This window comes from Scyliorhinus canicula, chromosome 6 (assembly GCF_902713615.1).
Source record: "Scyliorhinus canicula chromosome 6, sScyCan1.1, whole genome shotgun sequence".
In the NCBI taxonomy this organism is placed as follows: Eukaryota; Metazoa; Chordata; class Chondrichthyes; order Carcharhiniformes; family Scyliorhinidae; genus Scyliorhinus; species Scyliorhinus canicula.
In genome coordinates, this window is record NC_052151.1 from 84,210,487 (window position 1) to 84,277,984 (window position 67,498).

At 47.6% G+C, this 67,498-nt stretch overlaps 1 protein-coding gene across 1 annotated transcript; it reads right to left on the reverse strand.

Annotated features, from left to right (window-relative positions):
- Positions 1-3,269: 3,269 nt before the first annotated feature.
- On the reverse strand, positions 3,270-52,951 carry LOC119966814 (calcium and integrin-binding family member 4-like). Its single transcript, XM_038798790.1, has 5 exons — positions 52,861-52,951; positions 36,588-36,735; positions 24,293-24,399; positions 8,779-8,867; positions 3,270-3,718 (listed from the first exon to the last, which is right to left on the reverse strand). Exons 1-5 carry the CDS (start codon positions 52,939-52,941, stop codon positions 3,580-3,582), a joined length of 564 nt encoding a protein of 187 aa, XP_038654718.1. The 5' UTR covers positions 52,942-52,951; the 3' UTR covers positions 3,270-3,579.
- Between the last annotated feature and the right edge of the window lie 14,547 nt (positions 52,952-67,498).

A 67,498-nucleotide genomic window follows, 5' to 3' on the forward strand; every position in this document is an offset into this window, starting at 1 on the left:
GGTGTCTGATGATCAGTGTTATCACTCCTGTGGTGCAGTAACATTTCCTCACAGTTTTACCAAATGTTGGGTAGGGTTCTAATCCGGGATCGTAACCAAAATTGGAGTTCTGATCTGGACCAGAAGGCTTGGTCTGCAGTCAAGGCTATCAAAGATTTTCAATGTATATTTAATCTTATTTGTTTTTGATCATAAATGCTGATTGTAACACAGTTAGGGGCTGTTTAGCACACTGGGCTAAATCGCTGGCTTTGAAAGCAGACCAAGGCAGGCCAGCAGCACGGTCCGATTCCCGTAACAGTCTCCCCGAACAGGCGCCGGAATGTGGCGACTAGGGGCTTTTCACAGTACCTTCATTGAAGCCTACCCGTGACAATAAGCAATTTTCATTTCATTTCATTTATACAAATCGCATTTTGATCCTGTTACTAGTTCAACGATAATATTTGTATCCGTTTATTCTTAACGTGATTATTTTCTTTAAGTTAAACTTGAGAAGTAATCAGTAAACTTTGCAGTTGTTCAGTTGCTTTCCATCTTTTTAACAAAGTGCATTCACACGTATTTCAATGGAGTATCTCTCATATAACAGAACCTTCACAACAGAATCTTGTTTCCTAAGTGGGAAGGTCTAATTTATTCAGGCCTTTAATGGTGGCAAAAATCTAATTCCACCAGAGCAAATTCAAGCAACTTCCCCTTAAATCAGAGCAGAGCTATCGAGTGTCAGGCTACTGCCTAAACTAACAGTGGCAATTATGAAACTTGTGTGGTTTGTCCTGTTCATAGACTATGATGCTCATCAGTTACAAAAGCTTTTAGACATGGGTAGACACCCATAAGCAGACTCATTAGGAATAATTTGATCTGCTCTGTTCTATGAAAATACTGTCTAGCTGAGGTGTGGCCATAAATTGAGAGGCAGTCATTTCAGATAATGGGATTAGTACAATCACTGGCATTGCAAGAACCCTCCGATCATACAGTTATTAGAACAGTACAGCACAGAACAGGCCCTTCGGCCCTCGATGTTGTGCCAAGCAAATGATCACCCTACTCAAGCCACGTATACCTATACCAGTAACCCAACAACCCCCATTAACCTTATTTTTTTTTAGGACACTAAGGGCAATTTAGCCTGGCCAATCCACCTAACCCGCACATCTTTGGACTGTGGGAGGAAACCGGAGCACCCGGAGGAAACCCATGCACACACGGGGAGGATGTGCAGACTCCGCACAGACAGTGACCCAGCCGGGAATCGAACCTGGGACCCTGGAGCTGTTATGTAATATTAACGTCCATCGTGCCATTAGTAATCATTGCTTACCACTCTTCTCAAGTGAGTTGATACCAACTTCACCACATGGTTTGAATCCTATTCCAAAGAAATCCTATTTCATCAGCAGTCAATAATACAATAGCATTAACAAAAATCTAGAAGTAGTTTAACTTCCTGTTCTCTTGAGCTTACGTAAGAGTCTACAGCACTGAAACAGGGCATTTGGTCCAACTGGTCAATGTTGACTCCCCTAAAGCCTTCTTCTATCCCTCTTCATCTAACTTTGTTTACCTTTTATATCATTCTCCCTCATGTCGTTACCAGTTTCCACTTAAATTCATCTATGCTATTTGTGTAAACGATTCTTGTACTATTGAGTTCCATATTGTTACTACTGTTTGGTGAGAGAAGTTGCTCCTAAATTCCTTATCGGATTGATGAGTGATTATTTTTTATTTTTATCCATTATCTTTGGACTCCCGCCACAAGCGAACACATCTTCTCCTTTTATATATTATCATACCTTTGCAGGATTTTGGGGAGGTCACCCCTTACCCTTTCCATGGGAAAGAATGCCAGCCTTTCCTGATCAAAAATATCTTCTCAGTTCATCCCTGTGAATCTTTTTCACACTTTCACTAGTGTCCCAATATTCTTTTTGTAATCTGGAGACCAGAAGAGTGCACAGTACTTCAAGGTGTTGAACCATGGTTCGATTCTTTTCAGTTCCACCCTCTAGAAATTAACTCAATGCTTGGTTTGGCTTTTTGCGATGCTGCAAGTACAACAGAGTAAAAGGGAAGCAAATAATTTTTAAAAAGCATAAAGGGGCGGCACGGTGGTACAGTGATTGACATTGCTGCCTCATAGAGCCAATGACCCGGGTTCAATTCCAGCCTTGGGTCCAAGTCTGTGAGGTGTTTGTACCTTCTTCCCTTGTCTGCGTGGGTTTCCTCCGAGTGCTCCAGTTTCCTTTCACAGTCCAAAGATGAGCCCGTTAAGTGGATTGGCCATGATAAATTGCACTTTAGTGTCCAGGGATGTGCAGGTTATGCTATGGGGTTACAGGGATGACGGACGAGTGTACGTCGGTAGAGTGCTCATTTGAAAAGTCGGTGCAGACTCGGTGGGCCAAATGGCCTCCTCCTGCACTGTAGGGATTCTATGATACTGAGAGATGATCTATGGTTAGAAAGTTGAACAGATTTCTTTATTCATCTGCAAACCTTTACCTAATGGGCTGCATCCATATTTTTGGGACTGTGTCCCCACGTCGTCGGGAAAACTGTGGTCTTTATGGCAGGAAAACTGGTGTCAAAAGGCCACAGATTTTCGATTTTTCTGGGGGCTAGCAGGCAGCCGTCATAGAGCTTGCAGCTCTAGCTGCCGATACTGATCCCCGCTCTTCCAGGTCAGAGGCCGTGCATGCGCATGGTGGTGGCCTGCAGCAGCTGCTGGCGCCCCAGACCACCCGCAGACATTGCCCCACAGCCTGAATGAAGCCCCCTCACCCCTGGCCTCCAATCGGCCCTTCCCCGACTGTGGAGGCTGTGGACTCAGTCCGCAGCCGCCACATGAGGATCATGGACGGTGAGGGCATGTTAGAACCACGCCATTGGGAATTTGGCCGGTTGGCAACAGAGCATCACGGGGCGGACCTCAGGCAATGTTTGGGCGGGCAGAGAAGCGAAGAACCAGTGCCGCTCCCGATTTCAGACGCAAAAACAGATTTGTTGCCGGGTTGCTGGACGTGATTTCAGCTTCAGGGAGTGGAGAATCCAGCCCCATGTTCCCAATGCACCTCAACTTGGTAAACAAGTATGTCTAAGTGCGAAAATAGGAAAATCTATCCCATGCTTCTCTAGAAAAACTCTGTATTACTTTCAGAGCGAAATGTCTTAGATTTGGCAGAACTTGCATACATTTCACCAACCAATTTACCAAACAGTTTGAACACTCTTTAAATTTATAAATTTTCAAAATATAATTTGAGAAAAACATGGCAAACATAGCCTTTATTGAAATTCATAAAAATAAGATTATCTTACAAATAAACTTAACTGTAGATTTTTAACCATTCTGAAAAATAAAATAGTTTTGATTGAACTTTTTTTGCATACACATCACAGTTGGTACCAGTCTAAGTGCAGTTCTTTTCGTATTTTTGGATATTACTGTTATGAGGTAACAAGAAATGTACATTTAATTAAGCTGTTTGATCAGTGGAATTGCATAAAAATATTAGGCTCGGTCGACATTTAAATAGCCTAATTATCTGTTTAGTGTAATTTTTAAGTCTATATGATTTCCAAATACTTGCGCCTTTCTCTGATAACAATGGGAATTACATAAATGATGCACACTAGCAACATAAGCATCATGTTCATTATTTCATGTGTAGCAATTCCAAGATGATGAAAATCTCTACCATCTTCTCTGCAAGTGAAAAACAAATGACAAGTTTTGCATATATTATCCAAAATATACAAGCATGAATTGTATTAACAGGAAAACTTATGACATTAAATTAAAAAGCTGTGGAATATTTGACTCAATATTAATTTATTGATTCCTAACTTATAATTCTGTGAATATAATGTGTAAGTATTAAATAAGATGCCTGAAGGCTTTCCATTTCTCAACTTGTTGCTTCTTGCTCAGAAACGAATTGTAAAGGATCTAAAAAAAAGATTAAAAACAAGAACCAGTTTCAGAAGCTTAATTTTTGTTGAACTATTCTCTCAGGGGATATATAAAATTATATATTAAACAGCAAAGGGATATCTTCCACTGCACATTAATTTAAAAAATAATTAGAGTACCCAATTCATTTTTTTCCAATTAAGGGGCAATTTAGGATGGCCCATCCACCTAAACTGCATATCTTTGGGTTGTGGGGGCGAATCCGACACAAACACAGGGAGAATGTGCAAACTCCACACGGACAGTGACCTAGAGCCGAGATTGAATCTGGGACCTCGGGGCCGTGAGGCAGCAATGCTAACCACTCCGCTACCATGCTGCCCGTCACTGTACATTAATAGCGACAAAAATGTATGTAAGCGACATATGTAAACAAGGGAGAAAGGTCAATTCATTCATCACTGACCAGAATGACATTTATTGCCCGCCTCTAGTTACCCTTGAGAAGGACAATTAAACAACTAACTGAAGGATGATCCACAAATCCTCATCCTCAATGATGAGGGAGCCCAGCTCATCAGTGCAAAAGACAAGGTTGATGCATTTGCAGCTATCTTCAACAAAAGTTCCAAGTGGACGATCCATCGAGGCCTCCTCCTGCAGTCTGCAGCATCACAAATGTTAGTCTTTAGCCAATTTGAATCACTTTACTTGCTATTGAGAAACAGCTGAAGGGATTGGATACAGCAACGGCTATGAGCCCTGACAACATTCCTGCAATAGTACTGAAGATTTGTGCTCCAGAACTAGTCACGCCCCTAGCCAAGCTGATACAGTACATCTACAACACTTGCATCTTTCCGGCAATGTCAAAAATTGCTCAAGTATGTCTTAGCCGTAAAAGATAAGAAAAATCCAATCCAGAAAATTACTGTCCAAGCAGTCTACTCGTGATCATCATGATCATCAGCAAAGCACTGGAATGGGTCGTCCACAGTGCTACCAAGAAGCATTTACTCAGCAGTGACCTGCACACTGATGCTCACCTTGGGTTTCACCATTCTGTTCCTGATGGACAAAATAACTAAATTCAACAGGGCTGAGTATGGCATCAAGGAGCTCTAATAGAATTTTAGTCAATGAGAATCAGGGGGAAACACTCCACTGGTTGGAGTCATGCCTAGCACAAAAGAAGTTGCGGTTGTTGGAGATCAATTATCTCAGTCCAGACATTGGACATGACTTAGGCCATCTTCAGCTGTTTCTTGAATGGCCTTGCCTCCCAGCTATTCACATATTAATGATTTAGATGAGGGAATAAAATGCAATAACTAAAAAGTTGCAGATGACACCGGTTTGGGTAGGAGGGTGAGCTGTGAGATGGATGCAGAGATGCTTCAGTGTGATTTGGACAAGTTGGGTGAGTGGGCAACTGAATGGCAGATGCAGTACAATTTGGAGAAATGCAAGGTTATCCACTTAGGTAGTAAAAGTAAGAAGGCTGACAATTATTGTATACCAGTCACTGAAGGTACGGTAGGCGGTAAAGAAGGCAAATGGAATATTGTGTGCAGTTTTGGTCTCCTGATCTGAGGAAGGATGGTCTTGCTCTAGAGGGAGTGCAGCAAAGGTTTACCAGACTAATTCCTGGGATGGCAGGACTGACGCATGAGGAGAGATTGAATCAGTTAGGATTCCATTTGCTGGAGTTCAGAAGAATGAGGGGAGATATCATAGAAACCCATAAAATTCTAAAATCGCTGGACTAGGTAGATGCAGGAAGGATGTTACCGATGGTGGATATATCCAGAACCAGGGTTCACAGTCTGAGGATACGGGGTAGACCATTTAGAACAGCGATGAGGAGAAATTTCTTCACCAAGAGAGTGGTTGGTTTGTGGAATTCATTCCGACAGGATATAGTTCTGGCCAAAAAATTGTATGTTTTCAAGAAGCAGTTCAATATGGCACTTAGGGCAAAGGGGATCAAAGGATATGGGGGAAAGTGGGATTAGGCTATTGAGTTGGATGATCAGCCATGATCATAATGAATGGTGGAGCAGGCTTGAAGGACCGAATGGCCTCCTCCTGCTCTTATTTTCTATGTTTCTATATAGGGGATTCAATTGTAAGGGGAATAGATGGGCGTTTCTTTGGCCGCAAACAAGACTACAGTTGCTTCTCTGGTGCTAGGGCCTAGGATGTCTCGGAGTGGTTTCAGGACATTCTGAAGGGGGAGGGTGAACAGCCAGTTTGTGGCACACACTGGTACAAACAAAATAGGGGACGAGGTCCGAAAAGCAAAATATAGGGAGTTAGGAAGAAAGTTGCAAAGTTGGATCTCAAAAGATAGTGATTACGACCAGTGCCCTGAGCTAGTCATTAGAAATAGTAGGATATATCAGATGAATAGCAGGATATATCAGATGAATATGTGGCTGAAGAGATGGTGTGAGGGGGAGTGTTTAATCTCTCTGGGGAATTGGGACCGGTTCTTGAGGAGGTGGTGTGGTGATTGTATATCTGTGTAGATGCAATACAACCGAGCAAGCACTAGAGGGAGCATGGGAGAGATATAAATACACATGAACAGGAAGTCAGGTCACTTCACAGGAACAGGAGCTGGTAGCAAGACAGACTAGCAGCATAGATGTAACTTTAAGTTAGGCACTGAAGAGAGAACAAACTCACAATAAAGCATCTACTTCAACATTAAGACTACGAGCTTTATTAAGACACAAGGAACAACACATGGTACCAGGGTTGGCTACACTGACCCACTTAAGCCCTCACTTCCACCCTATCCCTGTAACCCAATAACCAATCCTAACCTTTTTTGGACACTAAGGGCAATTTAGCATGGCTAATCCACCTAACCCGCACATCTTTGGACTGTGGGAGGAAACCGGAGCACCCGGAGGAAACCCACGCAGACACGGGGAGAACGTGCAGGCTCCACACAGAGAGTGACCCAGCAGGGAATCGAACCTGAGACCCTGGCTCTGTGAAGCCACAGTGCTATCCACTTGTGCCACCGTGCTGCCCAGAAAGCAATTGAGGCCAAAACAATGTATGTTTTGGCTACAGTGGCTACAATTCAAAAGCAAATCATTAAGTATGAAAAAGTTTTGATATTCCAAGGATATGAAAGGCATGGAAGTTCCTTCTTTATACCAAATGATCATAAGTATGATCCTGAGAGCTATATTACTGAAAGCTTGGTAACCTGAGAAGAATACTGGATGGATACTTTATGGGCGAAATTCTCCTAAAGGGAGACAAAGTGCCGACGCCGGAGTGAAACCCGGAGTGTTTTACTCCGGCGTCGGAGGCCGCTGCTCGCCCCTGGGCACAATTCTCCGACCCCCATGCCGGGTGGGAGAATCGCGGGAGTGCCAGGCGAATCATGCCACGCCGTCCTGGCATATCCACGCGATTCTCCCATCCCCCCCAAAACGACGTGTTGCATTTTGCGACAGGCCGCTCGGAGAATCGAGCGGCGATTGTCCGGCCCGGATGGGCCGAGCGGCCTGCCAAACTCGACCGGTTCACGCTGGCGCCAACCACACCTGGCCCCACGCTGCGTGTGGGGCCTGTGGGGGGCGGAGGGAGGATCGAGCACCAGGGACGTGCTCAGGAGGGGTCTGGCCCGCGATCGGTGCCCACCGATTGTCGGGCCGGCATCTCTGAAAGACGCACTCTTTTCCCTCCGCCGCCCCGCAAGATCAATCCGCCATGTCTTGTGGGGCAGCGGAGGGGAAGACGGCAACCGCGCATGCGCGGGATGGTGCCGGCCAACCTGTGCATGCACGGGTGACGTCCTTTAGGCACCGCCGGCCCCGTCATTCAGGCCGCGGCGCTTTGACGCAAGCGTCAAGGCCCAGCGCGCGAGATTGATGCGCCGCCATTCCTAGCCCCTGGGGGGGGGGGGGGGGGGGGGGGGGGAGAGAATAGGGGGCGAGGAGTAGCCTCCAACGCCGGAGTGAAACACTCCGGGTTTCACTCCGGCATCGGCACTTTGTCTCCCTTTGGGAGAATTTTGCCCCCTATTCTTCCCCCCCTCCCCCCCAGGGGGCTAGGCATGCGTCTTTCAGAGACGCCGGCCCAACGATCGGTGGACACCGATGAGCACGCCCCTGGTGCTCGATCCTCCCTCCGCCCCCCACAGGCCCCACACGCAGCGGTCGCGCGATGTTCACGCCAGCAGCGACCAGGTGTGGTTGGCGCCGGGGTGAACCGGTCGGTTTCGGCAGGCTGCTCGGCCCATCCGGGCTGGAGAATCGCCGCTCGACCGGAGCGCCGATTCTCCGAGCGGCCTGTCGCAAAACGCGACACGCCGTTTTGGGGGGGGGGGAGGGAGAATCGCGTGGGGGTGCCAGGGCGGCGTGGCGTGATTCGCCCGGCACTCCCGCGATTCTTCCACCCAGCGTGGGGGTTTGAGAATCGCGCCCTATGGGTTTACTAATAGTTTTCCTAATAAAACACTGGAGGATTGAAATTCACCGGATTCTTTCAGACCTGAGCTGGATTACAACCGGAAAGTGGAAATTTCAGCTCCATAATAAATTTCCATTATATCAAGTCAAGTAACATCTAAATAAAGTCTTGTTTTAAAATCATCTGTTCATCGAAATAATTGGCATAATTGAAACCAAGGTTTATTTTCCTCTGTTTGTTAGATTGAGCAAAGATTTTGGATACAAATATTAAGTGAGTAATATTGCTTTATGTACATGTTGCCCTTTATTTGCCAATTTGTTCATTTATTAACCCTTTCAGAAAATTGAAATAATATGTATCCTGCATGCTAAACCAATGTTTTTTTTAAACAACTAATTTTTAAGGTTACTTACTTTTGAAAGTCAGGTGATCTTTCAATTACATTTTTAAATTCTGAAAATGACAACATGCCATCATTATTTAAATCGCCTTCATCCAAGATCTGTTAGGGATTTAAAAAATGAAAAAAGTTACAAATTGTAATTTGCTGAATTATTTAGTTTCAATACCTAATTTCTTAAAACTTGATAAATAATGTAATATACAAGAAAAGTTAATTGGAGATTTTAATAGCTTGTACTGTGAATGAATGACAGTTACATTTATCAGTTTTTAAAAAACTAATTGAAAGATAAACTGGAAACCAAATCGGTTTTTAATCATTGGACTGATTTTGAATTTGGCAATGCAGTGAACGGATCTAACATTTTGATCATTAGACTCTAATTAGAATTGGGATTAGGCTATTGACATATAATTGACATAAATTTGTTCCCTCTGGTAACCAAATGCCAAATTCAACCTCATTGATCTAACTCTGGTCCTATTTTGTCTTGTAAAGTTCCTAATGGCTTATTCATATTTCAGTTACTCTATTCATTTACATTGGGGACTCTCTAATGTAATTAACATTTCATTTGTTTGTGTCGACATTTAAATTGCATTTTCAACATGATATTGTCAAAGGTGTTATTAGTTTTTGCCGACAAGCTACAGCTGTACTTCGAGAAGCTGTGGGCATCCAGCCATGACCAGTCCTCAATCACAATGTCGGCTACGTGGTAAGAAGGTAGCTGAAAAGGAGGAGCTCCAATGTCTGAAGACAGAGGGAGTCAAGCAACAGCAGATCATGCTGGTTTTGTGGGATCCATTTTGGTGAATCACCAGCTGATACTTTGTGTAGAGTGGGAGGGGGGGTTGGGGGGGGGGATGTGTGGATAATCATTACCCACCATACTCAGGGTGCTATCCTGATTCTACCGAGCATGTTGCCTGAAAATTCAACCTGGGCTGGGATTCTCCCCTACCTGGTGGGGCGGGGGGTCCCGGCGTAGTGGAGTGGCGCCAACCACTCCGGCGTCGGGCCTCCCCAAAGGTGAGGAATTCTCAGCACCTTTGGGGGCTAGGCCCGCGCCGGAGTGGATGGCGCCACGCCGACAGGCGCCAAAACCGGCACCAACAGCCTTGTTGGGGCTGGCCGAAAGGCCTTCACTGCTTCGCGCATGCGCCGGTGCATCAGCGGCCACTGACGTCACCACCGGCGCATGCGTGGTAGGGGGGTTCTCTTCCACTTCCACCATGGTGGAGGCCGTGGCGGCGGCGGAAGAAAAAGAGTGCCCCATGGCACTGGCCCGCTCGCCAATCGGTGGGCCCCAATCGCGGGCCAGGCCACCGTGGGGGCAACCCCCGGGGTCCGATCGCCCCACGCCCCCCCCAGGACCTCATGGGCCCGCTCGCGCCTCCAATCCCACCACCACCAGAGGTGGTTGAAACGACGTCGGCGGGATTGGCGTCTCAGCGGTGGGACTTCGGCCCATCGTGGGCCGGAGAATTGTCGCAGGGGGCATGCTGATCGGCTTGGGGGTGGGCGCGATTCCCACCCCTGCCAATTCCCGGGTGGTGGAGAATTCTGGCCACGGCGGGGGCGGGATTTACGCCGGGCCCCGGGCAATTCTCCGACCTTGCGGGTGTTCGGAGAATTTCGCCCCTGGTTTTTCCCATAGATAATGGTCAATATTTGCGTGTAGCATAGCAAAGGAGCAATGTGTCTGATCTGCCTGTCCTTCGGCCCATCTGTCTCCGTCCGGTCAAAAATAACCACCTAAGTATTCTAATCCCATTTTCCAGCATTTGGCCCATAGCCTTGAACACAAGTGCACTTCTAAATACTTCTTAAATGTCCACATCTAAATACTTCATGCGCCGGTGGTGATGTCAGCGGCCGCCCTTTCGGCCAGCCCCGACGCCGGGCGGCGTAGCGCCAAAGGCCGTTGGCGCCGGCCGACGGAGTGGAAACCACTCTGGCGCGGGCCTAGCCCCTAAAGGTGCGGAGAATTTCCCACCTTTGTCGAGGCCCGACACCGGAGTGGTTAGCGCCACTCCGCTACTCCGGGACCAACCGCCCCGCCGGTAGGGGAGAATCCCAGCCCTTAAATCTATGCCCCTGGTCATCGATACCTCCACCAAGGAGAAACATCTTCCTGTCTACTCTATCGATTCCCTTCATAATTTTATACAGCTCAATCATGTCCCCCCTCAGTTTCTTCTGCTACAAGGAAAATAACCTCAGTCTATCCAATCTCTCCTCATAGCTAAAACTCACCTACCCAGGCAACATCCCGGTAAATCTCCTCTGCACCCTTTCCAGTGCTATCATATCCTTCCTATAATGTGGATTCCAGAATTACACACAATACTCTAACTGTAACCTGACCAATATTTTACGCATTTCCAACATAACGTCCCTGCTCCTAAACTCTATGCCTCGGCTAATCAAGGCTAGTATACGATATGTCTTCTTAACCACTGTATTGACTTGCCCTGCTACTTTAAGGGACCAGTGTACAGCACACCAAGGTCCCTCTGATCCGTGGTGCTTCCCAGGGTCCTGCCATTTATCATGTATTCCTTTGCCTTGTTTCTCTTGCCCAAGTGCTTCACCTCACACTTATCCAGTTTGAATTTCATTTGTCACTGATCAGCCCTTCTGACCTGCCTGTCCAAATCCTCCTATAATCTAAGGCTACACCCCTCACAATTTACCAGCCCACCAATTTTCATATCATCTGTGAACTTACTGATCATCCCTCCTCCATATCTAAATCATTTATATAAACCACAAACAGCAAAGGGCCCAACATTCATCCTCGTGGGACCACTGGACAGAATTTACAGTGCAGAAGGAGGCCATTCAGCCCATCGAGTCTGCACCGGCTCTTGGAAAAAGCACCCTATTTAAGCCCCACACTTCCACCCTATCGCCATAACCCAATACCCCACCTAATATTTTTGGACACTAAGGGCAATTTAGAATAGCCAATCCACCTAACTTGCACATCTTTGGACTGTGGGAGGAAACCAGAGCACCCAGAGGAAACACACGCAGACACGGGAAAAACGTGCAGAGTCTGCACAGACAGTGACCCAAGTCGGGAATTGAACCTGAGACCCTGGAGCGGTGAATCAACTGTGCTAACCACTATGCTGTCGTGCTGACACAGGCTTCCGTTCAGAAAAACACCCCTTGACCATCATCCTCTGCTTCCTGACACACAGCCAATTCTGGATCCAATTTGACTACTTTACTTGGATCCCTTGGGCTCTTCCTTTCGACACCAGTCTCCCATTTGGGACCTTATCAAAAACCTTGCTGAAGTAGACTATGTGAAATGCATTGCCTCATCTACACACCTAGTCACCTCTTTGAAAAAGTCAATCAAGGTGGTGAGACATGACCACCCTTAAAAAAAACGATGCTGACTGTTCTTGATTAATCCTGCCTTCCCAAAAGCAGATTAGTTCAGTCTCTCAGATTTGCTTCTAATAGTTTTCCCACCACTGAGGTTAGCCTGGCAGGCCTGTAGTTTCCTGGTTTATCCCTTCTTTCATTCTTGAAAAGTGGTTAAAAATTGTCTATCTTCCAGTCCTTCGGCACCTCGCCTGTGGCCAGAGAGGAATTGAAAATTATTGCCAGCGCCCTTGCTGTTTCCTCCCTTGCCTCACTTAACAGCCGGGGCCTGGAGATTTATCTATTTATTTAGTCTGCCAGGCCACTCGGAACCTCCTCTTTGTCGATGTTAATTTCTTTAATTTTATCACATTCCACTCCCTGATTTCTAAACCCACACCGGGAACAGGCAATTTGCGATTTGGTGATGTGTAATGAGGCAGACTTGATTCGGGAACTTAAGGTGAAGGAACCCTGAGGGAGCAGTGACCACAATATGATGGAATTTACCCTGCAGTTTGAGAGGGAGAAGCTGCAATCAGATGAAACGGTATTACATTTAAATAAGGGTAACTACAAAGACATGAGGGAGGAGCTGGCCAGAGTTGATTGGAAAAGGATCCTAGCAGGGAAGACAGTGGAACAGCAACGGCAGCGGTTTTTGGGAGTTATTGGGAAGGCACAACAGAAATTCATCCCAAGGAGGAGGAAACATGCTAAGGGGAGGAAAAGGCATCCATGGCTGATGAGGGATGTCAAGGACAGCATAAGAAAAAGCATACAAAGTGGTGAGGATTAGTGGGAAGCCAGAGGATTGGGAAGCCTTTAAAAGCGAGCAGAGGGCAACTAAAAAAGCAATAAGGGGGGAGAAGATGAAGTATGAGTGCAAGCCAGCTAGTAATATAAAGGAATAGGAAGAGTTTTTAAAAAAATATATAAAAGATAAGAGAGAGGCAAAAATATACATTTATTTTTGGTCCGGATGGACTACACCCCAGGGTCCTAAAAGAGATCGCTGAAGAGATTGTGGAGGCATTGGTGATGATCTTTCAGGAATCACTGGAGGCAGGAAGGGTACCAGAGGACAGGAAAGTGGCTAATGTAACACCACTATTCAGGAAGGGAGGCAGAAGATGGGAAATTATAGGGCAGTTGTGATAGTCTGTGCAGAGGTATTACGGTACCTAGTAATAGAACATAGAACATAGAACATAGAACAGTACAGCACAGAACAGGCCCTTCGGCCCTCGATGTTGTGCCGAGCAATGATCACCCTACTTAACCCACGTAACCGGTATACCCGTAACCCAACAATCCCCCCATTAACCTTACACTACGGGCAATTTAGCATGGCCAATCCACCTAACCCGCACATCTTTGGACTGTGGGAGGAAACCGGAGCACCCGGAGGAAACCCACGCGCACACGGGGAGGACGTGCAGACTCCGCACAGACAGTGACCCAGCCGGGAATCGAACCTGGGACCCTGGAGCTGTGAAGCATTGATGCTAACCACCATGCTACCGTGAGGCCCCAATGCTGGAACACCATTGGTAGATAATGTATGCTTTCCATTGGTCGAGCCTGTACGGTAGCTCCGCCCTGCAAGGCGGGGTATAAGAGCTCATGCCGCCCCAGCAGCTTCCTTTCTGTACCTGAGCTGCTGGGGGAAACATCTAGCTTATTAAAGTCTTTAGTTGTACTAGAACCTCGCTTTAGTAGTCATTGATTGTGCATCAATTTAATAAGCTAGATTTAAAGAATGGAGTTCCGAATCAAGCCGAGTGTCTGCAACTCAGCCCCCATGCAGTAAACTCGGCGGCGACCTTCAAGCACTGGCTGGCGTGCTTCAACGGCTACCTCGGAACAGCGGAAAACACACCCACAAGAGAACAGAAACTGCAGATCCTGAACTCGAGGGTGAGCTCAGAAGTCTACACCCTCATCGAGGACGCGGACGACTTTGATGCCGCGATGGAGTTGCCCTGTAAATAAGGTCTATGCCCGGCATCTACCAGCAACGAGGCAACAAATTCCTGGTGAGTCATTGGAAGAATTCTACCGTGCGCTCCTAGTGTTGGGCAGAAACTGCAGCTGCTCGCAAGTTTCAGCAAACGGCCACACTGAACTGTTGATTCGGGACGCTTTCGTTGCGGGTATGCTGTCCTCTCAAATCCGCCAGCGTTTGCTGGAGAAAGAAACTCTAGGCCTCAAGGAGGCATGGGCCCTTGCCGGCTCCCTGGATGTGGCCTCCCGAAACGCCCGCGCCTACGCCCCCGACCGCGCGGCAGCCCTCTGGGCAGCGTGGAATCCTTCTGCAGCCGACTCCGAGGCAATGCCCCACACTCCGACAAGCTTGCGCTGCAAGACGGCCCAGCAACGCCGGGGTGGGTGCCCACTGCTATTTTTGCGGGCAAGCCAAACACCCCCGACAGCGCTGCCCAGCCCGTCCATCCACCTGTAAATTGTGCGGCAAAAAGGGCCATTTTGTGGCGGTATGCCTGGCCTGGGCGGTCGCTGCGCTCCCCGGAAGCGAATGCAGATCGCCACCACAACCCACTCCACGGGCCCAGTGCGGCCAGCGAACGCCGCCATCTTCCTCCTCCAGGGCCGCGTGTGGCCTCCGGGCGCCGCCATCTTGTTCCTTTTTGTATAGATAATTGAAAGTGGCAGTACAGGTCAAGAAAGAAGTTCTTAAAGCATGAACTGCCAGCTTCAATTATCTATACACATATACATGCAGGTTCCTCTGTTCCTGCACCCCGTTAAAGATTTTACCCCATGTTTTATATTGTCTCTCCACATTCTTCCTACCAAAATGCATCACCTCACACGTTTCCACATTGAACTTCATTTGACACCTATTTGCCCACTCCATCAACTTGTCTATGTCCTTTTGAAGTTCTCCACTGCCCTCTTCACAGTTTGTAATACTTCCAAGTTTTGTGTCATCCACAAACTTTGAAATTGTTCCCTGCACATCAAGATACAGATCATTAATATATATCTGGAAAAACAAGGGTGTCAATACCAACCCATGGGGAACACCACTACAAATCTTCCTCCAGCCCGATCAATATCCATTAACCATTCCTCTCTGCTTCCTATTATTCAAAAACGTTTGTATTCTTGTTGCTACGAGCGCTTTTATATTGCAAACTATAACTTTTTTCACAAGTCTGCTGTATGACATTTTATCGAATGTTTCCAGGAAGTCCATGTATACCATATTAACATACATAGAAACCACATAGAAAATTGAAGCAGGAGGAGGCCAATCAGCCATTCGAGCCTGCTCTGCTATTCATTATGATCATGGCTGATCGTCAAGTTCAATACACTGATCCTGCCTGAGGGTAGATGAGGGCTGTTTCCATTATCTCCTCAAAAAGCTCCAGCAAGTTAGTTAAACACATTTTTCCCTTTAGAAATTTATGGTGGCTTATCTTAATCAACCCACATTATTTAATGTGACTATTAATTATATCCTAGTTTCCTCACCATGATATTAAGTTGCCTGGCCATTAATTGCTGGGGCTATCCTTACAAACATTTTTGAACAAGGGTGTAACATTTACAATTTTCCAGTCCTCTAGCACCCCCCTTGGGTCCAGAGAAGATTGGAAGATTTTGGGCAGTACCTTGCAAATTCCATTATCAATTCCTTTAATATCCTTGGATGGATCTCATCTGGTCTCATTGCCTTATCAACTTTTAGTACCGATTGTCCATTCAACATTTTCTCCATATTAATTTTGAACTCTTCCAGTTGCCTCGATTGTCACCATGTCCTGGAAAGCATCCAGCTCCTCAGTAAAGACATTAATTTAATACCTCAGCCACACCTCTCGCCTCCATGTGCAAATTCCCTTCAATTAATCAGCCTTACTCCTCCTTTCATCACCCTTTTACTATTCATCTGCCGATAGAAGACATTGGGAATCCCTGTATGTGGGCTGTTAATCTTTTCTCATAATCGCTCTTTGTTCCTCTAGTGTATATAACTTGCATTCCACTGCAAGTGAGATGAAAGGGAACACTCAAATCACCCTGAGGGTGTGAAAAGCCCCACCTCCTGTTGACTTTCACACTATCTTCAAACTTTTCAAAGGTTTTGGAGATGAGACATCAAAATCTAATTACCTGCTCTACAACACAATGACTATAGCACACACTAATCAAATTCCTCTTGGATAAAATGCTAACAGGACTTTAAGAGCTGTTAAGACCAAGCCAGAGAGAGCAGCAGAGATGGGAATTATATACTGAAAGACTGCAAGGGCTGTTTCTCTCCCCAAAGTACCATGCATGGATATTATAGAGTAACCATCCTAAGAAGAGAAATCTACTGCAAACCAAGATCTTTTGGGGACCAAATGTGGAAATCTGTTCCATACAGCTTATTATAATCCTGGACAAGAAGATCCCAGAATGGAACCCTGGCTCAAAAGACAGTAACTTTTATATGTTTTAGGAAAATGTGGAAGAACAAAGTCACAGGACCACCTAATTAGACAAGAATTTAACAAGAATTTTTTTTACTAAACATAAAAATTGGATTATGCTACTTTGCTCCTTTACTCCCCCTTATCTTAACAAATAAACATAGACTAATATTAACACAGATTACAAAGAACATCTTAAGGTCACTTGTCTCAGTAACACAAAGTCCCTCTGTTTTCTCCTCACAATCCCCCCAGATAATGATTGTCATGTGGGATTTTCCAAAATCCATTCTCAAAAACACGCTTTAAAATTTTATTTTATAATAAGGCTTTCCATTAGTGGGTTGCATTCTAAAATTCAGAGCAGGTTTTCTAAATGACTTTTTTAACCAAAGCTTCTGCTCCACTTTTAACAGTGAATCCAGTATTCAGATTTTACTCCACCCCATTTAGGATTTCTTTGTCTTGACTGCCATACAAATTGTTCACAATTGCTTTAACTCTCAATTTCTAGGTTATTAAAATGGCATCAAACATTTCATTTACCTCTTAAATCTGCCTTCCCACTTTAAATCTGGTTACTGTAATTGCCTCCTTAACTTTAGCCTTTGTTTACTTGTCCTTGAATTCTTCTGAACAATACCTTGGTCTCTGTTCTCCTAACTTCAGTCATCCGACTGACTCAATTCCTGAACAGTAACTGTTCCCTTGGTAATCCTGCCTCTTTGCAGTTCCCTTGTCCTATCCATATTCTCCTGGCGGAGTTGAGATATGTTCACTCCCCAGTGTCCTGTTTCCAACTGCCAACAAATTCAGCTAAAACTAAGCATCATAGAATTTAAAGTGCAGAAGGAGGCCATTCGGCCCATCGGGTCTGCACCAGCTTTTGGAAAGAGCACCCTACCCAAGCCCACACCTCCACCCTATCCTCCTAACCCAGTAACCCCATCCAACACTAAGGGCAATTTTGGACACGAAGGGCAATTTAATATGGCCAATCCACTTATGCTGCACATCTTTGGACTGTGGGAGGAAACCGGAGCTCCCGGAGGAAACCCATGCACACACGGGAGAATGTGCCGACTCCGCACAGACAGTGACCGAAGCTGGGAATCGAACCTGGGACCCTGGCGTTGTAAAGCAATTGTACCAACTACTATGCTACTGTACTGAAGAAAAAGGACATCTCTTCCCTCTGGAAGAGTGGCCCACTGTTGCTAAGCAACCACTGCTCGATTATTTATTCTTCATGCCAAAGCCCTTTGAAGCACAATGGAAACACAGCTGGAACTTAACCAACCCCCACGTATTACAAATATGTTTGTCCAACATGAATCTAACTATAAATTGTACCCTTCCAGACACAGAAACATTAAATTAAACCAATTCAGGGTATCATGGTAGCACAGATTTAGCACTGTTGCATCACAGCACCAGGGTCCCAGGTTTGATTCCCAGCTTGTGTCACTGTTTGTGAGGAGTCTGCACCTTCACACATGTCTGCATGGGTTTGCCCCAGTGCTCCGGTTTCCTCCTACAAGTCCCAAAAGACGTGCTGTTAGGTGAATTGGACATTCTGAATTCTCCTTCAGTGTACCTGAACAGGCGCCAGGATGAGGGAACTAGGTGATTTTCACAGTAAAAAAAAACTATACCTTATTTCTAATGTCTACCAATACAAGTATAAATCCCTTAAAACTACCTGTGTTTTCCTAACGTAGCTGCACCTCGGTAGATAACCGAACAAAATGTAAAAAAAACATTGCGATCATCCAGAGTACAGTTAAGCTATATATTTCTTTGATTAGTTACTTTCTTCACAGATTGTAAAAGAAAACTTTAAGTCTATCGTTGTATTCTATCATTTATACCAGTGTGTTTGCAGGGTCCAGGGAATGTGTGTGTGACTTTAAACACTTGTAAAGAAGGCATAAATGGTGGGATTTCTGCAGTATTGGCAAAGCACATCCCTATTAAACTCAACTATCCTATTACAACCAAACCTGAAGTGGTAAATTAGGGGAGTCAATTTTTACCCCTCCTCACATGGTTGGAACAAGGTGTAACAGTGATTTATTTGCACCACTTTCAATTTAGTATACCATATTCATGCTGCAGCCTCTTCTAAATTGTGGAGAGCAAACGCAAACTTGATGACTGCTTTGTGGAACGCCTCTGATTTTCCAGTTGCCTGTTTTTTTAATGCTATACTTTTCTCCAACTCTGACCTTTTTCTCAATTTCATTCTTGGGATGTGAGCATCACTGGCAAGGCAACAATATCTTTCCCATCCTTAATTGCCCTTAAGCAGGCCTTAGCGTGGGTCTACAATTGAATAGCTTGCCAGGCCATTTTCAGAGGGCAGTTACGAGCCAACATTTTGTGTGCATCTGGAATCACTTGTATGGAAGATTGGGTAAGGATGAAAAATTTCTTCCCCTGAAGACATTGGTGAACCAGATGGGTTTGACAACAATCAAATAGTTTTATTATCATTATTATCGAGACTAGTTTTATTTTTATTTCAGATTGATTACAAGCAGCCCTCGGCTTTACGATGTTTGAGTTACAACAAATGGCAATTGAGAGGTTTATAAATTGATACTCTGTTTCGACTTTACAACTTCAGTTTTGGCTTTATGACACCACGCCAGTGAACAAGTTCAAACATTCATATGTGCACATTGACATTCTGTCTCGCCCATCTCCATGACTCAAGACACCTAGTTGCTGTTCCGATGGATTTTTACTTGGTGAATCTTTGTGTTTCCAAATTTTAAAATAAATTATATCTTATAAAATTAATTGATTGTTATATTATGTTTTTATAACTGAGCACAAAATTCTGGTTATTTTGATGAAATTTACATTGTTCTTATGGGAAAATTGGCTTTGACTTAACGATGTATAGACTTAAGACATGGTATTCAGGAACTAGTTGTGTCACCTGTCTGAGAACTACCTCAACTGAATTTAAATTTCATGTTCCCAGAGCACTAGTCTGGGCTACTAGATTAGATTACTGGGTCGAGTAACACTACCACTATGCTACTATCCTCTGTCCTTGGCCTCATGCAGTGTTCCAAGGAACTCCAATTCAAGAACAAGGAACAGCACTTCATCTTTCTACTGGGCACTTTACATCTTTTTGGATTCAACAGTGAATTCAACAGTTTCAGATAGTCACCATTTTGTTTCCTTTTTCCTTGCTGGTTTGTTTTTATTTCCCTCTTGTTTATTTCTGTTTTTCTTTTCTTTGCTTTCAGACGGCAGCTATTTATAATCCTGCCATTCACCTTCTTTAGATATATCTTTTGTTTTACTTGCCCCTTTGGCCTGGTGCCATAAGCACTTTGGACATTTAATCTCTCCACTCTATCACAGACCTTCCTTTTTGTTATTTGTCTCAGGGGCCCTCACCTCCTTTACTTTCTGCCACATTTTTAACTTTTCCCAGTTCATAAGAACATAAGAACATAAGAACTAGGAGCAGGAGTAGGCCATCTGGCCCCTCGAGCCTGCTCCGCCATTCAATGAGATCATGGCTGATCTTTTGTGGACTCAGCTCCACTTTCCGGCCCGAACACCATAACCCTTAATCCCTTTATTCTTCAAAAAACTATCTATCTTTACCTTAAAAACATGTAATGAAGGAGCCTCAACTGCTTCACTGGGCAAGGAATTCCATAGATTCACAACCCTTTGGGTGAAGAAGTTCCTCCTAAACTCAGTCCTAAATCTACTTCCCCTTATCTGAGGCTATGTCCCCTCGTTCTGCTGTCACCCGCCAGTGGAAACAACCTGCCCGCATCTATCCTATCTATTCCCTTCATAATTTTAAATGTTTCTATAAGATCCCCCCTCATCCTTCTAAATTCCAACGAGTACAGTCCCAGTCTACTCAACCTCTCCTCATAATCCAACCCCTTCAGCTCTGGGATTAACCTAGTGAATCTCCTCTGCACACCCTCCAGCGCCAGTACGTCCTTTCTCAAGTAAGGAGACCAAAACTGAACACAATACTCCAGGTGTGGCCGCACTAACACCTTATACAATTGCAACATAACCTCCCTAGTCTTAAACTCCATCCCTCTAGCAATGAAGGACAAAATTCCATTTGCCTTCTTAATCACCTGTTGCACTTGTAAACCAACCTTCTGTGACTCATGCACTAGCACACCCAAGTCTCTCTGAACAGCGGCATGCTTTAATATTTTATCGTTTAAATAATAATCCCGTTTGCTGTTATTCCTACCAAAATGGATAACCTCACATTTGTCAACATTGTATTCCATCTGCCAGACCCTAGCCCATTCACTTAACCTATCCAAATCCCTCTGCAGACTTCCAGTATCCTCTGTACTTTTCGCTTTACCACTCATCTTAGTGTCATCTGCAAACTTGGACACATTGCCCTTGGTCCCCAACTCCAAATCATCTATGTAAATTGTGACCAATTGTGGGCCCAACACGGATCCCTGAGGGACACCACTAGCTACTGATTGCCAACCAGAGAAACACCCATTTATCCCAACTCTTTGCTTTCTATTAATTAACCAATCCTCTATCCATGCTACTACTTTACCCTTAATGCCATGCATCTTCATCTTATGCAGCAACCTTTTGTGTGGCACCTTGTCAAAGGCTTTCTGGAAATCCAGATAAACCACATCCATCGGCTCCCCGTTATCTACTGCACTGGTAATGTCCTCAAAAAATTCCACTAAATTAGTTAGGCATGACCTGCCTTTTACGAACCCATGCTGCGTCTGCCCAATGGGACAATTTCTATCCAGATGCCTCGCAATTTCTTCCTTGATGATAGATTCCAGCATCTTCCCTACTACCGAAGTTAAGCTCACTGGCCTATAATTTCCTGCTTTCTGCCTACCTCCTTTTTTAAACAGTGGTGTCATGTTTGCTAATTTCCAATCCACCGGGACCACCCCAGAGTCTAGTGAATTTCGGTAAATTATCACTAGTGCATCTGCAATTTCCCAAGCCATCTCTTTTAGCACTCTGGGGTGCATTCCATCAGGGCCAGGAGACTTGTCTACCTTTAGCCCCATTAGCTTGCCCATCACTCCCTCCTTAGTGATAACAATCCTCTCAAGGTCCTCACCTGTCATAGCCTCATTTCTATCAGTCGCTGGCATGTTATTTGTGGCTTCCACTGTGAAGACCGACCCAAAAAACCTGTTCAGTTCCTCAGCCATTTCCTCACCTCCCATTATTAAAACTCCCTTCTCATCCTCTAAAGGACCAATATTTACCTTAGCCACTCTTTTTTGTCTTATATATTTGTAAAAACTTTTACTGTCTGTTTTTATATTCTGAGCAAGTTTACTCTCATACTCTATCTTACTCTTCTTTATAGCTTTTTTTAGTAGCTTTCTGTTGCCCCCTAAAGATTTCCCAGTCCTCTAATCTGCCAGCAATCTTTGCCACTTTATATGCTTTTTCCTTCAATTTGATACTCTCCCTTATTTCCTTAGATATCCACGGTCGATTTTCCCTCTTTCTTCCGTCCTTCCTTTTTGTTGGTATAAACCTTTGCTGAGCACTGTGAAAAATCGCTTGGAAGGTTCTCCACTGTTCCTCAACTGTTCCACCGTAAAGTCTTAGCTCCCAGTCTACCTTAGCTAGTTCTTCTCTCATCCCCTTGTAATCTCCTTTGTTTAAACACAAAACACTAGTATTTGATTTTACTTTCTCACCCTCCATCTGTATTTTAAATTCCACCATATTGTGATCGCTCCTTCCGAGAGGATCCCTAACTATGAGATCATGAATCAATCCTGTCTCATTACACAGGACAAGATCTAGGACCGCTTGTTCCCTCGTAGGTTCCATTACATACTGTTCTAGGAAACTATCGCGGATACATTCTATAAACTCCTCCTCAAGGTTGCCTTGACCGACCTGGTTAAACCAATCGACATGTAGATTAAAATACCCCATGATAACTGCTGTACCATTTCTACATGCATCAGTTATTTCTTTGTTTATTGCCTGCCCCACCATATCGGTACTATTTGGTGGCCGATAGACTACTCCTATCAGTGACTTTTTAGCCTTACTATTCCTGATTTCCACCCAAATGGACTCAACCTTATCCTCCATAGCACCGATGTCATCCCTTACTATTGCCCGAATGTCATCCTTAAATAACAGAGCAACACCACCTCCCTTACCATCCACTCTGTCCTTCCGAATAGTTTGATACCCTTGGATATTTAACTCCCAGTCATGACCATCCTTTAACCATGTTTCAGTAATGGCCACTAAATCATAGTCATTTACGATGATTTGTGCCATCAACTCATTTACTTTATTCCGAATACTACGAGCATTCAGGTAAACTCTCTGTCTCTGTGTCAAATGGAAGCCCCCTTCCCAGTTTTGCCACCCTACATCGAATCTCATCCTAGCCTGTCCACATGTACCTGACAGCCTAGCCTCTGTGGGATCTCGGACTTAACTGAATGTTTGGGCCAATCACGGAATGCTAGTTGCTTGGCCTACCTGCAGTTCTAACGAAAGGTCACAAATATGGATTGTTGGGAGCAAGTTTGGGCAGGTAACAGATAATAAGGAAGGAAGGCGGTGGGTGGAAAGCCCATCATCATGGGTTTCTCAGTGGTGATTGAGGGAGGACAGAAATTGAGGACCACTTAAGGGCCTTATCACTCCATCGCTGACATTTTACCAGGGGTGGGGTTTTCCCTCTGACATTTGGGGGGATTGACCAGTAAAACCTGATGGCCTCTTTTTGGGATCAGAGTGGTGGTGCTCTTCTGATCACACACTCTGTGGTCGACAGAGTGCCCCCATCCTTTGGAAGGATCACCTGTCTATAGCCCAATTGAGGCCCTGAAGTGGGTAATTAATGTACATTAAGGGTCTTATCCTACCACTGGCCCAATATAATGGGCAGTGGGAGAGGTCTGCACCCAATGAGTAGCTTAGCAAGTTTAACCCTGCGGTCTGCTGGTCAGTAAAAGGAGAACATAGAACATAGAACAGTACAGCACAGAACAGGCCCTTCGGCCCTCGATGTTGTGCCGAGCCATGATCACCCTACTCAAACCCGCGTATCCACCCTATACCCGTAACCCAACAACCCCCCACCCCTTAACCTTACTTTTTAGGACACTACGGGCAATTTAGCATGGCCAATCCACCTAACCCGCACATCTTTGGACTGTGGGAGGAAACCGGAGCACCCGGAGGAAACCCACGCACACACGGGGAGGACGTGCAGACTCCGCACAGACAGTGACCCAGCCGGGAAGAGAGTGCCTCTTTCCGGGTTCTCTGTGTCAAATGGAAGCCCCCTTCCCAGTTTTGCCACCCTACATCAAATCTCATCCTAGCCTGTCCACATGTACCTGACAGCCTAGCCTCTGTGGGATCTCGGACTTAACTGAATGTCTGGGCCAATCACGGAATGCTAGTTGCTTGGCCTACCTGCAGTACCAGCAGTGGCACTCCACATGGCCAGCAGCTCTATGAGGCTGGATGTCCTCCTGGAGATGGATGGAAGTCTTGTTTCATATTAAGCAAACTGAGTAAGTGGAGGTGATCTTTCCCCCAAAACCTACAGTGCGGTGCAGGGATCCCACCCTCAGCGTAAAATTGAGCCCCATATTATTGTGCTAAATTACGACAAATTTAAATAAAACAGTTACATACATAATGAATCAACACTGAAATGTTTGCTTCATCCATCATCTCATTAGTTAAGCGAAGTATAATATTCCGTAAGTCCTCTTGATCAATGTAGTCATTTCCATTTAAATCTATGTGCACAAGCAAAGATGATTGTTACAAAATAAGTCTGCAAAACAAAAAAACTCAGATGATATATGCTGGTTAGGTTTTACAAGAAAGACAACTGTAACAGGCATATAGGAATTTGATTCAGTGGCAATACCTATAAAATAATTGATATTAGCCAATCAAAAGTTCAAGTAAATATTTTACAATCCCAAACCTGTAATTAATGCTGGAACAGAATCATTTGTAATTAAGAAATCTTAACTTCTCAATATTGCTGATATTTTGATACCTCCTGGCAATACCATTGCCATACTCTACATACCATTAACTACCAAACTAATTTATGAAAGAAAGCAATACAAAGTACACCAGTCACACCACATACAGGTGACAGTTTGGATCCAAAATTGGGCAGAGAAGTGGCACATGAAATTCAATTTGAAAAAATGAGAGGAGGGCAAATAAAGCAAGAAAATACTCAATAAATGGGAAGATATTGAGAGGGGCTGAGGAAATGAGAGACCTTGGAGAGCATGTCCACAGGTTCTTGAAGGTAGCAGGATAGGTGGATAAGGTAGTTAAAAAATATATGGAATCGTGGAATGTTTTCCTTCATTGGGTGAGATGTTGAATACAAAAGCAGTTTGTAATGTTGCAACTGTATAAGACTATAAGACAGAGGAGCAGAAATTAGGCCACTCGGCCCATCGAGTCTGCTCTGCCATTCAATCATGGCTGATATTTTATCATCCTCATTCTCCTGCTTTCACCCCATAACCCCTTACCCCTGATTAATCAAGAACCTATCTATTTCTTTCTTAAAGAAACTCAGTGATTTGGCCTCCACAACCTTCTGCAGCAAAGCGTTCCACAGATTCACCACCCTCTGGCGTAAGAAATTCCTACTCACCACTGTTTTAAAGGATCGTCCCTTCAGTCTGAGATGGTGTCCTCTGCTTCTAGTTTTTCCGACAAGTGGAAACATCCTCTCCATGTCCACTCTGTCCAGGCCTCGCAGTATCCTGTAAGTTTCAATAAGATCCCCCCACATCCTCCTGAACCAACCAACACAGACCCAGAGTATTCAACCGTTCCTCATAAGCCAATTCTTCATTCTGCGGCTGACACTTGTGAATCTCCTCTGGACCCTTTCCAAGGCCAGCACATCCTTCCTTAGATACGGCACGGTAGTACAGTAGTTAGCATTGTCCCTTCACTGCTCCAGGGTCCGAGGTTCGATTCCCCGCTGGGTCACTCTCTGTGCAGAGTCTACGTGGTCTCTCCGTGTCTGCGTGGGTTTCCCCCGGGTGCTCCGGTTTCCTCCCAGTCCAAAGACGTGCAGGTTAGGTGGATTGGTCATGCTAAATTGCCCTTAGTATCCAAAGGGGTTGGGTGGGGTTGCTGAGTTACGGGTATGGGACAGAGTTCTGGGCTTAAATGGGGTGCTCTTTCCAAGGGCTCGTGCAGGCTCAATGGGCCGCATGGCGTCCTTCTGCACTGTAAATTCTAAATTATACACAGGGCCCAAAACTGCTCACAATACTCCAAATGGGGTCTGACCAGAGCATTTTACAGCCTCAGAAGTACAATCACTGGTCTTGAATTTTAGCCCTCTTGACATGAATGTGAACATTGCATTTGCCTTTTTAACTGGCGACTGAACCTGCATGTTAACCTTTAGAGAATCATGAACAAGGACTGCCAAGTCCCTTTGTGCTTCTGATTTCCTGAGCATTTCCCCATTTAGAAAAGAGTCAATGCCTAAATTCCTCCATTCAAAGTGCATAACCTCACATTTTTCACATTGTATTTCATTTGCCACTTCACTGCCCACTCTCCCAGCTGTCCAAATCCTTCTGCAGCCCCTTTGCTTTCTCAAAACAACCTGTCCCACTACAGATCTTTGTATCATCTGCAAACTTAGCAACAGTGCCTTCAGTACCTTCTTCCAGATCATTAATGTATATTGTGAAAAGTTGTGGTCGCAACACAGACCCCTGAGAAACACCACTAGTCACCGGCTGCTATCCTGAAAAAGACCCTTAATCCCCATTCTCTGCCTTCTGCCAATCAGTCAATCCTCTATCCATGCCAGGATCTTACCCTTCACACCATGGGCTCTTAACTTATTTACCAGTCTCCTATGCAACACCTTGTCAAAGAGTTTCTGGAAATCTAAATAAATCACGTCCACTGGTTCTCTTTTGTCTAACTTCCTTGTTACCACCTCAAAGAACTCTAACAGAATTGTCAGACATGAACTCCAGCTTCTCCCTCCCAAACTGGAGTGTAAATTTTATCATATTGTGTCACTGCTCCCGAAGGGTTCCTTCACCTTAATATCCCTAATGTGGGGCAAAATTCTCCGACCCCCAGGAGGGTCGGAGAATCGCCTGGGGGCGCCTAAAATCCCGCCCCCGCCGTGGCAGAGATTCTCTGCCACCCGGGAAGTGGCGGGGGCAGGAATCTCGCCACTACGATCGGAGAGGCCCCTGCGGTGATTCTCCGGCCCGGATGGGCCGAAGTCCCGCCGCTGGGAGGCCTCTCCCGCCACCGAGGTTTAAATCACCTCTGGAACGGCGGGCTCAGCGGCGCGAGCAGGCCCCCGGGGTCCTGGGGGGGCGGGGGGCGATCGAACCCCGGTGGGTGCCCCCACGGAGGCCTGGCCCGCGATCAGGGCCCCCCCTCAGAGTCCGGGCCAGTGCCCTGGCTGCACTATATTCCTCCGCGACCGCCACGGCCTCCGCCATGGCAGACGCGGAAGAGAAGCCCACATCGCGCATGCGCCGGCAGTGACGTCAGCGGCCAGCTGCCGCTGACGTCACTGCCGGCGCATGCGCGGACCGGCAAAAGCCTTTCAGCAGCCCCTCTGCCGGGGGCGCCATTTTTTTGCGCCGGTCTTCAGGTGGCAACCGCTCCGGCATGGGGCTGGGCCCCAAAGGTGGGGAGAATTCTCCACCTTTGGGGAGGCGCGACCCCTGAGTGGTTGGCACCACTCCCCTACGCTGGGACCCTCCGTCACGCCGGGTAGGGGAGAATGCCGCCCCAGGTCTGCCTCATTACACATCACCAAATCCAGAATTGCCTGTTCCCTTGTGGGCTCCACCACAAGCTGCTCCAAAAAACATCTCTTAAACATTCCACAAATTCCTTTTCTTGGGATCCACTACCAACCTGATTTTCCCAGTCAACATGCATGTTGAATTCACCCATGATTATTGTGATATTGCCTTTTTTACAGTCTTTCTCTATCTCGTGATTTATTTTCTGCCCCAGATTCTGACTACTGATAGGGAGCCTGCACATAACTTCCATCAGGGTCTTTTTACCTTTGCAATTCCTCAACTCTACCCACAAAGATTCTATGCCTTCTGATTCTATATCACTCCTTGCTCTCGATTTAACTTCATTCCTTACTAACAATACAACCCCGCCCCCTTTGCCCATCTGCCTGGCCTTTCGATAGGACACATATCCTTGTGTATTTAGATCCCATCCCTGATCCCCTTGCAGCCACGTCTCTGTGATGCCCACAACACTGTACTGGCCAATTTCTTTGTGCGCAACAAGCTTATTTACCTTGTTCCGTATACTGCGCGGATTAAGGTGCAATACGCTCAATTCTGCATTGACCACCTCCGTCACACTTGTCACCTTTTCTGCTCTGGCTGAGGGTGATGTTCTATTATTTTTGTTCTCTATTTCCCCTTCAGTTGTGATACCTTCTAAGCTAACGCTTTAGTTCCCACCCCCTGCCATATCAGGTTAAATCCTTCCGAGGGACACTTGCAAACCTCCCACCCATGATATTGGTGTCCCTCAAGTTCAGATGCAACCCATCCTTCTTGTGCAGGTCGCACCTGACCCGGAAGATCCCAATGGCCCAGAAATCTGAAACCCTCCCTCCTACACCACTGGTTTAGCCATGTATTTAGCTGCACTATCCTCCTATTTCTAGCCTCACTGGCACGTGGCACAGGGAGTAATCCTGAGATTACACCCCTAGAGGTCCTGCTTCTAAGCATACTGCATAACTCCCTGAACTCCTTCTGCAGGATCTCATCACTTTTCCTGCCTATGTCATTAGTACCTATGTGTACTACGATCTCTGGCTGTTCACCTTCTCCCATCAGGTTGTCCTGTGTTCGGTTAGAGACATCCTTGACCCTGGCATCCCTTTTATACTGAGATACCACCCCTGAGTGTCCTGACTGCTCATTGGTCGTGTCCTATTCTATGTGTTCATTAGCTACATGTTTGCGTATCATGACATCTCCCCTTTTTTATGCTTTGTTGGCGTATGTGAATGTATTTGCACATGAATGAGTCTGTCTAACGTGACTGACGGAGGACAACAGAACAGAGCAAACAAAACAAATGTTCACAAGTCCAGTCTCTGAAGCTTGCGTCTGATCCTGGTCGACCGCCGGAGAGGTGACGGAAGGGACGGCGCCTTGACAGGCGGGATGGAAGCCTGACTGGAAGGCCTCGTGGTACGAGGTTTCAGGAGGTGGTAATTCAACATATGGAAATGGAGGAGAAAGTGGTAGCGGGTAGGCAACTTTGCGCATTGGCCGTCGATTCCTTTGCACGATGGACCCATCAGCCATATGTACAACATAAGAGCGGGACGCGGCCTGTCGAACGACAGCCGGGGCAGACCACCCACCATCCGGTATCTTGATCCTGACAGTGTCTGCCGGGGATAGCAAGGCCAGATCGGCGGCATGGGCATCATAGCCCTGCTTTTGACGGTCTCTGAGCTGCTGCATCTTCCGCAGAACCGGGAGGTGATCCAGGCTGGGCAGGTGTATAGCTGGAAGTGTCGTCCGCAGGTCCCTGTTCATCAGGAGTTGAGCCGGCGACATGCCAGTGGACAATGGAGTCGTCCTGTATGCAAGCAGCGCAAGGTGTATGTCGGAAGCAGAGTCCGCGGACTTGCAGATGAGCTGTTTCACAATGTGCACCCTTTCTCGACTTTTCCATTGGACTGCGGATAGCGTGGACTAGAAGTGACATGCTGGAAATTGTATGACCTGGCAAACGTGGACCATTCTTGACTGTTAAAGCACGGGCCATCGTTGCTCATGACGGTGATTGGGATGCTATGCCTTGAGAACGTCTCCTTACAGGCTTTGATGACGGTCCGAGAGGTGAGGTCCGGGAGCTTCAGCACCTTAGGGTAATTCGAGAAATAGTCGATGATCAATACATAGTCGCGACCATTCGTATGAAAGAGGTCGATGCCAACCTTGGACCACGGAGAGGTCACTGTCAAGCTGTTTGAGCGTCTCCTTGCTCTACGGTGGCTGGAACCGCTGACAGGTAGCACAGTTCAGGACCATGTTTATGATGTCCTGGCTGATGCCGGGCCAGTAGACAGCCTGCCGGGCTCTGCATCTGCACTTCTCGATGCCCAGGTGTCCCTCATGAATCTGGTGCAGCACCAAGCTCTGGAGACTGAGCGGAATGACAATCCTGTCCAGCTTGATGAGGGTACCATCAATCACCATCAGGTCGTCCTTTACATTGTAAAATTGTGGGCACTGCCCTTTCTGCCAGCCATTGGTGAGGTTGTGGATGACGCGCTGCAAGAGGGGGTCTTTGGCTGTCTCATCACGGGTGAGAACTACCTTCTCATCTGTCGCTGGGAGAGTGCTAGCACACAGCTGCACCTGCGATTCGATGTGCTGGATGATCTCCAGCGGCTCACTGGTGACGGAGGTGACAGAGCAGGTCAATGTATCAGCGATTTTGAGCTCCTTGCCAGGTGTGTACATCAAGTTGAAGTCATACCTCCTAAATTTAAGCAGGATTCTCTGCAACCGAGGCGTTATGTCGTTCAGGTCTTTGTGGATGATGTTGACCAGAGGCCTATGATCCGTCTTGACAGTGAATGTCGGCAAGCCGTAGACATAATCATGAAATTTGAGGGTGCCGGTGAGAAGGCCCAAGCACTCCTTCTCAATCTGTGCATATCTGGTTTCAGTGGGCGTCATCGCCCTTGATGCGTAGGCTACGGGTGCCCAGGATGATGTGTCACCTTGTTGAAGCAACACCACACCGATGCCACCCTGACTCGCATCTGTGGATACTTTGTCTCCCGGTCCGGATCGAAGAATGCCAGGACTGATGCAGTGGTAAGCTTGGCTTTCAGCTTCAGCCACTCTGTCTGGTGTGCCGCCTTATTCCTGTACTCAAATCCCTTCACATTGTTCTGTACCTTTCTAAATGCTTGTTGCACTTGCATTTAGTCCTTCTATCCAACCTCTCAGTATTTAAGTATTTAAGAAATATTCTGCCCTCTTGCTTTTTCGACCATTATTCACGTTATATTCTTTCCACCATGTTTTAGCTCATTACCGTGCAAGTCCTACTGATGCCTCCTTGCATCCACCTCACAACTTAAACTCCCAGGTGATTTGGTGTCAACAGCAATGTGGCTAGTTTAGTTATCAGTGGCTAGTTTAGCACAGTGGGCTAAACAGCTGGCTTGTAATGCAGAACAAGACCAGCAGCATGGGTTCATTTCCTGTACCAGCCTCCCCGAACAGGCGCTGGAATGTGGCAACTATGGGCTTTTCACAGTAACTTCATTGAAGTCTATTTGTGACAATAAGTGGTTATTATTATAAGGGCAGCATGGTAGCATACTGGTTAGCACAATTGCTTCACAGCTCCAGGGTCCAACCCGGGGTGCTACTCTGCTATTTCTGCGACCAGCACCACAGGCAGCGTTGCCCAGCTCGGAACGCGAACTGTAGCGACTACGGCAAGAAAGGACACTTTGCAAAGTTTGCCTGGCTAGGTCCAAGTCCTCCAAATCACAGGCCCGATTCTCAGACTCACAGGCTTGCAAACCCCACAGTGTGGCTGCGTGCCTGCTGACTCCGCCCCCTTCAGACGCGTCACCCACCTCGTGTTGTTGGTGGGGGTAGCCATCTTCGTCTCTACACAACACGCGCGACTCATGGTGGCTGCCACCTTGGCCGCCGACTTCATCACCGCCGACACTTGTGACCGATGGGGGCAGCCACCTTGGGACCACCCCACCACCTCTGACCACGCTGGCTACCCGCAACTTGGCATGGTCACCCTCGACCAGTCACGCCCAAAGTACTTCAGGAACTCCATGATGACCGAAACGCCCTGCCTGTTTGACTCGGGGAGCACGGAGCGCTTTGTACACCCAGACACGGTAAGGTGCTGTTTGCTCCAAATCTCCCCCGCATCTCCCCCACATTTCAAACAATCTCCCTTGCTTCCGGTTTGCACTCAGTGCAGATCCGGGGGTACACTGTCGCGTACCTCGTGATACAGGGCGTCGAATACGCAAACTTTAAACTATATGTACTCCCTGATCTCTGCGCTCCTCTTCTGTTGGGACTGGAGTTCCAGTGCAACCGCAGGAGCCTGTCCCTAAAGTTCTGCGGGCCCCACTCCCTCTCACTGTTTGTAGCCTCGCGACCCTGAAGGTCGACCTGCCCCCGCTCTTCACGAATCTCACCGCCGACTGTAAGCCCGTCGCCATGCAGGAGCAGGCGGCACAGTATCCAGGACAGGACTTTTATCAAGTTGAGCGAGTCCAGTTACTCCACGCCAACAAGCAATATGCGTACGTGGAGTATCCCGACGATCGGCAGGTTACTGTCTCGCTTCGGGACCTGGCACCCGCCGGCGTGCGGCCTTCTCCCCCTACATCAACACCTCCCCCCAACCCCAATTCCCCCCAGCGCCCCCCGCGCCCCCACGACCCAGCGCACATGCCCCCTCTCCCCCGATTACAGCGTCTCCACCACCGGCCCGGGGTATGGAGACACATCTACGACCGACGCTCCCGGAGGCAAGGACGACCATCGGCCCAACGTCACCGGCTCCACTGCGACGGTCCTCCAGAACACCACGGGCACCCGACAGACTGATCGTCTCCATCTGATGCGGCCATGGGACTTTTGTTTGGACATTTTTGTGTATTCTGTTGTTATTAGTAGTAGTATTGCTTTGCCACGAGCCAGTGGGCAGCCCACCCTTATCGATTTTCGCTGCTCATACCACCAGTTCTCGGACCCCACCTCTCTCTCTCCCACTTACACCCCCCCCCCTTCTTTCTTCACAAGGGGTGAATGTGGTGGTATGGATATGAGCACTGCCATTGGTGCAGAGCACTGGCTTCCCATTGGCTCTGGCTGGTCATGTGCCTCTCGTCCGATTGGTTGGGACTAGTCATTTGACTGCTCTCCAATTGGTCGAGAGGCAAGTAGGCCCCGCCTCTGAGGCGGGGTATAAGTACCCAGAGTTCCCGGTGGTCAGCCATTCTCTGTAGTCGACCACCGGGCTAACAACTAGCTGATTAAAGCCACAGTTCGGATCCTAATTGTGTCTTGAGTCGAATTGATGGTACATCACATGGCGAATTGCAAGGGATTCTGTCGCAAATCCAGCTTTCAGGCCGCCATTTTGAGTGGGCGGCCCGATATAGTGCTCCGGCACTGTCCCCCACCCCCCAGGCAAAGCAAATCTGACTCCGTCCTTCGCTGATAAGTAGGGGCATCCTCCACTTCCCACCAGCCCCCCCCCCCCCCCCCCCCCACACCCACAACATGGTAATTGTTGGATCACCATCCCCATAGCATGAGGGTGACCAAACCCCCCTCCCCCACAACCCTGCCATCAGAGATGCTCCCAGGGACCCCTACAGAAACCCCACCAGAGACACCAACCAGAGACCCCCACTAGCGACCACCACCAGAGGCCCTCATCAGAGGCCCCCATTAGAGAGTCCCAGCAGAGATCCCTAGTAGAGAATACCACCAGAGAACCCCCCCCATATCATGAGACTGTCTCCAGACAGTCTCATGATATGGGGGGTGGGGGGGGGGGGGGGTATAGGGATCTTATTTATGAGGGGATTTATGATCTGAGGAGGGGTCTGATATGGAGAGGTCTCTGATATGGGGCAGGTCTCTCATGAAGAGGGTCTCTCTGGTGGGGATCTCTCTGGTGAGGGAGGGGAGGGATGTCTCTCATAGGGGGCTTTCTGGCGGGGGGGCATCTCTCTGGTGGGTGGGTCTCTCCAGCGGGGGTGGTCTCTGGCGGGAGTGGTTTCTGCCGGGGGTGGTGTCTGCCGGTGTGGTCACTGCCGGCGGTAGTCTCTGGCTTGTATTGTACGATTGGGTTTTCCCCATGGGTCTCGTGGGGTTACAACATCCCTCCCCACCAAAGTTTGCAAGCCGCTCAGTCTTAGAGGGTAGAAGCGGCTGTCTTCTCTGCTTCACCCATGGTTGTGCCTCTGGCTGTGGGCTGGGTGAATCTCACCATTTTTGCGCTCATCATCAGCCTTCGCTGACCGTTCCCTAGCTAGGCTGTCTTCAGAAATCATGGATGCCTGAGTATTCCACCTCTTGCATCTCAGTGTCAGGGCCTCTAGTAAGGTGTTGCCCCCTGGCTCCCACGTGTGGCAAGGTACGGTGCAGAAAACGTGCAGACCTCGTCTCCACAAATCCCATGGCTTTTTTCCTCATATGCCCTTCTTGAATGTCTGTGCTGCTCCCTCAGCCAGACAGTTTGAGGAAGGCTGGCATGGGGCGGTCCTGATGTGCTTCATCCCATTTGACTTTGTGAAGTGCACAAACTCCTCACGAGTAAACAGGGTAACATTGTCTGTGACCAATACGTCCGGGATGCCATGGGTACTGAATGAGAGGCGTAGCTTCTCGATGGTAACCTTTGAAGTGGTGGATGGCATTCAATGGAGTCTAACCATTTGGAATGGGCATCCATTATCGGCAAGAACATCAAGCCTTGAACGGGTCTGGCGAAGTTCGCATGCAGGCGCACCCAAAGTTGGTCTGGCGATTCGCAAGGGTGGAGGGAGGCAACAGGTGGGATCTTCTGATGTTCCTGGCATGTGGTGCATTGTTGGGCCAACCGCCCGATGTCACCATTCAATCCTGGCCACAAGTCAAGCCAGTCCACAAGTAGCTGTTGGCGAGCATTTTCATTTTCGACACCCCCGGGTGTCCATTGTTTAGGTCTTGAAGTATAGACTTTGTGCCCTGACTCGGATTCAAAATACAAACTCCCCACGGGAGGATACCGTCCTCCACGCTGAGTTCTTGCTGTTTGGCCTTGAAAACCACAATTCTGTAGGAAGTTTCCCTTGCCAATCCCTGTGCAAGACAAAATGGCGTAACTTTGCCATAACTGGGTCCTTTTGCATCCAGTCGTGAACTTGTGAGGTAGTGACTGACAAGGTAGCCATAAACTTCAATGTCAATATAATGTTGTCCATCACCGATGGCGATGGGGGGGCATGTCATCAATGGGAGTCGGCTCAAAGCGTCCTTTTTTGCAATCTGTGTGCCCGGGCAATACTTGAACATGTACATATACACCGCAAACAGGAGGGCTCCACGCTGTAGTCGGGGAGATGCTATTGGCGGAATTGCCTTGTCCTCTTTAAACAACCCGAGCAACAGCTTGTCGTCTATCACAATCATGAAAAAACAGGCACAAGCATATTGGTAGAATTTCTTCAGCGCTAAAATCATGGCCAGCCCTTCTTTTTCAATCTGAGCGTAATTGCGATCTGCATCGGCCAATTCTGCGATGCGTAGGATCCGTCGTCCGCACGGTGGTATTACATTTCCCCAATTCTGCATGGGGATGCATCACGGGCGACCAAAAGAGGCCTGGGGGAGGGGGGGTCAACAAGCCCAACAGTTCTAACACACCCTGGCGAATGCTTCTTCTTGCGGTGCTCTCCATGCCCGATCCTGCTGCTTTTTCAATAGTGCATGCAGCGGTGGGAAGATGGTTGCCAAGTTAGGGATGAATTTTGAGCGACCGCCTTCTAACTAGCACAGCCTGATGAAGGTGAGTGGATGCAGTGGAACTGCATCGCCACGCCACAAGTTACCCCATCAAAGTCACCGTCCAGCTGAATGGTCATCCATTTGTAATGGAACTGGACATGGGAATTGCAGTCTTGGTGATAGGATGGCAGACGTTCCAGAATGTCAGGATGGGAATCCACCATTTGGACTTGAAGAACACTGAGGCATGTTTGGCAATGTATACAGGAGAACCTTTAGCCATCACGGGCATGACAATGATCCAAGTTGCCTAGGGATTGCAGTCTGTCCATGAAATCCACCCAGTGGGATTTGGTGCAGGTTTTTTCAAGCATCGCCCTGGTGCGGTGGGTCAAAGGGGTCATTGCATAATTGAGGTGCACCCAAAAGTCCATCAAAAGGCCTCCCTCTCCCCACAATGAAAATCGCCCTGCCTTCCCCATCCCCCTCCCTTGATCCCTCAAGCCCTCCCCATCTTGATGTGGTTTACAGTTCCTCACCACATCAAAAACAGCTAAATGCTTTCTGCTGTGAAAAAGAGTATGTGAAAGAACTTAATTGATGTGGTGAGGAACTGTCAGTAATAGAAGAGTGTTTATAAACATTGTGGTGACCATTAAAGCAGGGTACTTGAGATGCATTCAAGTGTGAAGGGAAGAAAAGATCAACAATCCACCAAGTACCTGTCTCTAGAGTTATAAAATTGTCAGTCACTGGCTCATGACATGTATTTGTGTTTGAAATTGAATGGGAGATTTGCATTTCAAAGGCTGTCAGAGAATTTGAAGCCCTTTGGAGTGTATTTGGTTTTCGTGGAAGCCTCAGACACTTGTAACAGATACTGTTTTAAACACTTTTGTCAGGGGCAGCAGATGTTTAGAAAGCTGAGTGTAAATTCAGTGATTTTTCACTCTACTTCCTCGACTGCTCTTCAGCTCTCAGGCAGGAGTGGCTGATGGAAGTTTCCAATGGGGTCTCATGGATGCATGCTGGTGGAGGGTGAGTGAGAAATGGCAACACTTGTGAACAGGGGGGTGGACTTGGGTTGTGGAGGGTGGGGGGGCCCATCCTCAGACCGGTTGCTTAATCCAAATGGCAGCCCGATGCCAGGATTCCTCCATGCACAAATTAGCCGGATGAAGGAGCGGGCATCTCACCTGGAGCCGCTTTTAAAGGCAGCGGAGACCAGTAGCTGGCCAGAGCACGTCTGAAACAAAATCAGAAAATGCTAAACAATCTCAGCATGTCTGACAGCAGCTGTGGAGAGTCTGGATGACTCTCCAAAATAGAGAATCCAGTACATTGTCAATACTTAATTTTGATCAATAAAGGAATTTTAATGGGGAAAAACATACCATAGATTCGAAAGGCATAGTCTGTTTTTATAGAAAGCGATGCATTTTCACTGAAGACTGACATCATTTCCAGGAATTCTTCAAATGAAAATAATCCCTCTTTATTCCAGCTAAAAACCTTACATATTTGGTCTTTAAATGGATTCACCTGTTTCAGAACACAAATGACAGACAATAACTGTGAAAATGGGTTGAATCCTAAAATATTGCTCAAGATTACTAATAGCTATATTTTCTTCTACCCGGAGTGCCAAACACCCACATATTCTTTCACTTCAATGACAATCAAGTAAATTGACATTTGGTGGGTTGTGGGAAATAAATCTGCAATTATTAACCATTTGTCTCTTTAATTCCAATATATTTGACTACTCTTTGTTCGGCCAGGTTGGGTTAGCTTTTACAGAGTCATCCAGACTCATAACGTTAGCTCAGTACTCTCTCCACAGTTGGTGTCAGATCTTCTGAGATTGTCCAGCATTTTGCATCTTTGTTTCAGATTCTGGCATCATAATAATTTGCTTTTATCTTTGTCATGTCATTCTTTTTTATTTTGAGTTTTTCCAATAAAGGAAGAAACCAGTATTGGGGCCTGTAAATCTATTCTTTTCAAATGACATCTTGGCTGTTGCTTGGGAAATTAGGTCCAGTTGGCTATGTGGAAGTGGATATTTGCCAAGGTGGAAAACAGGAGACTTATTGAACCACACAATTGCCATTGCACCACTGATACTCTCATGGGCTGGGTTCATTACTCATCTACCCTTATCATGCGGTGTCCTTTTACGAGGAACTCAGTGCAGCGTCATCCACAGAGCCGTATTCTCAAAAGACAGACTGCAGAGTGCCAATAGCATGTAGGTTGTGAACATACAGATTAGAAGCAGACTCTCCCATACTCAGCCACAGAACGCACACTTCTAGATGGCTTATCAAATGAATTAGATAACTCCTTGTTTAATGCTGCAGTTGTCTTTTAGTGGGTGGGCATCTGCACTCCACATCTATATCATCCTCAGCAGAACGGGAGGAGGCCTCATTATCTGGCAAGCTATCTTAGCATGTGCCTGTTGTTGCTCATTAGTGATAGCTTAATATTAACATGTTCATTAGTTTCAGCATTTGCATACCCTTCCATCTCACTGTTTATCCAAAATAGAGTGGTTTTAACAGCATGAGACAGTGAATTCGCACGAGGTCTGTCCTTCACTGAGGTGCCTGCTAAAGAAAATTATTGTGCTCCTGTTCACATCGGATGTGACTGGTGATGGGAGCACAAAATCTCACAAGATGTCCTAAATGCATTATACGTCAGCGATAGCCCATAGTCCCCATTTCCCCTCCCACCATCCCCTCCAGTAATGAAACGGGATTCCCAATGGATTCCTGCTGGATTCCAGCAGCGATTCCTCGGGGATTTGCCACCTCGTCGGTAGCAGAAGTCGGGCGATATAATGTCCTTTCAACAGGGCCATCGCGGCCTCGAAATTGTCCGCATCCTCGATGAGGGTGTAGATCTCTGGGCTCACGCTCGAGTGAAGAACCTGCATCTTCTGGTCCTCCGTGGGTGTAGTTGTAGCCGTCCTGAGGTACCGTTGAAGCACGCCAGCCAATGTTTGAAGGTCACTACTGCGTTTGCCACATGGGGGCGGAGTTGCAGACACTCCGGCTTGATTCAAAGCTCCATTTTTTAAAAACTAGTCCAATAAATTGATGCTCGATCAATGTCTCCAGAAGCGAGATTGGATGACAATTGAAGGCTTTATTGGACTAGATGTTTCCTCCAGCAGCGCAGGTACAGAATGCAGCTGCTAGGGCGACACAGGCTCTTATACTCCGCCTTACTGGGCGGAACCAGCAGGCAAGCTTCACCAATGATATTGCTGTCTCAGGTACCTCCCACACCAGTGGTCTTACAGCATCAACCTGGGTACCGTAATACCCCTAATACCAATGACCACACTATGCTACCGTGCTGTCCCTTCAGACTGCTGAGGAACAGAATATTCAAAGACTGAGACCTCAAACCCAGCAGTTATAGTCTACAGAGCAGCCGTGGTACCTACCCTCTTGTATGCATCAGAAACATGGACAATATACAGTAGGCAATTTAAATACTTGTAGAGATGTCACCAACGTTGTGTCCGCAAAATCCTGCAAATCCACTGGCAGGATAGGCGTACCAATGTGGGCGTCCTTTCCCAACCAATACCTCCAATATCAAGGCACTGACCAGCTGCGATGTATGGGCCACATTGCCCGCATGCCAGACACAAGACTCTCAAAACAAGTGCTCTACTCCAAACTCTACAATGGCAAGCAATCAGTTGGAGGGCAGAGGAAACGCTGCAAGGACACTTTGAAAGCCTCCCTAAATAAATGCAATATCTCCATCGTCATGTATCTCTCGCCTTAGAATGTACAAACTGGAGAAAAAGCATCTGCGAAGGCGGCACTCACCTTGAGCATCATAGGATGGAGCACGTGGAGCCCAAGCGTAAACAGCAGGAGAGCACAGAATCCAGGCATCCCATCCACCCACCTCATCAAGCACCACCTACCAACCCTGAGGCAGAGTCTGCGGATCCAGGATTGGACTATTCAGCCACCGCAGAACCCACCGCCCTGGAGTGGGAGTAAGTCACCCGCGACACTGAGGAACTGCCCAAGAGATATATATGTGACAGGGTCCATCTTCACAGCTCATTACATCCATGCATGTTGCTGTATGGGTTGCCAAGACACACACAAGTGATTTCTCTTTCTATCCTTTATTATCTATGACCGGTTCTGAATAGCATGGATTGACCGAGTGGTTAGGCAAATTGGTACAACCAGTTTTGAGCAAGTATTCCACACACATGGTGGAGGATTCCTTTGCATTTGTGAAGATTATACAGGACTTGCATAATGATAGCAATGCTGTGTCCATGTGCTAGTTTGACACTGCTAGCCTATTCACCAATGTTCCACTTCAGGAAGCTGCAGATATTTGTGCTGCCGCACTATACCATGGCAATCTTGTCCCATCACCATTGCGTGAAGCAGTGTTCATTGAACTTACAAATTCAACAACTCAAGTAGTTGAGTTCAGTATTAATGGCAGCATGTATGTCCAATTAGATGATGTTGCCATGGGATCCCTTTTAGGCCAAGCTCTCGCAAACATCTTTATTAGGTTCCATGAGAAATGTGTCTTCAATAGAATAAAACCTAATCTCCTAGCCGCTACACGCTTCCAATATGTGGATGATACATTTGCTCTATTTCAATCCATAGCTGCATGTTATAATTTCCTTACATGTTTTAATGGATTCCATCCTGTTCACAAATTAACATTTGAAATGGAGCAGTCATATGAACTCCCCTTCCTTGATGTACGAGTTGGATTTTGGGATTTTCTTCGTATTAGGCCCAGTGGCTCTCCAACTGTGCGGACAAGGGCTTCCCACTAATTCAGTCCACGGTTTTTCCCCTGTCGGCAGAGGCATGCCAGGCCTTCAGCCGCATCAAAGCGGACATTGCAAAGGCCACGATGCACGCAATCGATGAATCCCTTCCCTTCCAAGTCGAGAGCGACGCATCTGGCATAGCTCTGGCTGCCTCCCTCAACCAAGCGGGCAGACCCATGCCTTCTTATCACACACCCTCCACGCTTCAGAAATCCACCATTCCTCAGTTGAAAAGGAGCCCCATACCATAGTAGAAGCTGTGCAGCACTGGAGGCATTACCTGGCCGGCAGGAGATTCACTCTCCTCACTGACCAACGAACGATAAGATCTTACGGTGGAAGATCGAGCTCTCCACCTACAACTATGAGATCTTGTATCGTCCCGGTAAGCTAAATGAGCCTCCTGATGCCCTATCCCGTGGCACATGTGCCAAAGCACAAGTGGACCAACTCCGGGCTCTCCACGAGGACCTCTGCCACCCGGGGGTCACTCGATTCTTCCATTTCATCAAGACCTGCAACCTGCCCTACTCCATCGGGGAGGTCAGGACCGCAACCAGGAACTGCCAAATCTGCGCGGAGTGCAAGCCGCACAAGTCAGACCCATTGGTCAAGAGGGTCCACCTCCTTCACGCTAACCCTCAATACGCCTACGTGGCGTACCCCGACGGCCGACAGGGTACGGTCTCCCTTTGGGACCGGGCGTCCACTGGATCCCCACCCACACACCCCCCCACCTACCCCACCCTCCCTCCCACCGTGCGCACCCCACGGCCGCCCCCTTCCCAGGTTGATCGGTCCTCCCACCAGTCCCATCCAGGAGTGATGAAGCTGCCGAAGAAAGCAAAGTCATGCTCCCGGAGCCATAGATGCCCGAGCCGGTGCCTGCATCACTGCCCAAATGGCAGAGGACAACCAGGGCCCCCGATCGACTAATTGCTTCATTTTGAATGTAAATTAATACTGTAAATAGTTGTAACATGCAACGAGGCAAAACACTGTACTAATGTATACCGGGGACCACCATAACCTCAACCTCTATCACTATATAAAGCGAGACCACCACCCCCGTCAGACTCTATTTTTAAACAGGGGGTGAATGTGGTAGTCGGTATTAGGGGTATTACGGTACCCAGGTTGATGCTGTAACACCACTGGTGTGGGAGGTACCTGAGACAGCAATATGATTGGTGAAGCCTGCCTGCTGGTTATGCCGAGTAAGGCGAAGTATAAGAGCTTGTGTCTCCCTAGCAGCTGCACCCTGTACCTGCGCTGCTGGGGGAAACATCTAGTCCAATAAAGCCTTCAATTGTCATCCAATCTCGCTTCTGGAGTCATTGATCGAGCATCACAAAGTAGCTTCACAGTGCTAGGGTCCCAGGTGCGATTCCCGGCTTGGGTCACTGTGCGGAGTCTGTACGTTCTCCGCTTGTCTGAGTGGGTTTCCTCCGGATGCTCCAGTTTCCTCCCACAAGTCCCGAAAGATGTGCTTGTTAGGTGAATTGGACATTCTGAATTCTCCCCGTGTACCCGAACAAAGGCGACTAGGGGCTTTTCACAGTAACTTCATTGCAGTGTTAATGTAAGCCTACTTGTGACAATAAAGATTATTAAAAAATTAAATTAAGACTGGGGCTCCTAAGGTATGGGTAATGATCCTCAATTTCCAAGGGCTCACCGTAGAACTCAATGGTCGGGAGGCAATTTTGTGTGGCAGGAGCAAGCTGGTAGAGAACCTTTGTCTTCTGGATGTTTAGTCTGAGGCCCATTCTCTCATACGCCTCATTGGATGCACCGATGATTGTTTGTAGCTTGGCCTCTGAATGTGTGGCTTGGCCTCTGAATGTGCACCCACACACGTGTTGTCTGTGTACTGCAGCTCGATGACAGAGGTTGTGTGTTCTTGGTTCTGGCCTGGAGGTATCGGGGATTGAACAGTTTTACGCTTGACCAGTAGGTTAGCTTAGCTCCACTCCAGCAGGGAGCTTCAGGGTGATGGGATAGTGTTGTTGTGAGGAAGAGCGTTGGTGCGATGAAGCAGCCCTGTTTGACCCCAGTTTACACACGTATTGGGGCTGTGGTGGTTCCATTGGTGAGAATCATCCTGCATATCATCCTGGTGCAGGTGGAGAATGGTGACAAATTTCTGCAGGCAGCTGATGCTCCACAATCCCTCACGATCGACAGACTAGAAGGCCTTTGCGAGATTGAAGAAGGCCATGTACAGAGATTGATGCTGCCCCATCACTTTTCCTGGATTTGTTGCGTGCTGAAGATCGTGTCCGTTGAGCTTTTTGATGGACGCAAGCCGCACTGAGAGTCAGGGAGGAGCTCTCCAGCCACTGGAGGAAGTGGTTGAGGGTATTCTCATGGTGATCTTTCCCATGGTAGAGAGTAGGGAAATCCCTCTGTAATTTCCGCAGGCGGGCCTGTCCCCTTTCTTGAAGGTGGTCACAATTTAGCCATCTCTGAGATCATCCGGCAGGCTCTCTTCCTTCCAGACATGGGTGATGAGGTTGTGGATTCTTGTCAAGAGTGCCTCTCTGCTGCATTTTAAGACTTCTGCAGAGATTCCATCTGTGCCAGAGGCCTTGTTGTTCTTCAGCTGTTGGATGGCTTTTTCGACCTCACGGTGAGCTGGGGTTGCAGTGAGATAGCGGATTGGTATCAAGGACGCTTGTGTCGAAGGCTGTGATTGGTTGAGGAGATCCTAGAAGTGCTCTCTCCAGTGGGTGTGACTGCCTCTCTGGCTTTGATGAGCGTTTCTCAGTTTTTAGCTCTCAGTGGGTTGGGTCCTTGGGTAGTCAGATTGTGGATGATATTGATTGTGAAGAAGCCGCACATATGGTGGTTGTCGACGAATTGCTGAGTCTCCTGCACTCTTTCCACCCACCATCTGTTCTTTAGGTCACGAGTTGCACCTCCAGCCATCAGTTGCCTGCAGGCTTGTTTCCTCTCACTCGGGTTTTGGTGGAGCTGTCAATTCTGGAATGCCTTGCACTTGGGGTCAAGGAGATCCTGGATCTCCTGATCATTCTCATTGAACCAGTCTTGGTGTTTCCTGATTGAGAGCCTGAGCATCTCCTCACAGGTGCTAATTATGGTGGCTTTGAAGGGAACCACGCACTGTGGGCATTCTGTGGCTCTGGCTTGTTGGTGGTCATTGTTGCCGTTAACTGAGTAGCTCTTTCTTCTCAGAGTGTTTGAGCTCAGCGGTATTGAGTCTCCTGCGGCAGAATTTATTCTGCTTTTGCCGGTTTGGGGCCAGGGTGATAGAGATGGTACAGCAGATTAGTTAGTTCCGATCATGGGGCGGGTGATACAGACGTCTTTGCGATCCCTATCCCAGACGATAATACAGTCTATTAGGTGCCAATGCTTGGAGCGTGTGTGTTGCAATGAGGCACTGTGCGCTGGATTCTATGTTTCAGGGACTATGTCCCTACGGCACAGTGAAAATTGTGGCCTTTTACGCCAGAAAAACTGGCGTCAAAAGGCCACAGATTCACAGCGTTGCAGAGAGCTAGCAGGGAGCCGTTGTGAAGCTCGCAGCTCCAGCTGCAGATATGGCTCCCCGCACTTCCAGTTCAGAGGCTGCAGCGGCAGTGCTCCATGGCGGACTCAGACCGCGGAGCTGGACCATGGACATAGTGCCCCCGATCAGCCACGAGCCCAACCTGGACTGCCCGCAAAATAAAGGCCACCCCTGCCCTCCGATCAGCCCGCCCTGAACCATGGCAACCGCGGACTGAGTCCGCAGCCACCTCGCGAGTTTCCCGAACGGCTGGGACCATGTTAGAAATACGTTGTCGGGACATCGGCCGGTTGGGGGCGGAGAATATCGGGGCGGGCCTCAAGCAATGGGCGCAGGTGGCGGATACGTGGTGCGGCATACTTCCCGGGTACACCGCTTTTCGTGGGCCAGAGAATCGAGGAACCAGCGCCGATTACAATTCCATGCATGGTAATGGATTCTCTGCCCCGATGTTGGACGCGATTTTGACTTTGGTGAGTAGAGAATCCAGCCCAGTGTCTCTGACTCTCGCTGTGCTGCTTCTTTTTGAAGTTTCCCGCTCTAATCAGCTGATCCCTCACCTGGTCCGTGCTCTCTCCAGTCTCTAGTTTTCTGTGATATCCCATGGAGGCTCTTACAAAAGTCCAGCAAGTGTTTCTTTAGTTAACCTTCGAGCAAGGCTGTCCTGTCATGTTGAGCAACAGGCCCAATGGAAGTTTGGAGCCTTCATTAAGACTGACATGCATTTTGTTGATATATTCACGCTATTCTCATTCCTTGGCCAGATTTACTGATACGTATGCCATATGTACATTGGTCTTAAGGCCTCACAAAACTGTAAGACATTAATGTTGCATGTGAAGTCAGACAGATCACTTGGAATCCCACAAAATGTACCTGCTAGATCAGCTAGGCGCGTTTTACAGGACTCAGTGTCTCCAGTGAATGTTGGTTTGTGAATGGATAATTTGGAGTAGAGGAGTTTGAACTCAGCCAATACCTCTTCCTCTTTGATTTGGGATGGAGGCACTCCAAAATTGAAACCATGTGCAAGAACAAATCCCTCGCTTTCTACAGAGTACATGGCCAGATAGATCTGTTCCGCATTTAGTGGTGTCATTAACTGTGTTGTCAAACCATTTCCACTTAATGTATGGTGTGGATGGATTTCAAATGGGTACCGTTCATGGTGTAGTCATCTATTAAAGCAATGTAGCAGCATAAACAGATTGAAACAAAAGCATGCCTAGCTTATCTAGCACACCCATATTGCAGGTTTCCAAACTGATTTGTATGTACTGGATGTTTTGTATATTAATACACAGGGTCCTGTTCTTTGCAGACATTAAGAACATAAACATACACAGTGTGCCTGTGTCAGCCAAACACAGTTATTCACTGGTTCATTCCTCAGGGCAATACCTTGACCAATCAAGAATCAAGCTTCCTTGTTTAACTTTCAAACCATGCCTGGTAGTTAACTGTTAGTCACCATCAGGATTGGATTGGATTGGATTTGTTTATTGTCATGTGTACCGAGGTACAGTGAAAAGTATTTTTCTGTGAGCAGCTCAACAGATCATTAAGTACATGGGAAGAAAAGGGAATAAAAGAACACACATAATAGTGCAACACAAGGTATACAATGTAACTACATAAGCACCGGCATCAGATGACGCATACAGAGTGTAGTGTTAATGAAGTCAGTCCATAGAGGGTCATTTAGGAGTCTGGTAACAGCGGGGAAGAAGCTGTTTTTGAATCTTTGTGCGTGTTCTCAGACTTCTGTATCTGCTGCCCGATGGAAGAAGTTGGAAGAGTGAGCAAGCCAGGTGGGAGGGGTATTTGATTATGCTGCCCGCTTTCCCCAGGCAGCGGGAGGTGTAAATGGAGTCAATGGATGGGAGGCAGGTTCGTGTGATGGACTGTGTGGTGTTCACGACTCTCTGAAGTTTCTTGCGGTCCTGGGCCGAACAGTTGCCATACCAGGCTGTGGTGCAGCCAGATGGGATGCTTTCTATGGTGCATCTGTAAAAGTTGGTCAGGGTTAACGTGGACATGCCGAATTTCCTTAGTTTCCTGAGGAAGCATAGTCGCTGTTGTGCTTTCTTGGTGGTAGCGTCGACATGGGTGGACCAGGACAGATTTTTGGAGATGTGCACTGATGCGACCATCAATTCACGTGAAACAGAGAGTAGATGTAAACTGTGGCTTTAATTGACTAGAACAGTGCCTGCCTACGACTGCTCTACTACTGAGAGCCGCCTACAGGGCTACTGCTCTTTATACCTCCCCTCAAGGGGAGGAGCCAGGGGCGGAGCCCATCAGGGCACCAACCTGATACATTCCATGTAATATCGTACAATGGTCCATAGGTGGAGCCCACATGGGCAACAGCGTGAGTCAGTAACATACATGGTGAATGGTTAATACAATACGTTCACCGCATGCACCCCCTAGGAATTTGAAACTGCTAACATCTCCACCTCGGCCCCGTTGATGCTGACAGGGGTGTGTACAGTACGTTGCTTCCTGAAGTCAATGACCAGCTCTTTAATTTTGCTGGCAGTGAGGGAGAGATTGTTGTCGCTGCACCACTCCACGGGGTTCTCTATCTCCCTCCTGTATTCTGACTCGTTGTTATTCAAGATCCGGCCCACTATAGTCGTATTGTCAGCAAACCTGTAGATGGAGCTGGAACCAAATTTTGCCACGCAGTCATGTGTGTCCAGGGAGTAGGGTAGGGTGCTAAGTACGCAGCCTTGCGGTTAGTGCATTCACCATTGCAACGCCTCTACCAATCAAAGTTTGCTTGTCAACCATTGTGGATTATCTTCTCAGGGTATAAATTTTTCGATTTCCCTTCTCTTGTATTCTTGCGAATTCCCTGATGAGTGCAAGATGCGAGAAGCTTAGACTGAAAAAGTTTTTTTTAAAGAAATACTCAAGTTCTGTGCTTGGGAAACATTTTATCATGCATTTAGAACAGAAAACACAATACCTGGGAACTCTAGTGTCATTACCTGGAAAGCTTTAAATGCCCATGGCCCTTTGAATTTGGAGAAAACAAACTGGTCTGCAGCTCTTACTTCAAGAAAAAGAACAGACACGTGCTCCTGGACTGCTTTGATTGACAACATCTGATGTAGGATAGAAAAGACAAAGCCATGTGTTTTGCAGTATCAATAGAGTATCAAAGAGGGTAAAAAGAGCATGAGAGGAGATGGGAAGATAAAAAAATCACGAGATAGAGCAAGTCCGAGAACCGAGCTGGGAGGATAAAACAGCACGACATAGAGTGAGAGCTAGAGCGGAGCCGGGAAAGAAAATTGGGAGATTGAAAGCAGCGCAAGTGGAGAGGCCATTGGGAGACTGAAAACAGAGCGAGTGGAGAGGCAGTCAGGAGACTGGAAACAGCGTGAGTGAAGAGGCAGTAGGAAATTGAAAACAGCGTGAGTGACGAGGCAGTAGGAAATTGCAAACAGCGTGGGTGAAGAGGCAGTCAGGAGACTGGAAACAGCGCGAGTGAAGAGGCAGTGGGAGATTGCAAACAGCGTGAGTGAAGAGGCAGTAGGAGACTAGAAACAGCGCGAGTGAAGAGGCAGTCAGGAGACTGGAAACAGCGTGAGTGAAGAGGCAGTCAGGAGACTGGAAACAGCGTGAGTGACGAGGCAGTCAGGAGACTGGAAACAGCGTGAGTGACGAGGCAGTAGGAGATTGCAAACAGCGTGAGTGAAGAGGCAGTCAGGAGACTGGAAACAGCGTGAGTGAAGAGGCAGTAGGAGATTGCAAACAGCGTGAGTGAAGAGGCAGTCAGGAGACTGGAAACAGCGTGAGTGACGAGGCAGTAGGAGATTGCAAACAGTGTGAGTGAAGAGGCAGTAGGAGATTGCAAACAGCGTGAGTGAAGAGGCAGTAGGAGATTGCAAACAGCGTGAGTGAAGAGGCAGTCAGGAGACTGGAAACAGCGTGAGTGAAGAGGCAGTCAGGAGACTGGAAACAGCGTGAGTGAAGAGGCAGTAGGAGATTGCAAACAGCGTGAGTGAAGAGGCAGTCAGGAGACTGGAAACAGCGTGAGTGAAGAGGCAGTCAGGAGACTGGAAACAGCGTGAGTGAAGAGGCAGTCAGGAGACTGGAAACAGCGTGAGTGACGAGGCAGTAGGAGATTGCAAACAGTGCGAGTGAAGAGGCAGTAGGAGATTGCAAACAGCGTGAGTGAAGAGGCAGTCAGGAGACTGGAAACAGCGTGAGTGAAGAGGCAGTAGGAGATTGCAAACAGCGTGAGTGAAGAGGCAGTAGGAGATTGCAAACAGCGTGAGTGAAGAGGCAGTCAGGAGACTGGAAACAGCGTGAGTGACGAGGCAGTAGGAGATTGCAAACAGTGCGAGTGAAGAGGCAGTCAGGAGACTGGAAACAGCGTGAGTGAAGAGGCAGTCAGGAGACCGGAAACAGTGCGAGTGAAGAGGCAGTAGGAGATTGCAAACAGCGTGAGTGAAGAGGCAGTCAGGAGACTGGAAACAGCGTGAGTGAAGAGGCAGTAGGAGATTGCAAACAGCGTGAGTGAAGAGGCAGTCAGGAGACTGGAAACAGCGTGAGTGACGAGGCAGTAGGAGATTGCAAACAGTGCGAGTGAAGAGGCAGTCAGGAGACTGGAAACAGCGTGAGTGAAGAGGCAGTAGGAGATTGCAAACAGCGTGAGTGACGAGGCAGTAGGAGACTGGAAACAGCGTGAGTGACGAGGCAGTAGGAGACTGGAAACAGCGTGAGTGAAGAGGCAGTCAGGAGACTGGAAACAGCGTGAGTGAAGAGGCAGTAGGAGATTGCAAACAGCGTGAGTGAAGAGGCAGTCAGGAGACTGGAAACAGCGTGAGTGACGAGGCAGTAGGAGATTGCAAACAGTGCGAGTGAAGAGGCAGTCAGGAGACTGGAAACAGCGTGAGTGAAGAGGCAGTAGGAGATTGCAAACAGCGTGAGTGAAGAGGCAATAGGAGATTGCAAACAGCGTGAGTGAAGAGGCAGTCAGGAGACTGGAAACAGCGTGAGTGACGAGGCAGTAGGAGATTGCAAACAGCGTGAGTGACGAGGCAGTCAGGAGACTGGAAACAGCGTGAGTGACGAGGCAGTCAGGAGACTGGAAACAGCGTGAGTGAAGAGGCAGTAGGAGATTGCAAACAGCGTGAGTGAAGAGGCAGTAGGAGACTGCAAACAGCGTGAGTGACGAGGCAGTAGGAGACTGGGAACAGCGTGAGTGAAGAGGCAGTAGGAGATTGCAAACAGCGTGAGTGACGAGGCAGTAGGAGACTGCAAACAGCGTGAGTGAAGAGGCAATAGGAGATTGCAAACAGCGTGAGTGAAGAGGCAATAGGAGATTGCAAACAGCGTGAGTGAAGAGGCAGTAGGAGATTGCAAACAGCGGTGTGAAGAAGCAGTAGGAGATTGCAAACAACGTGAGTGAAGAGGCAGTCAGGAGACTGGAAACAGCGTGAGTGAAGAGGCAGTAGGAGATTGCAAACAGCGTGAGTGAAGAGGCAGTCAGGAGACTGGAAACAGCGTGAGTGAAGAGGCAGTAGGAGATTGCAAACAGCGTGAGTGAAGAGGCAGTCAGGAGACTGGAAACAGCGTGAGTGAAGAGGCAGTAGGAGATTGCAAACAGCGTGAGTGAAGAGGCAGTGGGAGATTGCAAACAGGGTGAGTGAAGAGGCAGTGGAGATTGAAAGGCAAAAGCTGGTTATGTAGAAAGAACAAGGGGACCTACCATGGTTCTGGGAGGGAGGCGAAGGAGTGAGGACAGAGAGTAAGGTATGGGTCAAACCCAAGAAATTAGGTCGACTGGTGAAAAGGAGAACAGCTGACAGGGGCATGCAGCCATTGGCACAAAGGTATCATCAAATGTACACGGTTGCAGTGAGAATTGACACTATGCACATGAACATTGCAGGGTGTGGTCACCCTCCTGGTATTTTAAGGGTATAAGAGGAAGGACAAGGCGTCCAGACACAAGTGCAAGTCAAACTAAATGCAAAAAAAAGACAGCAGCTAACAGTGCGACCACAACTCTCAGGTTTCAGGTCCAGTGGCAATTAGGAGCAACATCCTTCACAGCAAGGACAGAGCTTTAGGCATGTGGAGGTCCAAGGAGATGGAGAAGTCGTAAGAAGACAATCCATACCCTCCAGTGAGCTCGGGATCTTGAAGATGGTGATATGCTAGACCAACATAACTCACTGTAGGAAGTGGAGGTGCAGGATGTGGAAGAGGAGAAGGAGAAGATAAAGAATACAAAGGGGCCCCGACTGCATAGGGAGGTAGCTGTAGCTAGCACAATACTCAAGGGTATTGAGTGGATACTATCAATATTGGGCACATCATCTTTGCTCTGCCATTCTAAAGAAGGCAATGGTGCGGTCTGGAGCTTATTTTAAGCTGCTTGTGAGAGTGCTTCCATTGAAGGCGTAGCCTAGAATAAATCCACTCTTACTGCCAATGAAGGATGCGCATCTGCCGGTGATTTCACTGTCTCCATTCAAGGAACTCTGTTCCCTTCACACTTCATCCCACTTTTCTTGTCCTGCCATTAACAAATAGAAGTTCAAAGGACTGGTGTCATGTGTCAATACCCCAGTTATCTAATTAATGCTCTGCCTGATGTGGTGGCTCCCCACTCAGCCACTTCTAGGTAGTGTCTCCCTTATGACCTGTGGAGGCAGCCTGTTTGCTTGTCTCTACTTGTGACTAAGTTACATATGGCAGTTATCCTTGTGGCGGTATTGGGGAAGCACTTGGAGAGGTTGTTCCACCAGTGTCCTCGCAGGGGCAATTGTCTACTCCTGCTCCAATTTTTACCTTCTTATGCTTCCACTGTAAAAGCGATCAACTTCATGGAGAGCCATACATGGCATGACATGGAGTGCATGCAAGAATTGTGCATTGACATTCACAGAAATCATGTCTCACTCTGTAGTACATGGATCAGTCAGTAGTGTTGGTGACAGAGAGATGCTTGGAGGGTTACCAGTTGCAGCCCAGCTGATGGGCCCCTCCATAGAACATAACAGCGCAGTACAGGCCCTTCGGCCCACGATGTTGCACCGTCCTGTGAAACCCTTCTAAAGTCCCTCTACACTATTTCCTTATCGTCCATATGCCTATCCAATGACCATTTGAATGTGTTTAGTGTTGGCGAGTCCACTACTGTTGCAGGCAGGGCATTCCACGCCCTGACTACTCTCTGAGTAAGAACCTACCTCTGACATCTGTCCTATATCTATCTCCCCTCAATTTAAAGCTATGTCCCCTCGTGCTGGACATCACCATCCGAGGAAAAAGGCTCTTGATGTCCACCCTACCTAATCCTCTGATCATCTTGTATGCCTCAATTAAGTCCCCTCTTAACGTTCTTCTCTCTAACGAAAACAGCCTCAAGTCCTTCAGCCTTTCCTCATATGGTCTTCCCTCCATACCAGGCAACATTCTTATAAATCTCCTCTGCACCCTTTCCAATGCTTCCACATCCTTCCTATAATGTGGCGACCAGAACTGCACACAATACTCCAAATGCGGCCGCACCAGAGTTTTGTACAACTGCAACATGACCTCATGGCTCCGAAACTCAATTCCTCTACCAATAAAAGCTAACACACCGTACGCCTTCTTAACAACCCTCTCAACCTGGGTGGCAACTTTCAGGGATCTATGGACATGGACACCGAGATCTCTCTGCTCGTCCACACTACCAAGAATCTTACCATTAGCCCAGTACTCTGCCTTTCTGTTATTCCTTCCAAAATGAATCACCTCACACTTTTCTGCATTAAACTCCATTTGCCACCTGTCAGCCCAGTTCTGCAGCTTATCTATGTCTCTCTGTAACTTGTAACATCCTTCTGCACTGTCCACAACTCCACCGACTTTAGTGTCATCTGCAAATTTACTCACCCATCCTTATACGTCCTCCTCCAAGTCATTTATAAAAATGACAAACAGCAACGGCCCCAAAACAGATCCTTGTGGCACACCACTAGTAACTGGACTCCAGTCAGAGCATTTCCCATCAACCACCACTCTTTGTCTTCTATCAGCTAGCCAATTTCTGATCCAAACTGCTAAATCACCCTGAATCCCATGCATCTGTATTTTCTGCAATAGCCTACCGTGGGGAACCTTATCAAACGCTTTACTGAAATCCATATACACCACATCAATTGCTTTACCCTCATCCACCTGTTTGGTCACCTTCTCGAAGAACTCAATGAGGTTTGTGAGGCACGACCTACCCTTCACAAAACCATGTTGACTATCTCTAATCAAATTATCCCTTTCCAGATGATTATACATCCGATCTCTTATAAACCTTTCCAAGACTTTTCCACAACAGAAGTAAGGCTCACTGGTCTATAGTTACCGGGGTTATCTCTACTCCCCTTCTTGTACAAGGGGACAACATTTGCTATCCTCCAGTCCTCTGGCACTATTCCTGTAGACAAAGATGACTTAAAGATCAAAGCCAAAGGCTCAGCAATCTCCTCCCTAGCTTCCCAGAGAATCCTAGGATAAATCCCATCCGGCCCAGGGGATTTATCTATTTTCACACTTTCCAGAATTGCCAACACCTCCTCCTTATGAACCTCAAGCCCTTCTAGTCTAGTAGCCTGTATCTCAGTGTTCTCCTCGATGGGCTGAGGCAGTCACTGAGGATGATGATAGTGCCACCCCTCACGTGGCATTATCACCATTACCTCCTAAGGCCTTTGTGACTAAGATCATCATGCAGCCAGATCCCATGGTGGAAGCTGCCCCTAGTTAGAACATAGGCTAACATGGGTACCTGGAGGTGAAAGTTCTTCCCCACACCAGGATTAGCTAATCAATCATCGTCAGAGCTCCTGAATATTACAAAAATGTCTGTTTCTGGTGTCAAACTACCGAGCCAATGTTAGTAGGTTGATTGTATTCTGCATCTTCACCAGCAGAAATGATATTATGGAGCCAATCAAATGCAAAAAAGGACCCTGCTTATCTTTTTCCTGAACATTAGTCGATAACTGGCATGCAGGGTTTGATCCCTGCCCAAATGGACAACAAATACTAGGACCTTCTTACAATCACAACTTAAGACACACAGATAAATTTAAAATATCAAAATTTATTGCCACCATGGTGGTAATTACAGCATCCTATATGTGACTTTACCTCCCTGTTACAGCAAGCTTCCACATTGCATACAAACCAATAGAAAGCCAACATGAATAATGTTAATAGGCATTACAATGTTGGACATTTCATAGTTAAAAAAATGTTCCATACACACCTTTATTGCTGGAATACTGCTGACCTGTGCTGATGTGATAACTTGTGTTTTGAAGTCAGTTACTTCACCAGCCAACTGCATAAACTTCTGGTGAACACTGAAACATAAAATACATTTTTATGATAATGAGAATATAATCTTTTTTTTTAAACTCTAAATTTTCTCAGATGAAATATTTCCTTTTATTAAAAAAGTAACAAGATTATTAAAACACTTTGAAACACCGGAGATGGTGAGAGACAGTGGGGGGAGGGAATTTTATTTTAACTGACTCGCACAGAGTGGGAGGCCACTTGTGGGTCAGAAACCTATTTGTTTCATCAGTGAACTATGGAACAGGCAGCACCTTTCCTCTGGGTTTCCCGAGCAATCAGAGAAGGCCAGAAAGATGAAGCACCAAATCCATAATGGAAAGATTTGTGGTTAAAGCCTGAGGCCCATAGGCATTTGTGCGAAAGAGCTGACCTTCGACCCTTTTTATTATTCATTCATGGGATATGGGCATCACTGACTAGACCAGCACTTATTGCTCATCCCTAATTGTCCTTGAGAAAGTGATGACGAGCTGGCTTCTGAAACCGCTGCAGTACATGTGGTGTAGGTTCGCCCAGTGCTGTTAGGGAGTTCCAGGATTATGATACAGAGACAGTGATGTATTTCCAAGTCAGTTGGTGAGTGGTTTGGAGAGAAAATTCTGATTGGTGATGTTCCCATGTGTCTACTACCCTTATACTTCTACATGGTATTGGTCATGGATTTGAAGGTGCTCTCTAGGAAGAGTTCCTGCAGTGCTTGTAGATGGTATACACTGTTCTATCAGTAGTGGAGTGAATGTTTGTAGATGGGGCGTCAGTTAAGTGGGCTGTTTTATCCTAGATGGTATCCAGTTTCTTGTGTTGTTGGAGCTGCACTCATCTCGGCAGCTGTGGAATATTCCTGACTGATGAGGGTGAACAGTGTTTGGAGTCAGGGGGCGAGTTACTCACCACAGGATTCATAGATTCTCACCTGCTTTTGTAGCCGCAGTATCCATAAGACAGATCTCGTTCTGTTTCTGGTCAATGGTAAGCCCCCAGGAGGTCAATGGTAAGCCCCCAGGAGGTTCATACTGGATGCTTCAGCAATGGTATTTGACATTGAATATCAAGGGGCAACGGTTAGATTCTCTCTTGTTGGAGATGGTCATTGCTGGACACTTGTGTGGCATGAACGTTACTTTCCACTTGTCAACCAAAGCCTGTATATTGTCCAGGCCTCACTGATTTTGGACACAGACTATTCAGTCACCAGCATCACAGATGTCAGTCTTTAGCCAATTCAATGAATTCCACATGATATGAAGAAGTGGCTGAAAGCACTGGAAACTTCAAAGATTATCCTGACATTATTCAGCAAATATATCGAAGATCTGAGCTCCAGAGCTTTTTGTGTCCCAGGCCAAGATGTTTCAGTACAGCTGATTGGCATCTATCCAGCAATGTGGAAAAATGCCTTGATATGTCCTGTGCGCCACACAAGGTTCATGCCACACAAGTGTCCAGCAATGACCATCTCCAACAAGAGAGAATCTAACCGTTGCCCCTTGATATTCAATGTCAAATACCATTGCTGAAGCATCCAGTATGAACCTCCTGGGTGCGCAAATAATATAATAAATCCAACCAGGACAATTACCACCCCATTGGTCCACTCTAGTTCTGCACTCCTCTACCTTTGGGAAAAGATGTTGACTATCTGCCTTATCTATGCTCCTCATTATTTTTTAGACCTCTATAAGATCACCCCTAAGTCTCCTACGCTCCAGGGAGAAAAGTCCCAGCCTAACCAGCCTCTCCTTATAAATCAGACCATGAAGTCCTGGTAGCATCCTCGTAAATATCTCCTGCACACTTTCTAGTTTAACAATATACTTCCTATACTAGGGTAACCAGAACTGAACATAGTATTCCATGTGTGGTCTCACCAATGTCTTGTACAACTTCAACAAGACGTCCCAACTCATGTATTCAAAATTTTGACCAATAAAACCCAATGCCTTCTTCACCACTCTGTCTACCTGCGACTCCACCTTCAAGGGGTTATGACCCTGTACCCCTAGATCTCTACGTTCTGCAACTCTCCCCAACTCCCTACCATTAACTGAGGAGGACCTGCCCTGATTTTATCAACCAAAATGTTATCCAAATTAAACTCCATCTGCCATTCATCGGCCCTCTGACCCAATTGGTCAAGATCCTGTTGCAATCTTATATAAACTTCTTCACTATCCACTCTGCCACCAATCTTGGTGTCATCTGCAAACTTACTAACCATGCCTCCTACATTCTCATCCAAATCATTTATGTAAGTAACAAATAACAGTGGACCTAGCACCAATCCTTGAGGCACTTCGCTGGTCACAGGGCTCCAGTTTGAAAAACAACCCTCCACAACCACCCTTTGGCTTCGGTCGCCAAGCCAATTTTGTGCCCAATTGGCTACCTCACCCTGGATTCCGTAACATTTAACCTTTTGCAACAACCTACCATGCGGTACCTTGTCAAAGACCTTGCTAAAGTTCATGTAGACAACGTCGACCTCACTGCCCTCATCTACCTTATTGGTTACCCCTTCAAAAAACTCAATCAAATTCATGAGACATGGCTTTCTCCTCACAAAGCAATGCTGACGGAGTTCCAGTGGCGGCTATAAAGGAGTAAGTCGCACATTTAGTGGCTCCGCTCTGGTCAGACTTTTGGATCTTTTCCACCGATTTTCTACCGGACTTGAATTGTAAAACTGATGACAGAGGCAATTGTGTACTGAATTCCCACATTGGTGCACGGAGAGAGGGACTAGAAGTGCTTGTAAAGGCAGAAACAGAAAGACAGAGGGGGCTTGGGCTGAAGCTGCAGCAGGAGACAGCATGGCGGAGGATCGGACCTCTGGTTTGTCGACCCAGCGGTCAACGGAGCAGCTGATGCAAGTTATTCAGGAAGGCTTTGCTAAGCAGAAACGGGACTGCTTGGACCCGATAAAAGAGTAAATTGAGCGGCTGGAGCTTAGATTGGATGGCCAAGATCGGGCGATCCAGAAGTAGATAAGGCGCTGGCTGAGCAGGAGAGACATCAAACTGCGGTGGAGTTGGAGGTGGGGATGCTGAGAGACCAGCAGAAGAAGCTCCTGGAGAAGGTGAAGGACCTAGAAAATAGGTTCCGCCGGCAAAACATGATAATCGCTGGGCTCCTGGAGGGGTCCGAAGGAGCAGACCTTGGGGCATACATCGCAGACATGTTTGAGAAGCTGCTAGGGGATGGGGCATTCTCCTGGCTCTTGGAGGTGGACAGGGCTCACAGAGCACTCGCGAGGACGCAGCGAATGGGAGACTCCCCGAAGACAATGGTGGTGAGATTCCACAGGTACTTGGATAAGGAGCACATTCTACAGTGGGCCAAGCAGACATGGAGCTGTAATTGGGGCAACAGTATCCTGCGGGTTTACCAAGACCGGAGTGTGGAGGTGGCCAGGAGAAGAGCAGGCTTCAACCAAATCAGGTCAATCCTTTTGAAGAAAATGGTAAAGTTCGGACTGTTGTTCCGACCCATCTCTGGGTCATGCATGAGGAACAGCACTTTTATTTTGAGTCGCCTGAGGATGCGCTGGACTTCGTGGAAAGGAACAGACTGGTGGTGGACAGAGAACTTTTGAACTTTGCTGCAACGTTCTTGTTTTTAAAGTTTCTCATGTTTCGTTTTTTGGAAGTTTTTTGTAATGCCTTTTGCATTGATTTGGGACCAGTGGTAGCGCTGAGTGAGTTAAGGTTTTCATTTGCACTCTTGGGGGATGGAGGTGTGCTTGTTTAGATCTTGGTGTTTTTCTGTTGGGCAATTGTGTGGGGATTGTTTGATGTTGGAGTATGTTTGTATGAGCGGTGGGGGGTGCGGAGGGAACAATAGGTGGGGGACTATCGGGCACCAGGGATGCAGGCCAGGGACAGGACAAAGAACGTTAAAAGGACTAGCCTTAATGCTTGGAGCATTCAAAATAAAATGGGTGAATTAGTTGTGCATAGATGTAAAGGGATATAATACAGTTGGGATTACAGAGACATGGAGCTGGATTCTCCGTGCTGGAGACTAAGTTCCCACGCCGGCGTGAAAACGGTGGTGTTTCACGACTGAAAAATCAACGTGAAACAGCCACCAATTCTCCATTCCAGGGGGAGGGCTAGTAACCAGGCAACATAAATGATGCACCATCAATTGGACTCGAGTCGTAGTGAAGTTCCAAACAACAGGCTTTAATACGCTAGATGTGAGCCCGGCTGTGGTCGTACAGAGAAAGGCCGACTGCCAGCCAGCACGAGCTCTTATACCCCGCGGAGCTACCAACCTCTCAGCCAATCGGCGGGGAGTCACATGACCAGCCACAACCAATTGGCAGAGAGGCACATGACTTGCCTCCACCACCACAGGGCTGGTGGAGTACCGTGCCTTCGGGAACGGCTGAGGCGCAGTTACCAATGCCCCTAGACTGGTGCCCTTGCATGAAGCCGCCTCCATATGCTCCCATGCCGACCACACCCCCACCACCCACGTCCTGATTATGACTATATTCGCTGCCCAGTAATAGTTACTATAATTTTGCATTGCCAGTCCGCCCTCTCCCCGACTCTACTCAGGCATTACCTTCCTTACTTGCAGAGTCTTGCCTGCCCAAATGAAGTCAGTGATCACTTTGTTGACCCGTTTAAAAAAAGGACCGCGGGATAAAGATGGGGAGACACTGAAATACAAACAGGAATTTCCGGAGGGCCGTCATCTTCACCATCTGCACCCTCCCAGCCAGTGACAACGGACGCACGTCCCATCTCTGAAAGTTGTCCTTCATTTGGCCCACTAGTTGGGCCAGATTTAATTTATGCAGCCGGCCCCATTCCCGTGCCACTTAGATGCCTAGGTACCTGAAGCTTCCCTCTACTAATCTAAATGGCAGCTCCCCCAATCGCCTCTCCTGTCCCCTCACCTCGACCACAAACATCTCACTTTTCCCCATATTTCGCTTATACCCCGAAAACCGGCCAAATTCCCCATGAATCCTCATGATTTCTTCCATCCCCTCTATTGGGTCTGATACATACAGAAGCAGGTCGGCTGCATAGAGCAAGACTCTGTGCTCCCCCCCCCCCCCCCCCCACCGGACCAGCCCCTTGAGGCTCTCAGAGCAATTGCCAACAGCTCTATAGCTAGCACGAACAACAGTGGGGATAGGGGGCATCCCTGTCTCGTCCCCCGGTGCAGTGTTAAATAGTCTTATGTTGTCCTATTCGTCTGTACGCCTGCCACAGGAGCCTGATACAGTAACCTGACCCAGTCAATAAAGCCCCACCCAAATCCGAACCATAATCCCATTCTACCTGATCAAAAGCCTTTTCTGCATCCATTGTGATCACTACCTCCACCTCCCTACCTTCCGGGGGCATCATGATCATGTTTAACAACCTTCTTACATTGGCCACCAACTGCCTACCCTTAACAAACCCCGTCTGGTCCTCCCCAATAATGTCCAGAACACAATCCTCAATCCTGGAGGATAACATTTTGGCCAGCAATTTAGCATCCACATTCAACAGGGATATCGACCGGTAGGACCCACACAGCTCCAGGTTCTTGTTTCGCTTCAGAATCAGCGCAATCGTGGCCTGTGACATTGTCGGGGGCAGCACCCCTCTTTCCCTTGCCTCATTGAACAACCTCATCACCACCTGCCCCAATATCCCAGAGCATTTTTTATAAAACTCCACTGGGTACCCGTCCGGCCCTGGGGCTTTACCCGACTGCATGGCCTACAGACCCTCAACTATCTCTTCCAACCCGATCAGGGCCCCCAGCCCTTCCACCAGCTCCCCGTCCACCTTTGGGAAATTCAGCCCCTCCAAGAAATGCGTCATCCCCTCCAGCCCTGTAGGGGGTCTGACTTGTACAGTTTACTGTTGAAATCCCTAAACGCCTTATTCACCCCGGCTGAATCTCCAACCAGGTTCTCATCTCCGTCATTTACTTTCCCTATCTCCCTGGCTGTCTCCCTCTTTCTAAGCTGCTGTGCAAGCATTCTGCTAGCCTTCTCTCCAAGCTCATAGATCACCCCTCGCCTTTCTCAGCTGTTCCACCGCCCTCCCTGTGGTTAACAAGCCGAACTCCGCCTGTAGCCTCCGCCGTTCCCTTAAAAGCCCTGCCTCTGGGGTCTCCGCATACCTCCTATCGACCTGTAGTATCTCCTTTACCAGTCGGTTCATCTCTGCCCTGTCCACCTTCTTCCTATGGATCCGTATCGAGATCAGCTCCCCTCTGACCACCGCCTTCAGTGCTTCCCAGACCACTACTGCTGAAATTTCCCTTGTGTCGTTGACCTGCAGGTAGTTCTGAATACATGTCCTCAGCCGCTCGCACACCACTTCGTCAGCCAAAAGTCCCACATCTAACCTCCATTGCGGGTGCTGGTTACTGTCCTTACTAACGTGCAGGTCAACCCAGTGCAGAGCATAGTCTGAGATTGTGATCGGCGAGTACCCCGTGTCCACCACCCCTGCCAGTAAGGCCCTGCTGAAAATAAAGAAATCAATGCACTTCATGCACGTGTGAGTAGAAGGAGAACTTCTTCACCCTCAGCTGCCCAAATCTCCATGGATCCAACCCCCCCCCCCCCCCCCATCTGCTCCATGAACCCTTTTAGTTCCCTTGCCATTGCTGGCACCCTGTCCGTTTTCAAGCTTGACCGGTTCAAGCCGGGGTCAATAACTGTGTTGAAGTCCCCTCCCATGGCCAACCTGTGCGAGTCCAGGTCCGGTATCTTCCCCAGCATCCTCTTTATAAACTCCACATCATCCCAATTTGGCGCATACACATTTACGAATACCACGGAATACCACCTGCACCCCCTCCAGTTTCCCACTGACCATAATGTACTGACCTCCCACATCTGAGACTATTCTACCCGCCTCAAACACCACCCGCTTATTGATCAGGATCGTAACCCCTCTAGTCTTTGAGTCTAGTCCTGAGTGAAAGACCTGACTGACCCAGCCTTTCCTCAATCTAATCTGGTCAGTTACCCTAAGGGGCATCTAGAACATAGAACAGTACAGCACAGAACAGGCCCTTCGGCCCTCGATGTTGTGCCGAACAATGATCACCCTACTTAAACCCACGTAACCCGTATACCCATAACCCAACAATCCCCCCCCCATTAACCTTACACTACGGGCAATTTAGCATGGCCAATCCACCTAACCCGCACATCTTTGGACTGTGGGAGGAAACCGGAGCACCCGGAGGAAACCCACGCACACACGGGGAGGACGTGCAGACTCCACACAGACAGTGTGCAACATTACCACATTCGTCTTCAGTCCCCTAAGATGAGTGAACAGACATGCCCTCTTGACCTGCCTATTTACCCCTTAAACATTCCAGGTGATCAACCTAGTTGGGGGGGGGGCTCTTTGCCCCCCCCCCCCCTTCACCGATCAGCCATCCCCTTTTTTTGGGCCAGCCTCCAGCCCATGCTCCACAACCTCCACCGGTCCATCTCCTCTTTGCCCAAGTCCCTCCCTCATCAGCAGAACATTTACCCCCCTCCCCAGTAACAACACTCTGTAACCCAACCCCTTTAATAAACCAAACATATGCACACCCCCCACTGCGCCTCCGTGAGCTAGCCCGCCCAGCTAGCTTGGTGGCCCAAGTGCACTTTGAAGCTCTTTACTTAAATAGAGCTGAGATTGTCAGAGACAGCTCCATGTCTGCTCTAACCTCCGCCTTGATTTCCTGCTGGTGTTCCCTCAGCGCCTCGGCAAAGGACGCCTTCCAGTTCCCCCGGGCACAGGGGAAATTGCTCCTGTTTGTCCTGTTCTTTTTGTTGCGGCGAAACTACCGTTCCACCGCTTCGTGCGCCGGACAGCTCATCTGAGTGGGTTCACCCCTGGCCCCTTCTGCTCCTGGTGCCCTTTCTCCCTCTACTTTGGCTCCCTTCTGGCACTTTTCACTTTTTTCCTCTTTAAAACTTTAAAAAATCTTTCTCTTTAAAAAAGAAAAGACCCCAAAAATTTTTTTCCCCCTTCCCAAAATAAAGTTTTTACGCTTGGGCAGGGCGAGGGGGGCAGGGCCAACTTCGGGGACATTCAATTTTTTTAAAAACCCTGAAAAGGACCGCGATTTCACGGACCGGCTGGAGCCTCTTTCGTCTCCTTTTCTTTTCCTTCTCTCTCTCTCTCACCAGGTCGGCCGGGTCGGGCTGGGAATCCTCCTTTGTTTCGCCGCTCACCTCGTGATCGCCACTGGAAGGGGGGGCCTCTTCATCGCTCGCTCCGCTCCCGAGCGCTCAGTCCCCGACTTTGTTTTGGGCGCCGCTCCTCTTATCTCGCGCTCTCTTGCCGTGCAGGGTGGGGAGGGGGGGCAGTCAGGCCGGTTTGCGCGCTTCGATATAAGTTCTCCCTGGGGAACGGGACGTGACTGTGATCCCCCCTCAGGAGCTCTGCTACCCTCGACTGCTCTCTTCCCCCGCCGGAATTGATTGTCTGAATTTGACATCCTCCCATTACCTTCTCATTTAAAATTGGCCATATTTCATAGAATCCCTAAAGTGCAGAAGGAAGCCATTCAGTCCATTAAGCCTGCGCCGACCCTTCAAAAGAACAAGCTACCTAGGTCCAATCTCCAGTTTTATCCCCGTAACCCCATTCAACTTTAGTCACTTAGGAGCAATTTAGCATGGCCAATCCACCTAACCTGCACATCTTTGGACTGTGGGAGGAACACGGAGCACCTGTAAGAAACCCAGACAGACACAGGGAGAACGTGCAAACTCCACACAGACAATCACCTGAGCTCGGAATCGAACTCGGGTCCCTGGCGCTGAGGCAGCAATGCAAACCACTGTGCCGCCCACATATATATCTGCAACAAACAGAGAGAGAGAGAGAGAGAGAGAGCATGTGAGGCTGGGAAAAATGACAAAGCCAGATGTCAGGTGAGAAGGAACACTGAGAGCAGGAGGTTGCAATTGGAGATCCTTGAGGATGATACTCCTCATATGGATTTAATAATAATTTAACAATCTTTATTGTCACAAGTAGGCTTACATTGCAATGAAGTTACTGTGAAAAGCCCTTAGTCGCCACATTCCGGCGCCTGTTCGGGTACACGGAGGGAGAATTCAGAATGTCCAAACTACCTAACAGCCCGTCTTTGGACTGTGGGAGGAACCAGAGCACCCGGGGGAATCCCGAGCAGACACAGGGAGAACGTGCAGACTCCACACAGGCAGTGATCCAGCCGGGAATCGAACCTGGGACCCTGGCGCTGTGAAGCCACAGTGCTAACCACTGTGCTACCTTGCTGCCCATTTGGGGGATTTGGGCGAATGACATGTAATTAAGGGGGTTAAGGGGCAGCAGGGTAGCATGGTGGTTAGCATAAATGCTTCACAGCTCCAGGGTCCCAGGTTCGATTCCCGGCTGGGTCACTGTCTGTGTGGAGTCTGCACGTCCTCCCCCTGTGTGCGTGGGTTTCCTCCGGGTGCTCCGGTTTCCTCCCACACTCCAAAGATGTGCGGGTTAGGTGGATTGGCCATGCTAAATTGCCCGTAGTGTCCTAATAAAAGTAAGGTTAAGGGGGGTGGTTGGGATACGGGTATAGGGTGGATACGTGGGTTTGAGTAGGGTGATCATGGCTCGGCACAACATTGAGGGCCGAAGGGCCTGTTCTGTGCTGTACTGTTCTATGTATCTATGTATCTAATCTTACCATTGCAGTTGGTCTGATAGTAGCTGCTTTAAACTATCCCCCAAAGCAAAAATTCAGTAGAAATAATAAGTCCCTTTTCAGTGCAAGAAATAAACTCATTTACAACACGATCAATCCAAGCTAGAAATTAGAGCTGTCGAATCAAAGCAGATGAATATTTAACACCATTGTATGATATTAGATCGGAAGCCTTGTGGGACTGTGGTTAGCATTCCGTTCTCTACACCAGAACTTCCAGGTTCAAGTCCCACCCCATGTCAAGGAAGGTGTTTTTGTAATGTGGCCAACAGGTTGAGTAACAACCTGGTAAATCCTTCGAACACGTGTCAATGGCAGGCTGTACGAGTGGGACTCCTGGTCAGATAGGTTCGATGTGGAGTGGGGCCCCTCAAGTTAGCAACTATTCCAGGAAAAGCTAGCTATGGAAACAGATGAAATTCTGCCTTGTATACCACTATGTGCAGGGAGACAAACAAATAACATTTTTATATTTTTAACAGCAATATTAATCGATTTATTGGAGATTGATCAAGCTTCTTGTGAAAATAAGACAGTGGGATGTCATATGCATGCATATTGTATATTGCTTTGTATATTGTCATCAATTATCACTTCTAGCCTCATGTTTTAAAATTTTAAAACTGAAATTGGTCAAAATGTATTGAGCATCGAGGTTGTTTTGCACCCAACAAGCAATTGCTGAATAGTGAATTACTAGGCCACAGTTAGAATAAGCTCCAAAATGATTGAAAATGTTGCAATTCAAATGAGTGCAGCTTTGGAACGGAGTGCATACCTGAGTGTTTGGTGAGCGGGGGAGTTTGGTGAGGAGGGGAAGGATGTATTCCTTTCCTTTTTTTGTAGTAGGAATTGGTTCTTACATTACTAAAGGGAAATGCTATCTATTTGGTCCGTATCTGGTAAGTGGTTAAGATCCATTCCAGTCCTGAGTTTAAAATAGTATATAAACTAGTGCTAAAGCTGATAAGATATATAGCTGGACTGGGAGGCAGTCATGCCACTTAGCATAGGGTTTTCTGATTTGGCCAGAGGTCATGGACTGAAGGGAGTGGCCACAAGTGAGGCAAGCAAGCTGACCTACAGGACAGGAATGTAGGAGCCATAGCCTTTGCAATGGTCCAAGAGATTTGAGGTTCTTTCAGCTTTTATCTACAAAAGCCAAATGTTCAACCTGCATCCATTTTGTGTGAGGAATTAAATATTCATCATGTAGATTAGTTGTACTCCAAAGTTGATTTGTGGGGATCATTCTTTCAAATTGTTATGCAAAATAATCGCCAATTTTTAATGGCTATAATAAAGTGTGCACAATCAAGCAGCTTGGATATTTCTTTGGTGAAGGTGTTCTTCATTGTTGCACTTCATCCACAAACAAGTACCATCAAACATGCCTCAAAATACAATTTGCATTTTGCTGCAACCATTCTTCATACTATACAAGTGCAAATAAATTCCCTTTAAAAGCAGTTGCAATCTTTCCAGCTGCATGCTCTTCACTTCCTTTCTCTGCAGCTGACAGTGATCTCTGTAGACACACTGAATGCAGGCCAGAAATCTATTAGGACAAAATCAAATAATTCTGCAAGCCTGGCCAAGTCTATTAGTGACAACATTACACTTAAAGGCCCCATCACATTGGCGCCAAATTTGGAAAATTTACAGTTTCCATTTTGATGTAAACAAGAGAAATATGAATTAAATAATTAATTAATTAATTTAATTAATTCAAGTTCTGAACATTATGTAATTTGCGATTTGTTTTCCTTAAAACCGCTTCTCCCCGTGTTGTCTGCTATCAATTACATAACGCAGGCACAGATTGAGCTGAAAGGTACATCCACTGAACAAAGAACAAAGAAAAGTACAGCACAGGAACAGGCCCTTCAGCCCTCCATGCCCGTACCGACCATGCTGCCTGTCTAAACTAAAATCTTCTACACTTCCTGGGTCCGTATCCCTCTATTCCCATCCTATTCATGTATTTGTCAAGATGCCCCTTAAATGTCACTCTCGTCCCTGCTTCCACCACCTCCTCCGGCAGCGAGTTCCAGGCACCCACTACCCTCTCTGTAAAAAACTTGTCTTGTACATCTCCTCTACACCTTGCTCCCTGCACCTTAAACCTATGCCCCCTAGTAATTCACCCCTCTACCCTGGGGAAAAGCCTCCGACTATCCATTCTCTCTATGCCCCTCATAATTTTGTAGACCTCTATCAGGTCGCCCCTCAACCTCCGTCGTTCCAGTGAGAACAAACCGAGTTTATTCAACCGCTCCTCATAGCTAATGCCCTCCATACCAGGCAACATTCCTGGTAAATCTCTTCTGCACTCTCTCTAAAGCCTCCACATCCTTCTAGTAGTGTGGCGACCAGAATTGAACACTATACTCCAAGTGTGGCCTAACTAAAGTTCTATACAGCTGCAACATGACTTGCCAATGCTTATACTCAATGCCCCAGCCAATGAATGCCATATGCCTTCTTGACTACCTTCTCTACCTGTGTTTCCCCTTTCAGTGACCTGCACATCTAGATCTCTCTGACTTTCAATACTCTCGAGGGTTCTACCATTCAATGTATATTCCCTACTGCATTAGACCTTCCAAAATGCATTACCTCACATTTGTCCGGATTAAACTCCATCTGCCATCTCTCCACCCAAGTCTCCAAATGATCTAAATCCTGCTGTATCCTCTGACAGTCCTCATCGTTATCCGCAATTCCACCTACCTTTGTGTCGTCTGCAAACTTATCAATCAGACCAGTTACATTTTCCTCCAAATCATTTATATATACTACGAACAGCAAAGGTCCCAGCACTGATCCCTGCGGAACACCACTAGTCACAACCCTCCAATTAGAAAAGCACCCTTCCATTGCTACTCTCTGCCTTCTATGACCTACCCAGTTCTGTATCCATCTTGCCAGCTCACCCTTGATCCCCTGTGACTTCACCTTTTGTACCAGTCTAAACATGAAAACAGTGAAACATGCATCTCCTGTTTTCCAGTATTCCGGCAAAATCATACCTTGTGAAGAATGATCGTACAATAATAAACTGTGCTACAAATTATATTTGGTTCGCCTACTCTTGTGATTGATCAATCACTTATTACTTTAGGCTGATTCTTACACATTAACTGCAATAACGCATATGAGATTTGAACCACTGGGGGGCGGGCAAGGCTTGGTCTGGTGAAATAAAGCAAGAATGATGGAGATCGAAAAGCAGATATTGATAGACACCAATAACAAACAGTTTAAAAATAGAATTTACAGGGATTAACAAATATGGGCTACATTCAGGAGGTACATAGAAGCAAACATTGTGATGAATCATACATAGATAAAAAAGCAAGAAGGCTTAAGAGAAATATATGAACTATTCTTGAAAAATTGAAATGTTTGACTATTTCTTATATTAAAAGAAAAATATAATAACTTATTTTTAAATTATTTATAGCGTGGTAAACTGCAGACTATAACGGCACCAACATTTATTGGATTTTCATTGGACACCTGGGCTGGGATTATCACACCCCCCGCCGGGTCGGAGAATCCCCGGGGGGAGGCGGCAATCCCGCCCCGCCGCCGGCTGCCCTATTCTCTGGTGCCATTTTTCAGGCAGTGACAGGATTCCCGCCACGCCGGTCGGGTGCCTCCCCCCCCCCCCCCCCCCCCGGTGATTCTCCGGGCCCTGAAATGCCGAGCGGGCCGTCCAGTTTTGGCCAGTCCCACCGGCGTGAATTACTCACCTCACGCACAGCAGGACCTGGCAGGTGAGTATGCGGGGCGGTCCTCGGAGGTGGGGGGGGGGGGGGATCCGACCCGGGGGGGGGACCCCATGGTGGCCTGGTCCATGATAGGGGCCTACCGATCTGTGGGTGGGCCTGTTCGTGGGGGGGCTTTGTTCCTCTGCGCTGGGTACCTTGGAGGGCTCCACCATATTGCCCGTGAGCCAGCGCGGAGAAGAGAACCCCCCATGCAAGATCACGTCGGCCCTTCGGTGCTGGCTGGAGCGGCGCGAAGCCCTCCGGCATCCACCTAGCCCCCGAAAGTTCAGAGAATTCCTTACTTTCCCCAGAAGGGAGAATCCCGGCCCTATTGTAACTGTCAGAATGCACTGGAAAACTGCATCTATCCTTAAGTTTCTGAGACTTTCTGGCTGGCCACATGAATAGAATTAAATATTTCTCTTTACAAGATTAATGAAACGTGGATTCTCTACAACAGAAAATCCCAGTTTCTGGCTCAGTTAAGGATTAGCATTGACTGGAGGCCAGGGTTCTAAAGTAAGATGAGATCTGGCTCAAAGAGAACAGGTGAATGACCTCCATCTGTGTTGTAACCATTCCAGGATAATGGCCTGGAAATGGGTTGCAGTGGATCCTACTGAGGATATAGGGGACGCGATTCTCCAAAATCGAGACTAAGTGTTTGCGCCGTTGTGAACGCCGTTGCGTTTCACGACGGCGCAAAACAGGCGTGGGGACTACCGGTTCTAGCACCCACAGGGACCAGTACGGTGCTGGAGCGGTTCACGCTGATCCAGCCTCCCTTCCCGGCACCGCGCCAACCCCGCATGCACAGTTGGGCCGTGCCAACCCGCGCATGTGCGGAGGACTTCTTCAACGCTCTGGCCCCGACGCAACAAGGCACAGGGGTTCTGGGGCTGGAAGCGGAACAAAGTAGGCCCGGGGTTGGGGTTGGGGTTGGGGTTGGGGTTGGGGTTGGGGTTGGTGTTGGGGGGGGGGTGGGAGAAGCGGTCAGCCCGCTGATCAGTGACCCCCCCCACCCCCCCCCCACCCCCCCCCCCACACCCCCCCCCCCCCGCC

What these genes read in the sequence shown, in the direction of transcription:
- LOC119966814 (XM_038798790.1), bottom strand. Translation starts at nt 52,941, where the DNA reads ATGCAGTTGGCTGGTGAAGTAACTGACTTCAAAACACAAGTTATCACA. An exon ending in CTATGCCTTTCGAATCTATG is followed by an intron (nt 24,400 to 36,587) that starts GTATGTTTTTCC and finishes TTGTGCACATAG; the next exon opens with ATTTAAATGGAAATGACTAC. An exon ending in TTTCAGTGTTGATTCATTAT is followed by an intron (nt 8,868 to 24,292) that starts GTATGTAACTGT and finishes AATCCCTAACAG; the next exon opens with ATCTTGGATGAAGGCGATTT.